We start from the raw sequence: 58,908 nt of genomic DNA, 5'->3' as shown, positions 1-58,908 counted from the left end.
GGAAAGTCTGAAACGCCCATACAACCGGAGAAATTTTGCAGATACTTTTTCTCGAGGTACTAGTTCTGTTTGGCAACAGTCTCCTACCCAAGAGAGGTCATCTAGCAAGCCACAGGCAAGTGCTACATCTATGGCTTCTTCGCGACCTAGTCGGCCGTATTCTCCACCTCGACATGTTTCTGAAATGTCATCTTCACGGCCTACTCGCCCATATTCACCCCCTCGGCGTGGTTCAGATAAACCTTCTGATTCTTCAAAATTCACAGTTCGGTGCTACTCATGCAATGGATTTGGACATATCAGTGCCCAATGTCCCAGCCGTTTGGTTGCTTTTATTGATAAGGATTCTCCTATACCATATATTCCCAAAGAGCAACTTGGTTCTGACACAGTCGATTTAAGAGAAGAGCGTGCAACAGGTGAAGTCAATGACACTCTCAGTGACGATGACCAACATCCTTTTTATGTCATTCGTCATGTGTTGACCACTCAAAAGGCCACTGAAAATGAAGATTGGCGTCGCAGTAGTATTTTTCAGACTCGTGTGAAGTGCAATGATCAGTTGCTAACCTTAGTCATTGATGGAGGCAGTTGCACTAATGTTGTCTCTGAAGACGCTGTTCGTAAGCTGGGATTGAATACAGAACCACATCCTAATCCTTACAAGGTTGCTTGGGTGAACAACACTAATCTCAAAATCACAGATAAGTGCTTGGTCACATATTCTATTGGCGGATTTAAGGATACAGTCCAATGTGATGTCCTCCCTCTGAAGGTGTGCCATATCCTTCTTGGTCGACCTTGGTTGTTTGATAAGAAAGTGCAGCATTGTGGCTATGCCAATACCTATGCCTTCAAGCATGCCAACAAGACTATGAAGTTTCATCCTGCCAAAGATCTCCCTGAAATTAAGCTCAAGAAGATGGTGGGATCATTCCTCATTCAGCGTATTCCTTCAGACGGTCTCCTCGGTCCTTTCCCTAACTCGACGGAGTCTAGTTCTTTTCAGAGGAGGAGAGTTGATGCAGATATGGCTGCCCTTTCTTGGTTGGACCAGCATGACCGGCTTTGGAAGCCAAGAGCCAAGAAGAACCGGTCCAACCCAGGGTTTTGGTCCAACAAGGGTTGGAAATAAAATTAGTAGTTTACCCAGTATTTTATTTCATGCTTTTAGTTTTCAAACTTGAACGTAGGAGTAGGATTTATTTCCTTGCTTTGGTTTCCTTTTATAGTTGTTTCCTAGTTTAGGCTAGTTTCCATCCCAGTTAAGTTTCTAATTTCATGTTCCTATTTTTCTATATATTGGTTGTAATCGACTGAAGATTTGGAGAGCAATTTGATTATTGAATGAACGTGTTAGTGTGATCCTCCTTTTCCCCCTCTCTACTCTGATTTCCCTTCCCTTCCCTAAGGTTCTCTATCGACAGGTCAAACTGAGATGTTTCTTGATGTGATTTGACTCTCAGCATGAATGTTATGTAATCGGAAAATAAAAGAGATGATACACGTATCCAAACAATGATTAAATAGATAGCAGCAAGCTTGAACTGAATCAGATGCAGCAGCACTTACTTGAAGGGGAGAAAACAGATCAAGATAAGAAAGAGAAAATAACTATGGCATCCCACCAAAGAAGGTACATAATCTCACTGCCCTCCAAGGATATCTCACATTCTCACCCATTACTGAATCACTCGACAACCATTGAAGAAGACTTCACAGCTTTATTAATCTCTTAATTGTATCTGTGAGCCAATGGCTCTTACAAGCTATTTAAAGAGAAAACTAATAACAGTCCTAATCTGAATAGAAAGTAAAATCCTATTGCTAATAGCCATAGTTGTCATGGCGTCAAATCGATCCAAGGCGGTGGAGGGGTGGCTAATCGATTTGGCGATGAATCACCTGTTATGGCGTTGCCATGGCGGTCAAATCGCCCACGCGTCATTTTTTATTTTCTCTATTTTCTAAAGTTATTTAGGGCCTGTTTGATAACGTAATCAGAAACGTGTTTCTGTGTTTTCTTGTTCTCAGAAACAAAGAAACGGCATAAATACCGTTTGGTAAAAGTGTTCTGTTCCACTTGTTTCTTGAAACATAAATTGAAATTTATAACAATTGATGCTCCAAGAAACATGAATGACGAAACAAGTTTTACTTGTTTCGCTCGTTTCTCGAAACAAAATTGGGGTACAAACAATCGATCGACCACGGGGTACAAACAATCGATCGACTACAGACCCTTCTTCATCTCGTTGGTGGAACACCTTTCATCGTCACCCTCTTCATCACTGTCGCTGCTCGGTGCGGCTACGAGGAGCTCTCGAAGACTGCTACCGCTCAGACAAGAAACGTTCGTCTCTCTCTCTTTGGCCTTACTTCAACCTCATGGAACGGATGGAATTTGGGTCATTCCCGATCGGGGCCCTTCCCATTGCCGCCATCGATCTGCATCGTAATAGATTGGGGTGGACTGGGGAATTGCAGGGAGGGCGGAGGTGGGAGCAAGGGGGAGGAGTTGGGGAGCCCTTTGCTTATGAAACTAAACCTAGTTCAGAGGATGGATTCTTCGTCTCCGGCACCGATGGGGATCTCAAACTCAGTTCACAAAATGGGTTCTCGATCTTTAGATCTGATGGCCTTACGGCTGACTCCGCCATGGCATCCGAGCCTTCTGCAGCCCCTCTAGCCAAGCTTTAGCACAGCCCGTTGTAGGCCCTCATAGCCAGCAACCCCCTTACCCGTTTCACTTTCTCTCTCTACTCTCTCTCTCTAGGGTTTATTTCATATACAAAGTTCACACGCGTCTCTGCAAATCGAAACTTGAAAGGCAAAGGAACTGCAAGTGGAGAATCTGTACCAGTACAATCCAGAGTTATTCGGCAAAGGAAGCGACGGAATCCGGCAATTTCAGGAGTATAAGAGGGTAAGATTTGCATCAGGAAATAGCCACAGAGAGAGAGAGAGAGAGAGAGAGAGAGAGAGAGAGAGAGAGAGAGAGAGAGAGAGAGAGAGAGAGAGAGAGGATATGGTGATGTGGGGGTCGCCGCAGATTTACGACGGATGGGAGAGTTGAGGTGAACGCTGGGTCGGGGGTGAAAGCGAGAGAGGGAGGAGATGCAGACTGCTTGTGAGCCTTATGGGTCCAGAACCTCATGGTTCCAGAAACAAGAATTATCAAACACCTCTCTTACCTGTTTCTGTTTCCAGAAACAACAATTTCTGTTTCTGCCGTTTCTTGGAACAGAAACGGTAGAAATGTTATCAAACGGGCCCTTAGTATGCTACTTTTTTATTTCCCCTATTTTCTAAAGTTATTTAGCATGCTATAAACCTACAATATATACCCTATAACATATAAAACGAACATTAAGCAACATCAAATCATCAAAAATCAACATAGCCCTATCAAAATCACCCTGCATTTTACAAAAAAATCGACCGTCTAGTGAATCAGGCGTGACCTGGCGTCCATGGCGACGCCTATCAGCCAATGGCGACCGCCATTTGTGAGTCATGTAAATCGTTGCACTGCCATGAACTTCTTTTTCAGCCAGGACTCCAAATCGCCGCCTTGGCGACGCCTAGGCGACACCATGACAACTATGCTAATAGCAAACGCAGCTGTAAAAAGAAACATAAATCTAGAAGAGAAGATCCCACACGCAGGTGAGAGTGTTCCAAACTAGCTAAACAACTTAAAATAAAAGCCTAAATAAACTAATGAAGCAAATCCCGTTTTCCTACATTCTACCCATATCTTAGGCCCTTTACAATGAAAACATATGGGATCAAAGGTTCAACCCATACATAACCCAACCCAAAGCTTATTTCCAAGAAAATAAGTCTGTTAGGTGATTTTTCTGCATCACTGATTTTTCCACTGGTCTACTTAAGATGTTAATCATTTTGTAGGTTCTGCCCTCTTGCTTGAGCACCACTCGTGCTGTTGCCTAATCAGTAGATCATCCTTTTTTTTTTTTTTTACTTGGATTTCCTCTTGGAAGTACTTACACTTTTTGCTCTCTGCTTCTAAAGTCTATGACTGCGTTTAACTCTTTCTCTTGCAATGAATTAACACTAAAATAGAAACTCCTTTTGTTGAGAAAGTAGTTTGTGGGGGCAATCATTAAGAAAGTTGTTCTAGAGCCCTGGCGGGCATTTTGTTTTTCTTCTGAAAGTTCTGAAGAAAATATCACAAGTTTTATCTAACTAAGCTTCATTTCTCATTTCTAGGAGGCTTTTTCTCTCTGTGATCCAAAGGTGATTGAGGTGAGTTGAATGGTCCTCCTCTTTACAAAAGTTGTGCATGATAGCGTCTCTCATGTCTCATTGGTTGCTTTATTTTCTGCTTTCAGATGATTGATAATGTCCCAATACTCCAAATAGACACAGTGTGGTGTTATTTTATGCTCAGAGACATCTCATGGCTCTCAATGGCGGGAGTACGCCTTGCAAAAGCTAGAGAAGGACTTGAACGTGCACATGGGAAAGACTCCAGCCGTGTTAGGCTTCTTCAACAAGGTTATCATCCAGAGATTCCTCTGTAAGTATTTCCCTGGTTGCTCACTGATATTTTTCTCATCCTTGCTTTACAAGCTATTTTGTCTGTTTGCTAGTTGAATTAATTTTTTTTTTCTTTTATTATCATTTTTCTAGGTATCTACGACTACAGCTCTTAGAAGGTGTGGTTGCTTATCACAGTAACCAGTTTGATAAATCTCGAAAGGCGTTGACCTCTGCACAAGCTAAATACCTCCAGGTTTCTTGGTCTTTATTAACTATATTAGGCTTTATTCTCTAGAGATGTATCGCATATGTCTTTAATGCTATCAGAAATGCCCAAATCTGGTCAAGAAGACGTTTTGTATAGAAAAGTGTAATGTGGGACTAGATTGGACACCCAACTAGACCCAAATCTGCAGGAACTTTTAGACTAAAGAACAACCAAAACCAGCAGCAACTTATAGCAGAAGATCAGACCTCAACAACAAACCAGATTTGACAATCGATCTCAATAAACAGTAACCAGATTTGAAATAATTCAGCCGCAGTTTTAGGACTAAAAGCCAGAGATTTTAATAACAATCCAAGGCCTCCAATAGGTTCAGATTAACATATGCTAGCAGTCCAGAATTTCACAGCAACACAGAACAGAAAACAGAACCTAAATCTGGACAGAAAACCTATCGGCCAGAATTGTAAACCCAGAAAACAAACCAAAAAACTTGGTCTGATCAGCTCCCAACTGGGATCGAGTCCTCCTCTTGATAAACCGAACAATCAACCAAAATTACCAAGCCATCGGGTGGCCATAACTCCCAACAGAATGGGTTGACAGAATAGGGGAAAACAGAGAAGTTAACCCAGAAAATATGCAGAGAATTTAGATCACTTACCTGAACTGTTGGAGAAGAGATTCAATAAGAAAACCAGATAATAAAAGACCCACCCAGGCTTCTCGCCTCAGAGTGTCGATCGGATCACACACCAATCCCTAACCCTTGATCAAACACAAAGGCACAGCCATGGAGAAACCAGCGCCAGCAGCATAAGCCTTTTTTTTTTTAATTGTCAAAATCGTGGCTCATAAAGGAGCCCTCTTCTTTATTTATAATGATGGGGAGAGTTTACAAATAATAGCAACTCAGAGTTACTAAATCTGAGTTACTAAAAACTGACTACAAGAAGTTTCTAAAAACTGAAAATTGGAATCTAATGAAAATAGAAACTAGTCTTAAACAGAAATTAGAAACTAAATTAGGACTTCAAAATAGAAACTAAATAAGAAATTATTAAGCAACTAATAATTCCCATCAGCAGCCCAAATCGTGGGCTCACTTGGACCAAATCTGGGTCGACCCATTCAGCCACTTGGGTCGACCTTGGTCTTGGTTCTCCTTGTGTAAATCCTTGTCGGTATTGCATCAGTTCTCCCCGGCTTGAAAACATTCGACTCCGACGAATGGATAAGGGACATGTAGCGTTCATACAAGTCGGGATCAAGCCTATCAACAACATGAATCCAAGTACAATCACTATGGGGACGGCCTTTTCACTTGACAAGAAAAGTGTGATAACCGGTGCCACGACGGGAAGTGATGAGTAGCGATAAGGGTTTACACAAGGAGAACCAAGACCAAGGTCGACCCAAGTGGCTGACTGGGTTGACCCAGATCTGGTCCAAGTCAGCCCACGATTTGGGCTGCTGATGGGGTTACTAATTAGTTATTTAGTTTCTATTTTGAAGTCCTAAATTAGTTTTTAATTTCTGTCAAAACTAGTTTCTATTTTCATTAGATTCCAATTTTCAGTTTTTAGTAACTTCTTGTAATCAGTTTTTAGTAACTCCGAGTTACTATTATTTGTAAACCCTCTCCATCATTATAAATAAATAAGAGGGCTCTTTTATGAGCCACGATTTGACAATTAAACAAAAGAATTTCATGTTGCTGCCGCTGGGTGATCTCCATGGTTGTTCCTTGTGTTTGATCGAGGAAGAAGGGTTTGGTGTCTGATCCAAACGATTCCTTGCGGTGTGAAGTCCAGGAGGGCTTCACAATTAACTCCATACTGCTCTTTAATTACTCTCAAGTTTTGTTTTCATAGATCTGTTACTGCTCAGAACAGGTATGTTAATTTTTTCTGCCCAAAAATTCTGAAAAAGTACCTCTCGGCCTCTTTTGCTGGAGCTAGTTCCAGCCCTTGTTTAGGCCTCAGATTGAGGTCGATTGTTCCTCTGACCTTCCTTGTGGATCGACCCTAAGGAGGATTGGTTCTGAGTTGTCGTTTGGAAGATATTCAAAATCTTCGGATTTTTGTCCTGCAGTGCATCTGTCAGAAATTTTAACAGAATCAATATTCTGAACTGTTCATTATGTTCTGCTGTTTTCTGCTATTGTTTTTGGACTGTTGCCTTTATTAATACTCCTAGATAATAGTCCCTTGGATCTACTGAAATCTGGGTTAGAAAGTGTTGAACACTATGATCGATAGTTGCTGATATTCTTTAACCTGTGGTCTGAGTTTGCACTGCTGGAATATAAATCTGCCGTGGATTATTGTGGATATTGTTTGGTTGTTCTTAGATTCAAAAGTTCATGTAGATTGAGACTTGGTTAGACCCCTACCCTAGTCTACATTAAGTGGTATCAAAGCATGGCTGAGAACAACAACCCCACCCTAGCTTCTCTTATGGAGATGCTACAGACTATGAGGACTGAGATGAAGGCTGAACAGTAAGCCTTACGGACTGAATTGAAGGCTGAATTGGATGCCAGGTTGTTGAATGAAGAGACCTCACCACAACAGCCTACTGGCGATTCACGTACAACACCCGAAGTGGAAACCCCATTGAATGTAGTTGCTCAGTTGACTAACAGGAGAGCAAACCCTAATTTGAGAGCACCATAGAGGGTTCCAGTAGCATAACCTACTTTTGAAGAGCATGTAAGAGGATATTTTGAGATTGAGCGTCCTGTGCAACAGAGGTATTCTGGAGATTCACAGAAGGTCAAGCTCGATCTGAAGGAGTTTGATGGGAGATATGACCCCCAATTGTTCTATGATTGGGTAGTGGCACTGGACGACTATTTTGACTATTATGAGTTACCTGAGGAACGGAAGATGAAACTAGCTCGTGCAAAGCTAGTTGGGGCTGCTCGTGAGTGGTGGAGGACCTATGAGCTAGAGTTAGAAGACCGTGGTAGAGAACCTACTAGTTGGGAGGAGATGAAGCTTGAGCTATCAGATAAATACTTGCCACGCAACTTCAGAGCTCGCATACAAGACCAGTTGAACTCTCTTCGTCAAGGGTCTATGACTGTTGCCAAGTACATGAACAAGTTTGACGCACTTTATTCTCGTACAGGCATAAGGGAGAATGAAAGGCAACTGTTATCTCGGTTTCAACTGGGATTGCGAGCTAAAATCAACAGGGGTATCGGAGTTGTTGATGTGCACTCAGTGAGGGATTGTTTTGACAAGGCCCTACGAGCAGAGGAGCTTCTAACATAGCCAGTTAGAAGGTTTGGTTTTTAAGTTGGGAAGGTAAAGAATTTTTTAGCCACTAAACCTAGTAGCTCAGCACCTCCAAAGTCCACTTTTCCTCCACGAGTGGATCATAAAGGAAAGGCACTCATGACAGGTGGTAATAAGGTACAATGTTTCCATTGCCAAGAGGTAGGACATTTTGCTAAGTCTTATCCGCATAAGCAGAGGGGTTAATGCAGTAGCTAAGGTCGAGGACTCCAATGAGGAGGATGAGTCAGCTCTTCACCCCTATCTTTTAGATGATGATGATGATGATGATGATTGTGGATATGACTATGATATGAAAAACATTAATGAGGATGATACTTAGGGAATAAATATTGTTACTCGTATATTGGTGGCTGAAACTAAAGGAGATGATTGGCGACGTAATTGCATATTTTACAGCCGCATGAAGTCAGGTGAGCACACTTGTCAGATTATCATTGATAGTGGCAGCTGTGTCCACGTTGTTTCTGAAGCCTTTGCGAAGAAAGCAACCTTGAAAGCTGACCCACATCCTAAGTTTTATAAGGTATCCTTGCTGAATGGTAATACTTTAGAGGTGAATAAGAGGTGCTCAGTTTCTTTGAAACTTTACCGATATGAAAAGAAAGTTTGGTGTGATGTGATCCCAATGAAACTCACAGATGTATTGCTTGGTTGCCCCTGGATGTATGACAATGATGTCATGGTTGGAGGGAAGAATCTGTGTACTTTTATGTGGAAGGGTGTTCCTACAAATTTCTATCCGGTAAATGTGTCGGCTGAAATACGGCGAAAGAGATCCCTAATGTCAAATTAGAAGGACATTGATAATGAGAAGAAGGTAGTAGCTATGCCCACAAAGGAGTTGCTAGCTATTCCCCACAAACAGTTCTTACGCACAAGTCATGAGACTGGAATGGTTATGGCACTTGTTACTAGGCAAGTCATTCCCCAACCTGAGGTAACACATAGTGCACCTATCAGAGAACTATCTGATTTTTCTGACTTAAGTCCTTGATGATCTCCCAGATGAGTTGCCTCCCATGAGAGACATACAACATGCTATTGACTTGGTACCTGGTTTGGTTTTACCCAACCTTCCTGCTTACAGACTTAGTCCTACTGATCATGCTGAGCTGAAACGGCAAGTGGATGAGTTACTGCAGAAGGGCTTTATTGAGGAGAGCTTAAGTCCTTGTGCAGTACCAACTTTATTCACGCTAAAGAAGGATGGTTCTTGGCGTATGTGTGTGGACAGCTGTGCTATCAACAAGATAACAGTCAAGTATAGGTTTCCTATACCACGACTAGATAATATGTTGGATATGCTGTCTGGGGCAAAGGTCTTTTCCGAGTTAGATTTGAGGAGTGGCTATCATTAGATTCGCATCCGTTCTGGGGATGAGTGGAAGACCGCCTTTAAGACCAATGGTGGCTTATATGAGTGGAAAGTCATGCCTTTTGGTCTGACGAATGCACCTAGTACCTTTATGAGGGTGATGACACAGGTCCTTCGTCCTTTCATTGGTCGCTTTTTGGTTGTTTATTTTGATGACATTCTAATATACAGTAAGAACCATGAAGAGCATATGGATCACTTGAGGCAAGTCTTGAGAGTACTCCGTGCTGAGAAGTTATACATTAATCTCAATAAGTATTCCTTCGTGCTACCCAAGGTTGTATTCCTTGGATTTATAGTGTCATCAAAGGGGGTTGAAGTTGATCTGGAGAAGATCAAGAGCATCACTGATTGGCCCACTCCTAAGACACTAACAAAAGTCCGTAGCTTCCATGGGTTGGCTTCCTTCTACAGGAGATTTATTCGGAACTTCATTGCAGTTATGACACCCATCACTGAATGTATGAAGTCGAGTAAAGGGAAGTTTGAATGGACAGCTGCAGCAACCAAAACCTTCGCTCTTGTGAAGAGGAAGATGACAGAGGCACGCATCTTACGCCTACCAGATTTTGACAGAGTATTTGAGGTAGCTACAGATGCTTCACATGTTGGGCTGGGAGGAGTGATAATGCAAGGATGCCCCATCGCTTTTTATAGTGAGAAATTGAATGAGGCCAATAAGCACTATTCGACTTATGATCTGGAGTTGTATGCAGTCGTCCAAATGCTATGCCATTGGAGGCACTACCTCATTGGTAAGGAGTTCATTTTGTACATTGATCATGAGGCCTTGAAGCACCTTCACTCACAGAAGTTGATTAGCCACAGACATGCCAAATGGGTAGCCTACTTGCAGGAATTTGTATTTGCTGTGAAGTACAAGGCGGGAAAAGAGAATACAGTGGCTGATGCACTTAGCCGGAAAGTGCTCACCCTTAACACATTTTCAGCACATGTTTTAACATAGAACAGATACGAGGTGAGTACACATCTGATTCTGATTTCAGCACTGTCTTTATGGAGTTAAAACAAGGTGGGCAGCACCTAAAGTACTCTATTCATGATGGGTACTTGTTCTTTGGTACACAGCTTTATATTGCAAACTCTTCCCTACGTCATCACATCATACGGGAGTTACATGGAGGAGGATTAGGAGGACATTTTGGGAAAGATAAGACTCTTGATTGATCGATATTATTGGCCATGCATTGCAAAGGATGTCGATCATGTGACCAAGAGATGCCTTGCATGTCAATTGGCAAAGGGGGGAAAACAGAACACAGGTTTATACTCTCCACTACCCATTCCTTATGCACCGTGGCTTGATGTTAGCATGGATTTTGTTCTTGGACTACCTCCTACTAGAGAACGATATGATTCTATTATGGTGGTTGTGGATCATTTCTCTAAGATGGCTCATTTTATACCTTGTCGTAAGACTTTTGATGCTTATCAGGTTGGAAAGTTCTTCTTCAAGGAAATAGTACGACTACATGGGCTGCCAACTAGTATTGTGTCTGACCGTGATGTTAAGTTCATGAGTTATTTTTGGAAGACATTGTGGTTGAAGACAAATACGAAGCTAAACTTTTCAACTGCATTTCATCCAAAGACAGACAGACAGACAGAGGTTGTGAACCGTAGCTTGGGAAACTTGTTGAGGTGTTTGGTTCGAGACTATGAGAAGACATGGCCTTCTATTCTTGACATTACAGAATTTGCCTACAACAGCTCAGTGAATAGGACAACTGGTCGTACTCCTTTTGAGATCTTGCTTGGAGTTCAACCTAAGCGGCTTATTGACCTTATGTCCCTCCCACCCCAGGCTCGAGGTAGTATTGAAGCTGATGAGTTCTTGTGTCATATCACTGAGGTGCATGCCAACGTCCGACGACGTATTGCCTTGAACAATGAGGTGTATAAGGCTTCTGCTGATCGTCATCGGCGTTATGTGGAGTTCAAACCCGGGGACATGGTGATGATTCGAGTAAATCCTGAACGGTTTCAGACGGGTGTCAATACCAAGTTACATCCACGAAAGATGGGTCCCTACAAGGTGCTGAAATGTATAGGACCTAATGCTTATGTGCTTGAGCTGCCTGATGACATAACCATAAGCAACTTGTTTAATGTGGCTGATCTTCATCTTTATGTTGGGCATCATTCGGATGATGGAGACACAGAACAAATGCTAAGGTTGCCCCAACTGAAGCCACCGACTTCTAAAGTTATTGAAGACGTCTTGGATGATAATTACAAGACCTCTTAATGTAGGCTAGGGTAGGGGTCTAACTAAGTCTCAATCTACAGGAACTTTTGAACCTAAGAACAACCAAACAATACCCACAATAATCCACGGCAGATTTATATTTCAGTAGTGCAAACTCAGACCACAGGTTTAAGAATATCAGCAACTATCGATCACAGTGTTCAATACTTTCTAACCCAGATTTCAGTAGATCCAAAGGACTAATATCTAGGAGTATTAATAAAGACAGCAGTCCAAAAACAATAGCAGAAGACAGCAGAACAGAATGAACAGTTCAGAATATCGATTCTGTTAAAATTTCTGACAGATGCACTATAGGACAAAAATCCGGAGATTTTGAATATCTTCCAAACGACAACTCAGAACCAGTCCTCCATAGGGTCGATCCACAAGGAAGGTCAGAGGAACAATCAACCTCAATTTGAGGCGTCAACAAGGGCTGGAACTAGCACTAGCAAAAGAAGCCGAGACGTACTTTTTTAGAATTTTTGGGCAGAAAAAATTAACATACCTGTTCTGAGCAGTAGTAAATCTATGAAAACAAAGCTTGAGAGTAATTAAATAGCAGTATGGAGTTACTTGTAGAGCCCTCCTGGACTTCACACCGCAAGGAGTTGTTTGGATCAGACACCAAACCCTTCTTCCTCGATCAAACACAAAGAACAGCCATGGAGATCACCCAGCAGCAGCAACATGAAATTCTTTTGTTTAATTGTCAAATCGTGGCTCATAAAAGAGCCCTCTTATTTATTTATAATGATGGGGAGGGTTTACAAATAATAGTAACTCGGAGTAACTAAATCTAAGTTATTAAAAACTGAAAATTTGAATCTAATGAAAATAGAAACTAGTTTTGAAAGAAATTAGAAACTAATTTAGGACTTCAAAATAGAAACTAAATAACTAATTAGTAACCCCATCAGCAGCCCAAATCGTGGGCTGACTTGGACCAGATCTAGGTCGACCCAGTCAGCCACTTGGGTCGACCTTGGTCTTGGTTCTCCTTGTGTAAACCCTTGTCGGTACTGCATCAGCTCTCCCCAGCTTGAAAACATTCGACTCAGACGATTGGATAAGGGACATGTAGCGCTCATACAAGTCGGGATCAAGCCTCTTGAAATCATCAGCATGAATCCAAGTACAGTCACTATGGGGACGGCCTTTCCACTTGACAAGAAAAGTGTGATAACTAGTGCCATGACGGGAGGTCTAGTAATTATCATCCAAGACGTCTTCAATAACTTTAGAAGTGGGTGGCTTCAGTTGGGGCATCCTCAGCATTTGCTCCGTGTCTCCATCATCTGAATGATGCCCAACATAAAGGTGAAGGTCAGCCACATTAAACACGCTGCTTATGGTCATGTCATTAGGCAGCTCAAGCACATAAGCATTAGGTCCTATACGTTTCAACACCTTGTAGGGACCCATCTTTCGTGGATGTAACTTGGTATTGACACCCGTCTGAAACGGTTCAGGATTTACTCGAATCATCACCATGTCCCCGGGTTTGAACTCCACATAATGCCGATGACGATCAACAGAAGCCTTATACACCTCATTGTTCAAGGCAATACGTCGTCGGACGTTGGCATGCACCTCAGTGATATGACGCAAGGACTCATCAGCTTCAATACTACCTCGAGCCTAGGGTGGGAGGGACATAAGGTCAATAAGCCGTTTAGGTTGAACTCTAAGCAAGATCTCGAAAGGAGTACGCCCAGTTGTCCTATTCACTGAGCTGTTGTAGGAAAATTCTGCAATGTCAAGGATAGAAGGCCATGTCTTCTCATAGTCTCGAACCAAACACCTCAACAAGTTACCCAAGCTACGGTTCACAACCTCTGTCTGTCCGTTTGTCTTTGGATGAAATGCAGTTGAAAAGTTCAGCTTCGTATTTGTCTTCAACCACAATATCTTCCAAAAATAACTCATGAACTTAACATCACGGTCATACACAATACTAGTTGGCAGCCCATGTAGTCGTACTATTTCCTTGAAGATGAGCTTTCCAACCTGATAAGCATCAAAAGTCTTACGACAAGGTATAAAATGAGCCATCTTAGAGAAACGATCCACAACCACCATAATAGAATCATATCATTCACTAGTAGGAGGTAGTCCAAGAACAAAATCCATGCTAACATCAAACCACGGTGCATAAGGAACAGGTAGTGGAGAGTATAAACCTGTGTTCTGTTTTCCCCCCTTTGCCAACTTACATGCACGGCATCTCTTGGTCACATGATCGACATCCTTTGCAATGCATGGCCAATAATATAGATCAATCACCTGTGCAAGAGTCTTATCTTTCCCAAAATGTCCTCCTAATCCTCCTCCATGTAACTCCCGTATCATGTGATGATGTAAGGAAGAGTTTGGGATCCAAAGCCGTGTGCCAAAGAACAAGTACCCATCATGAATAGAGTATTTTAGGTGTTGCCCAACCTATTGTAACTCCATAAAAATAGTGCTAAAATCAGAATCATATGCGTACTCACCTCGTATCTAATCTATGTTAATAACATGTGCTGAAAATGTGTTAAGTGTGAGCACTTTCCGGCTAAGTGCCTCAGCCATTGTATTCTCTTTTCCTGCCTTGTACTTCATAGCAAATACAAACTCTTACAAATAGGCTACCCATTTGGCATGTCTGTGCCTATTCTGTGGATGAAGGTGCTTCAAGGCCTCATGATCAGTGTACAAAATGAACTGCTTACCAATGAGATAGTGTCTCCAATGGCGTAGCACTTGGACGACCGCATACAACTCCAGATCATATGTCGAATAGCGCTTCTTGGCCTCATTCAATTTCTCGCTATAGAAAGCGATTGGGTGTCCTCCTTGCATTATCACTTCTTCTAGCCCAACATGTGAAGCATCTGTAGCTACCTTAAATACTCTGTCAAAATCTGGTAGGTGTAGGATGGGTGCCTCTATCATCTTCCTCTTCACTAGAGCGAAGGCTTTGGTCGCTGCAGCTGTCCATTCAAACTTCCCTTTACTCGACTTTATTTATTCAATGATGGGTGCCATAACTGTACTGAAGTTCCGAATAAATCTCCTGTAGAAGGAAGCCAACCTATGGAAGCTACAGACTTCTGTTAGTGTTTTAGGTGTGGGCCAATCAGTGATGCTCTTGATCTTCTTCGGATCAGCTTCAACCCCCTTTGATGACACTATAAATCCAAGGAATACAACCTTGGGTAGCATGAAGGAACACTTCTTGAGATTAATGTATAACTTCTTAGCACGGAGTACTCTCAAGACTTGCCTCAAGTGATCCATATGCTCTTCTTGGTTCTTACTGTATATTAGAATGTCATCAAATTAAACAACCAAAAAGTGACCAATGAAGGGACGAAGGACCTATGTGGCTATGTCATAACCCTCATAAAGGTACTAGGTGCATTCGTCAGACCAAAAGGCATGACTTTCCACTCATATAAGCCATCCTTGGTCTTAAAGGTAGTCTTCCCCTCGTCCCCAGAACGGATGCGAATCTGATGATAGCCACTCCTCATATCTAACTTGGACAAGACCTTTGCCCCAGACAGCATATCCAACATCTCATCTAGTCGTGGTATAGGAAACCTATACTTGACTGTTATCTTGTTGATAGCATGGCTGTCCACACACATACGCCAAGAACCATCCTTCTTTGGCGTAAGTAAAGCTGGTACTACACAAGGACTTAAGCTCTCCTCAATGAAGCCCCTTTTTTAGTAACCCATCCACTTGCCGTTTCAGATCAGCATGCTCAGTAGGACTAAGTCCGTATGCGCCAAGGTTGAGTTAAACCGAACTAGGTACCAAATCAATAGCATGCTGTATGTCTCGCATGGGAGGCAACTCATCTGGGAGATCATCAGGGACTAAGTTGGAAAAATCAGATAGGAGCTCTGTGATAGGTGCACTATGCGTCCTCAGGTTGGGGAGTGATTTCCCTGGTAACAAGAGCCATAATCATTCTAGTCTCATGACTTGTGCGTAAGAACTGCTTGCGGGGAATAGCTAGCAACTCCTTTGTGGGCATAGCTACTACCTTCTTCTCCATGTCGATGTCCTTTTGATTTGACCTTAGAGACTTCCGTCGTCGTATTTCAGCCGGCACGTTTACCGGATAGAAGTTGTAGGCACAGCCTTCCATTTGAAAGTACACAGATTTTTCTTCTTTCAAACCATGGCATCATTGTCATACATCCAGGGACGACCAAGTAAGACATCTGTGAGTTTCATTGGAATCACATCACACCAAACTTTCTCTTCATACGGGTAAAGTTTTAGAGGAATTGAGCACCTCTTGTTCACCTCTATACCATTCAACAAGGATACCTTATAAGGCTGAGGGTGAGGGTTAGATTTCAATTATAATTTGACAAGTATGCTCACCTGACTTCATACGACTGTAGAATATGCAGTTACGTCGCCAATCCTCTTCTTTGATTTCAACCACCAATATGCGAGTAACAATATGTATTCCCTGAGTGCCATCCTCATTAGTGTTCTCCATGTCATAGTCATATCCACCTTTTAGTGTTCTCCATGTCATAGTCATATCCACCTTCATCATCATCATCCAATGGATAGGGATAAAGAGCCGACTCATCCTCCTCATTGGAGTCTTCAATCTCAGCTACTACATTAACCCTCTTCTTGTGTGAACAAGATTTAGCAAAATGTCCAACTTCTTGGCAATGGAAACACTATCTTATTATTACCTGTGATGGGTGCCTTTCCTTTGTGATCAGCCCGTGGAAGAAAAGTGGACTTTGGAGGTGTTGAGCTACTAGGTTTAGTGGTTGAAAAATTCTTCTTTACCTCCCCAGCTTGGAAACCAAACCTTCTAACTGGTTGTGCTATAAGCTCCTTTGCTCGTAGGGCTTTGTCAAAACAATCCTTTACTGAATACATCAACCACTTCGATTCCCATGTTGATTTTAGCTCGCAATCCCAGTCGAAACCGAGATAACAGTTGCCTTTCATTCTCCTTTATGCCTGTACAAGAATAAAGTGTGTCAAACTTGTTCATGTACTTGGCAACAGTCATAGACCCTTGGCGAAGAGAGTTCAGCTGGTCTTGTATGCGAGCTCTGAAGTTGCGTGCCAAGTATTTATTTGATAGCTCAAGCTTCATCTCCTCCCAACTAGTAGGTTCTCTACCACGGTCTTCCAACTCTAGCTCATAGGTCCTCCACCAATCACGAGCAGTCCCAACTAGCTTTGCATGAGCTAGTTTCATCTTCCGTTCCTCAGGTAACTCATAATAGTCAAAATAGTCGTCCAATGCCACTACCCAATCATAGAACAATTCGGGGTCATGTCTCCCATCAAATTCCTTCAAATCGAGTTTGACTTTCTGTGAATCTTCAGAGTACCTCTGTTGCACGGGACGCTCAGTCTCAAAATATCCTCTTACGTGCTCTTCAAAAGTAGGTTGTGTTACCAGAACCCTCTGTGGTGCTCTTAGATTAGGGTTTGCTTTTCTGTTAGTCAACTGAGCAACTACATTCAATGGGGTTTCCACTTCGGGTGTTGTACGTGAATCGCTAGTAGGCTATTGTGGTGGGGTCTCTTCATTCAACAACCTGGCATCCAATTCAGGCTTCAATTCAGTCTGTAAGGCTTGCTATTCAGCCTTCATCTCAGTCCCCATAGTCTATAGCATCTCCATAAGAGAAGCTAGGGTGGGGTTGTTTTTCTTAGCCATGCTCTGATACCATTTAATGTAGGACTAGATTGGACACCCAACTAGACTCAAATCTACAAGAACTTTTGGACTAAAGAACAACCAAAACCAGCAGCAACTTATAGAAGATCAGACCTCAACAACAAACCAGATTTGACAATCGATCTCAATAAACAGTAACCAGATTCGAAATAATTCAGCAGCAGTTTAGGACTAAAAACCAGAGATTTTAAAAAATATCCAAGGCCTCCAATAGGTTCAGATTAACATATGCTAGCAATCCAGAATTTCACAGCAACACAGAACAGAAAACAGAACCTAAATCTGGACAGAAAACCCATCGGCCAGAATTGTAAACCCAGAAAACAAACCAAAAAACTTGGTCTGATCAGCTGCCAACTGGGATCGAGTCCTCCTCTTGATAAACCTAACAATCGACCAGAATTACCAAGCCATCGGGTGGCCAGAACTCCCAACAGAATGGGTCGACAGAATAGGGGAAAACAGAGAAGTTAAACCAGAAAATCTGCAGAGAATTTAGATCACTTACCTGAACAGTTGGAGAAGAGATTCAATAAAAAGACCAGATAATAAAAGACCCACCCGGACTTCTCGCCTCAGAATGTCGATCGGATCACACACCAATCCCTAACCCTTGATCAAATACAAAGGTACAGCCATGGAGAAACCAGTGGCAGCAGCATAAGCTTCTTCTTTTTTTTTTTTTTTTTTTTTAATTGTCAAAATTGTGGCTCATAAAAGAGCCCTCTTCTTTGTTTATAATGATGGGGGAAGGTTTACAAATAATAGCAACTCAGAGTTACTAAAAACTGATTACAAGAAGTTACTAAAAACTGAAAATTGGAATCTAATGAAAATATAAATTAGTCTTAAACAGAAATTAGAAACTAACAATGACTTGAAATTAGAAACTAACTTAGGACTTCAAAATAGAAACTAAATAAGAAACTATTAAACTACTAATAATCCCCATCAGCAGCCCAAATCATGAGCTGACTTGGACTAGATCTGGGTCGACCCATTCAGCCACTTGGGTCGACCTTGGTCTTGGTTCTCCTTGTGTAAACCCTTGTTGGTACTGTATCAAAGTGTCCATAATTGTTGTTTTCATGGCTGATTTGTTCTTCAATTTTGTTTTCTCGACGAGAAGAGTAATCAATTACTGACATGTTGTGGATTTAGAATCCATGATTTAGTGCCATCCTACCAGACAAATGTGGAATGCCAAGAGGCATCCTGATCAAATTCTAACCGTCCCCATCTCTAGAACACTAACATGAGCTCGCCATATCTTTATACTAAGTCCTGTTATCTCAAGGAAATACTAGATTAGATGGTTAGGACTAAGATCAGCTCTAAAGCTTGGCCTATGAGTTGTCTTAGGGAACTTCCCCGTTGTGAAGCAATGACATTCAGTTATTATCTTCATGGAATAATTTGCTATCTAGCTGACCGTCTGCTTCCCTTTGTCTTTCTTGTTGTATCTGTATCCATCTTTTCATGCTTTTTTTTTTTTTGCTAAAAACCATCTTTCCATGCTGACCCCACAAACATGTTAAATCCTGTTATCAATTTAGGAGAAATAGTTTATTCAATTTGCTATCTAGCTGACCGTCTGCTTCCCTTTGTCTTTCTTGTTGTATCTGTATCCATCTTTCCATGCGTTTTTTTTTTTTAGCTAAAAACCATCTTTCCATGCTGACCCCACAAACATGTTAAATTCTCTTATCAATTTGGGAGAAATAGTTTATTCAATTTGTTTATTTTTCTTCAGTTTTTCTGATTACAATTTACTCCAATGCCTCCTGCTATATGCAGCTTCAGGTGCCCGATGAAGATTTGTCACTTCTAATGAGCATGGGGTATACAGAACGTGAAGCGAAAAGAGCATTGAGAATGACTAGTCAAGATGTTCAGCGTGCTGTTGATTTTATTGGTGAGGAGAGGAGAAAAAAGGCACAAAGACATGAGGAAGATATTCAGCGAAAGAAGGAAATCATGTAGGGCCACATTCACATACACTATTAACTAAATATTTAATAATTAATATATTTGGTCAATATAATTTGGAGGATTTACAGGGAACAGAAGCGGTATGGAAAGACTCCTCTAAAGAAAGCTGTGGATATGCAGAGATTGAAGGAATTGGTCTTCTTGGGGTAAACATGCTCATTCTCGTTTTATTTATTAAACCGCATCTATCAAGGAAAAGTATCTATGATCAATGTATAGGAAAAAGGAGGGTAGGAAAGGGGGGAAGAGAATTTGATGGGAGATACGGTATACATTTTATCCCTCAGATCACTAAAGCATGCATTTGGCAGATTTAAGAAGGACTTGGCTGCAGAAGCCCTTAGAAGAAATGAAAATGACTTCAACAAGGCCCTGGATGAATTGACAAATCCAGAAACAAAATCTATGATAGAGGTCGTTGCATTCTCTTATTGTCATTTGGCAGCAGATTCTTACTGGATTCTAAGGACCATAATTCCTTCCCCACCCCACTTTCTTTTTCTTCTTTGGATCCATGTAGCCGACCCCATTAAGTTGGGATTAAGGCTGAGATTGTTGTTGTTGCTACTGTTTTTTTTTTTCTTTTTTTTAAAATTTGTTTTCCCCTTCATTGCAGCGCTACATTGAGTCGAAGAAGAATAAAAGACTCAGACAGGGAGTAGATGCTACGATTGAAGAACTTGTATCTATGGGCTTTGAAAGATCAAGAGGTATCCAATACATATTTTAACTGTGTCAGTTTATTTGTTTGTTTAAAAATCAATGTATCTTCTTTCTTGTTCAAAGCCAAGTTTCTTTTTCACTTAATCTGTTAAAAGAAAATTTTATAACTATGTTTTCTTATTGTAGTGGTTGAAGCTGTGCGGGCTTTTGGCACAAAAGAGTTAGCTTTGAATCAGCTGATGGGAGAACCTGTGTCAGATCCCACCGTCTCAAATAATGATGGTATAGCTTCTGCCGCTCCATTAAATGATAACATGGGCTCATCATCTAGCTTGAACAGTGAGGATGCTACACCAGGCATCGATGAACAAGAAAGGGATGTGGAAATGGAAGATACACTAGTGCAAGAATTGACTGGAGATGCATTAGCAGATTATGATATTGAAGTTACAAAAGAAGGAGAAGCTATAAGTGAATACTTGGCTCTGTTGACTTCTATAGGCAAGCAGTGAGAGTTCCCATCTATTATTACTACCTGGATTCTTCAAAACATGCTAATCATATTTTGTGAATAGAATGCTTCAATGTCACTTCATATCCTGGATGGATGGATGCAACTTTTAGTGTCAAATAACATAGTTGTTCGGAATGTAGAGGATGTTGTTCAAGTAATGTAAATAGGATTTTAATGGAATGCTATTTTCTTTTCCAATTATTTGTATAAAATCGTCACCTCTTTTGAAATCTTACATTTGCGAAAATGTGATGATTAATGAACCCTTATTTTAACAACTATTAATCATGATGAATTGACCAATTTTGCATTGCTTACAACCTTTCTCTGTTGTTAAAAATCTATAAATTCTTACTGAGGAAAGCAATTCCTCCTAAATTTCGGGTCTTCAATAAACTTCTGTTTGTTTCAATGTGAAATATTTTCTGAAATTTGGTTTTTGTTTGTTGCCTGTAAAGGGCAGTGAAATCACTTATGAGGAGGAAAAGGAAAATTTTTATAATAAATCAAAAGAAATTTGATTGTAAAGTAGAGTGAAATTTAATATGTTCTCGAGATACTTGAACAATGAGAAAATTATTACAAAAACTTCCACTTTAGTATTGATTTATTCCATTTTCATTTCTTTTATTTCCCTTTCAACAAAACAAAATCAAATAATACTAGTTGTGCAAGTTTGGCTCTGTCCATCAGAACCTGCATTGAGCCCGAATTGGGCCTGAGCTAATATTTCTGACCTTGAGTTAGAGTTGGGCTGGACCAGAGATAAGGTAGCTGAGCCTAATCCGGTCCAGCCTGAACCTGACTTTGACCTTGATTTTAGACACTAGAGAAAACACCATTACATATAGCAGAACAAATGAAAGTCTCAATTATCAAAAGCTTCACTCTTCTGTTTTTTGGTTAGAATCAAAATTACTTCCAAGAGAAGCAAATTAACCTCTTTATTAGGGGTATCAAACGGTGCGGTTTTGGTTATTTGGCTCGATTTTGATTCGGTTTACATTTTGATAAGGGGAAACCAAAACCGCACCGGATAGGAATAAGTTGAAATCAGAATCGTTTTCATCCGATTTCGGTTTTAGCGGTTTTTAATTGGTTTTTGTTGTTCGGTTCACAACCGGTTTACATAGAGTTAATAGTTTCGTTTTAGAAAATGGTTTGCATCCTAACTAGTGTGAATCCTACATATATTAAATTTCCTAAAGAATTAATACAATATACATTAATTTTGCCAAGGACAATATACTTTCTATGTAAAAGACTACACATATTATAATTAATTAACTATGATCCTAGAAATTAGGAAATCAAGAAGTGTGATTGTGTGAAAGTGAAGCTCCTTTTCGGTTAGTATTTTGCTTTTTTTTTTTTCCTCCCCTTTTTTTGTAGAGTCCCATCGAAATTCAAAACACTTTAAGTGTTTAATACTAGGTGCCGGTTAACCATCGATATTTTGGCTCGGTTCGGTTCTGAATAGGAATTATGGCCTATAAAACCAAAACCGGATCAATGTACTATGGTACGGTTCGATTTGGTAATCCAGTCGATTTTGATTCCGATAAACGGTTTCGATTATATATTGACACACTTACTCTTTATAAAATAGGGCCTTCTTATAAGAGTAGCACTCCAAGCCATGATAAGAACTGATAAGTTGACCGGCCCATTTGAATTTTCTTATTTTTTAATAGATAATTTTAAGGGAAAATGAACACTCATTGCATGATTTGAGGAATCGGATCGGTCAGAATCAGTCGGATTAGAATCAGTCTTGATCGATTTCAATTCTTGTCCAATATCATATCGGTGAATTAGTACAGAAGAAGGAAAAAATAGTTCGGAAACGGTTTTCTAATTGAAAGCAAGAGTATTTCTGTTTGATCCTGGCTGATCTGAATTGGTATTGGATTGGTATTAGCCTAGACCGATCTCATTCCCGACACCAAGTTCTGCCCATGAGCCCATACACAAAGGACAACAAAATAATGCCACCACCCCTATCAAATCCGAAAAAATCATCTCATGTTAATACCTATATGTGCCCTCATTATCTTTCGCACTGAGACAGGGAGCATGCGACCAAAGAACGTTGATTTATGATCTTAATTCAATCATATGCTCCACTATTTATTACATATTTTTTCGTATTTAACACTCTAGATTTATTTTAAAAATGTGTATGTGTTTTTATTTTATGATTTTCTTTGCATTATTTTGACATTTGGTAGTTAGATTAGAATCAAATTGATCACACAGCCTATTTGTGGGTGCATTTTGTTATATGTTCAACTATTTATGTTGGGGTTGTGCTTATGCATAACCACACTGATAGATTGTAATCATGGTCTGATTCCACCATGAGGCAGTCTAGATGAGTTTAAAATCTAGACTACAATAGGATTGCACATGACTATATTGGGATGCATGAATAATTGAATTCACACGACAAGTATTACATAAGCTGAGAGGGTATATGATTGAATTTGAGGTTGAATTTGACTCGTGATCAAGCTAGACAATTCATTAGATATTGATTTGTCGCATCATGCTCCCTTGTGACAGAATCAAACCATGGTTAATTATATTAGAGTTTCCCTTTTTGTAATGACATTAACTATCATATCCAACCTCACTCCATGCTTCTAAACTTCCGTTTCATTCAATCAGAATGATTTCATCAAAAGGCAGTTTTACCTACAAGAGTGATTTAGGGGAGATGGTTCTGGTTTGAAGACACATGCATGCACAATAGAAACTCATATTGCATGTGCATTAAGGAGACATTGACAAACCAAATAATGTCTCCCTCTTAAAGTGGTGATTCTGAGTTGCCTGAGAATGGTAGAAATTACCGAAGAACAAGAAGATATCAGGGATGCAATGAAAGATCGTTGCAAACACTTATACATGGAGTTGAACAGAAATGGTGGCATCATCATCCATGTATCGAGAGTTAGATGGTTATTTAATCAACGATGGTTGAGTTAGCTGTAAAAAATTAATCATGGTCGAGTTAATCATTATGAGATCGGCCAACTCAGTAAGAGACATGAACAAATCCACCAATGAATGAAGAGTCCACGTCGACCATGAAGGAGATAGTTCAGCGAATAAGAAGAGCCACCAATGTTTATATAAGGGATACTTAGCAAATGTGGAAAGTAAGATCCTCAACGTACGGAACACTCTATGTAAGATTTTCCACTTTGAGTTAAGGCATGACTTTGCCATCAGAGCCTCTTTCCCAAAGCTCCCTCCCAACCAATTTCTAATTTATGTTGTGCAAGACGAATTATACATCAACATGGCCAAAGTGGAGGTAGAGAGCACATCTCCATTCTATTTTTGTGTTGCCAAGGATGAATGTACGTAACAATTGAATCAAACACAATTAGCTTAAGAAAAAGATTGGGACCTATTAAATCCAGGTAATTCTTTGTGGGGGTATATTGAGGAAATCAAAACATTTCTTTCTCTTTTGATTTCATGCATGCCTTTTGCGTTCTATCAACTTCTTGGGATTGGAAATCTAATTTCAATTATAGAGATATTTTCATTGAAGTCTCATTCATCAGAGTGGGCATATTATGAGTATCAAAATCCATGGATGGATCTTTGAATCCCAGGTTTTTCTCCATTGGAAGTTCCATTTCCTTTATCCTATAAAAACCCTAATACTGTGGCAGATTTGATTGATATCTCTTCTCAATCATAGAAGGCTGATTTTATCGAAGGACGGCGTTTTCTGTCCGGGAGTGCCCCCATGTGCCCACACACGGGAGGATGCAAAATGATCATTGTGCATCTGTGCCTCTCTTAATTGATGCCCAACTGTGTGTTCTCATTGATTGAGGTGCTAGTAGAGGCCACACTCCTGAATAGAAAACTTTTTCCAAATTATCAAATATTGATGCCAAAAATAGATATCTCTTGGTACAGTTTCTATTCCTTATCTATTTAAAAAAAAAAAAAAAAAAAAAAAAAAAAAAGGGCACACCTAGTGCATGAGGTTTCCACTATTGTGAGGTCTAGGGAGAATCATAATGTACGTTATCTTGCCCTAACTTTGCAAAAACTAGAGAAGTTGTTTCGCTTCTCGAACCCACGATGAAAATGATCAATATGTAGTTTGGACGTTGGCCTTAGTTGCACTCAGTAAACTAGACTCATTTTGACAAATTCTTCACAATCACTCTAACTGGTAATTGATGTAATTCCTAGCTCTTATGCCTACTGTATCCCTTTAAGCATATATATCTGATTTCAGATTCTTGTGTCCTTTCTATATACAGATTAGAACATAAAAAAATACAAATATATTCACTATTAATGAAAATCAAGACAACCCGATCATTCTGGAAAGTATTGACCTCAAAACTGACATTACAAACACTAACACAGGAATTATAGCTTTTGAAAACCAATTCAACTCTAAATCAAACCACCACTTGAAATAAGAATATTCCTCCTTTGGAAGCAGATTCCTCATTCAAGCCTTCTTAATGATTAGGGTTTTTAGCTTAACAATCAGTGCCCTTTCTGTAATCATAACCAAATTGATTCTAACCATCTTTTCCTTATTGGCACCTCTATGGCTCTACCATATCAATATTGGGTTGCTGCTTGGTTTCTCATTAATTTGCCATACACCTCTTCCTTTTAATTTTAGAGACTGGGTCGCCGACAATTTAGCCTAAAATGGTTAGGTACTCTAATAAAACATAGCTTGTTTAGTTAACTAATCATTTTATTAGGTGATTAATTATAGGGGAACTTGAGAGTTGAGAGTTGAGAGTTGAGAGTTGAGACAGCTTCTTTCTGCTCCCACTTTCCGAAGAGAACTTATCCTAAGCATAACTTTCTCCACTGCTTGTGGCGGCGATCAAGCATGGTTGCCGGCAAGGGGAGGGGCGGAGCCGCCAATTCTTCTACCAAGAAAAATGAGAATACTATTCGAAGCAACCACCAAGAACACCTTCCCCTAATCCTGGGTGCCGCGCCTTCCTCTTCCGTCAGGAAACGTGGGAGACCCCGCAAGTATTTTCCTAAGGAGAGTGAGAGAAAAGACGTCGATCAACGGGAACCCATCTCCCCAGTCATCTTGAACAGCGCCGCCGCCACCGCTACTGCCACCGCCGCTACCACCACCACTGCCAAGAAAAGTAAGAAAAATCCCCAAATTGACCGCCACGAGCACCTCTCCCAACTCACCCCTCTTCTCGCTTCCGCTATCACCGCCGCCCACAGCTTCCTCGCCCAGAATGATCTTCATCTTCACCCTTCCCAAACCCTAACCCTAGAATCACTAATCGCAGCCTCTGCCGTCTCTCTCACCAAATTCAACTCTCTCATCGAAACCCTCGTTCCTACCGAAACCGTGAAAAGCCTAATAACCCCTCTGAGCTCTTCCTTATCCTCATCTTCCTGCTGGTTCCAGCGCTTTCTTTACGTTGCCTCCGACGACTCTGATCCCCGCTGGATGGAAGCCTTCCGAATGTCCAAGCTCTCTTTCTATCTCCTCCTTGAAACCCTTACTCGTTCACTGGAGGATTCCGTCTCTACCTGCCCTTCCGATTACACACTCGGAGCTGCTCTTTTCCGCTTGGCTCACGCCGCTTCCTACAAGTCTGTTGGAAGGCGATTTGGGTTTGATTCAGCTTCTGCTTGCCGTGCTTTCTATACGGTCTGCAAGGCAGTTAACGATCAATTGTCGCATTTGTTTGATTTCCCTTCAGATTTGGGGAGGATCATCGAGGGTTTTGGTTGGTTTTCGCTTCCTAATTGCTGTGGCGTTCTAGGGTTCAGCAGGTTTCCTATCGATGGAGGAGCGTTAGGGAACAAAGACGGGGCCATAATTGCGCAGGGTTTGGTGGATGCGGAAGGGAGGTTCTTGGATGTCTCCGCTGGTTGGCCGAGTTACATGAGTCCAGACACAATTCTCCGCAAGACGAAGCTGTTTCAAAGAATCGAGGAATCAGAGGAGTTGCTGAATGGGTCTGCGCTTGAGCTTGGCGATGGAAAATCAGTACCTCAGTACATTCTGGGAGATTCTTGTTTTCCTCTTCTTCCATGGCTTCTTACCCCCTTTCATAAATCAAGCAAGGATGATGATGAGCTCAATTCCTCACAACAGGCATTTAACTCTGCTCATAGCACGGGAATGGAACTGGTTGATAAGGCGTTTGGTAGGGTTAAGGGTCGGTGGAAGCTTCTTTCTATAAGGTGGAAAGAAGAGGGTATGGAATTCTTGCCATTTGTGATTGTTACTGGTTGTCTGCTACATAATTTTCTGATGAAATGTAAGGAGTCTCTGCCGAATGTAAGTCAAGAATGCTCGATGGACAACCAAAGGTTTCCTGTGTATGATGGGTTAGGGAATGAGAGTGGGGAGAGGATCAGAGATGTCCTTGCTTCTCACTTGATTCTGATGACAGAGAAGAGATGATGTAGTTCAATTGGCAGAGGCAGTGGAGTTGCTACTGTGTTTTTTTTCTCTTGTTGATAGTCTGAATGAATTCTGTTGAATGTAGAGATGGGGTTGAAGGGATATAATTTTGATTTCTTCATTCTACAATTGCTCCACTTTTTTTTTTGGCTCCTAAGAATGTACATTGTAAAAAATCTCTCCCCACTATGCATGTTGGACTTCTAGTGCTTCAGGCATTAAAGATTCCAATTTCTTAAATTTGTAAATTTGGCTTTTGCAAACCTAGAAGTTAAAGCCAATATGCTTAGAAAAATGTCCCTAGGGGGCCATCAAAAGTACGTAGAATCTTTTTATGATATTATAATTGAAATGATTGAGAATTATTTGGGATAGGATGTCTTGTATTTTGTCGCATGAGTTTAAGGGATTTAAAAGCTTGTAGAGCCCAAAGGGTTCAAGGGCTTGATGGTCATATGGGTAAGTCAGTAAATTGCATCTATGAATTTTTAATGATTTTGTTATCTAATAAGAGGAGGCGTGAAGGTGAGTGACTCTTAACTTTATTCTTCATTGATAGTGAAGCAATTCTCATTGCATCATGGTTGTGGGTAATCTTGTCGAACCACGTAAATTTTTGTGTTGCATTGCTTGATTGTTAATTTGTTATTTTTATTCGTTTTTTATGTTGTTATAGTTTTCAGCTTTTACATGCACAAATAGAAACAAAACATCGACTTTCATGGATCATCTCAATGATAAGGCGACTTTATTGTACTTTAACTAATACCAAAAATCTTTTCCATCCCTCCCCTTGAATTTCAGCTGCTCTCCAAAACATTGACTTCTCAATAATTTTGAGGGTAATTTACAACGTCATCCCCTAGAGAATGCCAGTATTATAAGAACACCCATCTGTTTCACCAAATTAGACTCAGACCCTCTACCGTCAGTCACTGTTAAATAAAGAGTTAAAATGATCGTTATACCATATTCATTAAAACTCATGTTTTAACCCAAGATTTATTAATGGTGTTTCTACTGTCGCCGGAATCACAGAAGAAGAGCTCGATGTTGGGGATTCTTTACCATAGAATTATACGAATAACCCATTGATGTTAGAATACAAGAATCATAAAAGATATTTAACCATGAGTATAGTCCCTAAACCAAGATTAATAAAGTACTCCCTTCATAGATCTTAAAATACATAACCATATAGATTTATTATATTTATAATAATCAATGGGACATCCATGACATGAACCATAAATGGGAATAAAGAAGTACCTGTGTAAGTTTAGAAGCCCTATGAGCATAGATCATGAACCTCTGTCACATATGGTTAAACATTACCCCCATGAAGATGACAATGACGAACTACGCAAGTAGAGTCCTTCTACTGAGATCTTCTACAGTCTCTTACTCTAGGGTTTCCTCTTTCTGTATACTTACTCTTGTGAGAAAGTCGTGCTCCCAAAACCAATAAGGCATTAAGTAATGGCTATAAGGACCGTCAGTAATCTATTTATAATAGAATCTCTAAAACCCTATTCCACTCTCACAATGGAAAAAGCTAGGAGTTTCTTAATCAAAGTGAGTCTATAATTGCTTGGGCCCAATGGAACAATCGGTATCAGTTAAGCCCACATAAAAATCCTAACAATCTTCCATTTGAGCTACACTGATACTGATGTCTTTCCATTGACACCTGGCCAAATAATTTCAAGACTGAACACCACTCAAACAAACTTTGATTCAATCAATAATCTCTACTATTGAACAATAGTAAAAAATACACCTCAATATACGGCATATAACTATCTAATGTTACAAACAATAGAAAGCTATCAATCCAAATCGCTTGAAAACATATATATAAGAAATTGCTATCATACCTATGATCACATAAAATATACATTTCCTTATAGGTCCTTTCTTGATCTAAAGATCAGCCTACCTTGAAAACCTCATAGGTAATAAACTTTGATATTAAACAAAACTTAGGTTAATCATCATTTTCTTGAATTAATATCTTACTTTGGCATACTGCCTATGGCTAACTATCACTTCTATGGATTTAGGTTAAATACCACCATAAATCACAAACTTTGGCAAACTGCCTGTGATTAATCACCACTACCATAGATTTATGTTAAATACCACCATAAATCATACACTTTGGTAAATTGCCTGTGGTAAACCACCACTTCATTGGACTTAGGCTAAATACTGCCATACATCACGAATCCTTATGAAATATCATCAATTGCCTTGACTTATCGTCAATTACTTTGGCTAAGTATTGCCAAAAAACCTTAGCAGGCATAACCTTTAAACTTTGGCTTTTGCCACCATGATATCTTTAGTTAAATGAGATCATAAAACTCCCACTAACCAAGCATATCAAAAACCTCAATAACACCAATGTCAAAAAACATGACTCTTGACTACTTTGTCGATAAACTTGGGCATCATCACCTTTGGGCAAATATCACATTTACCTTGGAAAACACACAATTGAACTGAATGTACCACTTTGGTGGGTTTCACTCATTTTTATCATGTTTTTCACATTAGAGATGAATATATGTACAGAAGTGTATGCTTTAATATGTTTCTTACACAACCAGGGGCAACACAAACAAATGAAGCATAAATGTACATAAATAATTCAGAGAACATAATTTAAGATAAAATCAATTCAAAATTACTCCAAAGTCATTATAAACTTTGTTGGGTCCCAATTGACACTGAGAGGGGGGGTGAATCAGTGTGCCAAATATTTTTTCACTTTCCAACTGTACCCCTGATGTGGCAATCACTATTTGTACTTCAATAGCACAGTCTATTGATGCTGCCCAGAGCTGCTATGTATACTACTGACCATTCTTATTGTTGCATGAAACTTACTCACATAACCTGTATTGCTGCCCAGAGCTGTCTCATAAACCTCACACGGTAATCACTGTCACATACATACACAGTCGTATGCACATCCACACTGCACCACCAAGTGGTCAGGTCTACCAGATATACACACCCATTCTGCAGCCAAGCACTCCAATTCACAATACAAATACGAGCATACACATCCACAACACAAGAAATACGTGCTTCGGCCAGTTGTCTACATGCACGGAGTAATGCCCACTGTCGGGCTCAGCATTTACTCAATACTAATTATGACTGCACCCACAGCCAAGGGAACACATTCCCAGTTTTCACCAATGACATACAATGGCTAGGTCTTCACCCTAGTTTTCTCAGAATGATCTGAGAGGCCGCACCCACGGCAAATAGGTTTAGGTAGTTGTACCTACCAAGGAACACATAGCCCCTGTGTCCAGCACCCACTGAACACCAATAAAATAAAGTTGGGCTTATAACAATGCCCTATAGTGAAGCACTCATACATGCAAATTTCCCCCAAATAGATTACAACTATCACTTAGGCATTTTATCAAACATCTTGCCTACAATGATTTATAATAATGAAAATTTAGCAAAATTGAGGTTACCTTGGCAAGGAGTAACCATCGGAGATGCAATAATGTCGATCTCCACTTGATGCAGACCACAATCACGTTGTCTCGGTGCCGCCAATACTTCAACCCCGGTTGGCACTTGGATTTCTTGAAGCAACTCACAAGAACCAAATTCTAGGTTTTTCTTCTTCTTCTTCTTCTTTCTTTTCTTCTTGTCTTTACTTTCATGGAGTAACAATGCCATTCACATTCACATTCACATTCACACACACACAAAGAGAGGAAAAACTTCTTCTCTTCTCTTCTATTTTCTTTTCTTTTCTCTTGGCAACAACCAATAGAACTTGCTACCTTGGTTTTCAGTAGCTTCCTAAGCCTCTAATGGGGGCTATGGATGAAGTGCAAGAGGATGGAAGTCTTTCATTCAAACCCTTAGCCTTCCATGAGCTTCAACTCGTTTTTCAGACCACCTTAGCAACCCCTCTGCCTGATTTCTTCCCTCTGATGTGTAGAGCTCGGAGAGATGAAGAATCTCCAACTTGAATCACTCAAATCGGAGTTAAGATGAGGGAGATATGGCCATTTGAAGTTGGACCAACCAGAACACTCAAAATGGAATCTTCTGATGTTGGCGTAGGCTACGCCGGCGACGCACGCAACAGGGGCGAAATCTGGGCCATCGGATTAATCCAAATCCACTTTGAATCTCAGCCGTTAAATTATTCAAATGGCTAATAAATCTTGACCGTAAGATTAGAATAATCGAGTCAACTGATGATGTCAGCGTGATGCAAGCGCTGACATCGTCAGATACGTTGTCGACGCGCCATTGGGTACGTCAGCACAAAATACGGTGGTTGTTGGCTATCTCTCATGATGGCTGAAATAGATTACAACCGTTGGATCAAGATCTTTAGATCTAGTTTAATCTAGATCTCATGAGAACAAATTAAATGGCATCTATCTGTAGCCCTTTTTGCACATGTGTAACACTATAGTAAATATGATCAAGTGAAGCACCAAACCATTATATATAATACACTCCACCAATGAGAAGCCTCGGATAAGCATCTATCTTGTCCGTGTCAGCACAAAATCTCAGTAGCCTTTGGATGGGCATCAATCCTACGTGGTCGAATCTTGGCCATCCATTTCACTTCCCTTTACTCCTCTTTATTACAATCAAGCCCCTGCCTCCATATATTTCAGTGCTTAAAGACCCCTTGCAACTCAGACCTTCAAAATCTTGAAATTACACAAAAGCCCTTAAAATTTCAAAAATAAATTCCGAAAAATCCACCCAACACTGAGAGCAACTGATGGATTTTCGAACTGACTTTACGGAAATGCTTATAACTTTTTCATACGATATCCGATCGAGATAAAACGAAGTGTGTTAGAATCGTAACTAGATGCTCTACGACTTTTCAGAAGACTCAATCATCTGAATCATCCATGTAAAAAGACCAAAATGCCCCTACACTTTCTAATGACGTATCTTTCTCATACAGAATTGGAATGCGATGAAACAGAACCATTGGAAAGATTGTATTTTTTTCGTATTGTTACATGGAGAACACTTCCTTTAAAAAATTCATCTTCAATGCCGAAACTACCCTCGACTGCGACAAATGCTGTAACTTCTTCATACGGTATCGGAATGTGACGAAATCAAATGCACTGGACTAGGTAAATTACAATCTATCTTTTTCATGAAGAACCGATATTTAAAAAATGTCATTTTCACTATCGAAAATGCCTCCGATCGTAAATAGATCAATTTTACCAGTTTTGACTCAGAAACCCGCACCACCTATTAATGATGTATTAAACCACTCCATGCATACCAAGCTGCTCTGTTATCTCATCGGTGATACTGGACATTGCCATGTCATCATTTTCATCCATATCACCTAAACTGGCCACGTCATCACCGCCACATGGCCGAGTTGCCAACAAAGACAACCATAAAACAACAAACTTAATAGGGCAACAAAATTGTTTTTATATCCCTTCAGTTGTGCTTTGATCAGCAACAACACCTGTTTGGATTCCCTGAGAGTTAAAACCAGATCAAGTAACCCTAAAAATCTCAGGTATGAATCATACACACCAATAACAGGGCTAGAAAATTTAATATATACATCTAGCAGATAGACTACACAATAAATGTACATCTAGTAGATAAAACACACAAGTATCACAACCGTAACTACATTCTTATCATTTGGGCTAAGAATGCACTAGTCCTCTTGTAAATTCAAATTTACTGTGAAAATATAATTTCTTTTATCACATATGGGCTTAGAAACCTCTAAGTTATGATCCTTTCCATACATGTATTTTCTTTAACTTGGGTAACATCACCTTTGGGCAAATGTCACTAATTTTATTGCGCTTAAAAAAACTATGAAAGAATAGGATATGTCACTTTGGTGGATTCCACCCAATCATTTCATAGCTTCCTAGAAATATACTATGCAGCATAAAATATGCGGAAGCTCACACCCAGTTTAATTCTAATATATTTATCCATCATAGGGTGTTTTAAACGAAACATATAAGTATAAAATGACATGAATATGAATTTACTATATATTTCAGCCATAAATAATTCTTCAATGTCATGATAATAATAAATCAATGCAAAACACAAAATAGTTCTTTTGCATGAAAAACAATATAGTACACTGAATTTATTTTCCTACTAGTAACCTAGTATACTGACATTCTACTAGTAACATCCTCCTACTAGCTACCTAGTATACCGAATTTATCCTCCCATTGGTCGAGCCATATACAATAGTTTAAGATCCATACTTCTATCCTCCCACTTGGTTCGATCAATCATAAATTAATCCATTTATTGGAGAACACAATTCGTTAAATGTGACATACATATAAACTTGTTCACATAAACCCAAAAACAAAAGAAAACTAAACATTTATCAATTAATGTTCATAAATAGGTTTTCAAAGAACAATGGCAGTGTTTGAGAACTTGGTGTTGGATTGATCAAAATTGATACTAATCCAACCCAACCAATCCGAATTGATCCAATCGGAATACAAAAATAACACATTAAATAAATATATAACCTATGATTATAGTCATGAAACCTTCATCCACCCTATTGCTATTGATCAACTGTCTAATACCTTTTAGGAAAAAAATCTTTGCTTTAAAAACATAATACCAAACTATTGATTTAGTTTTCTTAGTATAGAAAACTAGGTCTTTGAGGCATATATAGACCTCCATATTCTCAAGTCACTTTTAAAGACATTCAGTTTAATGGTTCAACTCAAGGAAGAATAATCCATCAATATTTAATTGATGCATGTAACATCAATTAAAACCAATATTACATCACTAACCATTAAACATAACTAGAGTGTCAACTGAACTACATTCTCAACCTTTGGGTCTGAAATGCATTGGTCCACTAAAAAACTACAATGACCGTGGGAGCTCTTCAACTTTAAAAATTACTGTCACTTTTGGATGAATAGCAACTTCTAGGTTAAGGTCTGCCTAGAGTACATTTGCATTTATGCTTATCTTTGATAATCTTACCTTTGGGCAAGCATTACCTAATTCTTGCCAATAATTTTCTCTGTCTTTGAAAATAAGACAAAACCTTTGAGTTGTAAACTTATTGCAGTAATCTTAGATTTGACCACTTTGGTGGATTCCATCAATTCTACTGTAATAGTTTACAATTACATTTGGTAATTTAAATTTTAGGGTTATTTAAACATGAACTAAATATCAATTTACATGTAAAAGAACATGCATGTAACTATTAATAAAATAAACATTATAATGTTCAATTATCAATTAATTCAAGAGTGTCAACCGAAACTATATTCTTGACCTTTGGGTTTGAAACATACTGGTCCACTCAAGTTTCCGTTATTATTGTGAGACTTCTTCTAACTTTCGAAAAAATACTACCATTTTTGAATGGACATCATCTTCTAGGTTGAGAAAATCTTATTCTGTTTTTCACTTGCTTTAACTTTAACTTCTCTTTGATAAGGTCACATTTGGGTGAATATTAACAACATTGCTACTAACCATTATTCTTTGTCTTTTCAAACAAAGAAGATCTTTGATTTATATTATATTATAATAAGGTTGAACTTTACCACTTTGGTGGATTCTATCCAATCTTACTGCAATAGTCTACAAATTCATTCCGGTAGCTAAAAGTGGGATTGTTTAAGCATGAATAAAAAAAAATTCATAAATAAAAGCATGAACTATCATTACCAAGAATAAACAAGTTCATATTCTGATATGCAAGTAATGTATGAGTTGATTTTCTTTTATTTCTTCCAATTAATAGGAAAACTATGAAGAATCATTAAACACCCATACTTGTAACTTATATAAAACAGACCATAAAAATTGACCAAAACTAGGCTCATAATATATCAAAATGAAGAGCACGAAAAACTGGACTCAACGCAAAAAACCAGGGTGAAAAATTCTTCACTATTTGCCTGTACGAGCCATTTGAAGTTGCAGGAAAAAAAAAGGATCAAAATCAATCTAGTTTGCCCAAACCAACAGGTTTAGCCAAGCGGTCTAATCCGATTCAGGCATATTAGTTCCAGGTCAAAATCTGGGTCAAACTTGATTGTCTTCGGGTTGGGTATTTGGGTCAAATGGTCAACGACCCAGTCAAATAGGGTTGGCCATGGGTTGACCCACTACACCTTCGGGTCAACTCGGTAGGGTTTTTCGAGTTGACCCGGTGATGACTCGTCGATTTTTTTTAATAAAAGAATTAAAAATATATATATATTCTCTCCTTCGGCATCTGATTTTTGATGGCACGTGTCAACGTGTCCAGAGGTTTTCGATGACTTGTGGCATATCGTCGCGACTGTCTTCTCATGCTCTACAACTTTCGTGAAGAAATTTTTTTTGATTCGGGATCTTTAAGTGATGGTAAAATTATGATTTCTATGATTTGGGACCCAAACCCTATACAAAATCAATTTTCCTTTGATTTTTCTTGATTCTAACAATATAAGGCTTGGCTCTGATATCAATTGTTAGGGATTCTTTACCATAGAATCATATGAATAGCCCATTGATATTAGAATACAAGAATTATAAAAGATATTTAACTATGGGTATAGTCCCTAAACTAAGATTAATAAATTACTCCCTTTATAGATCTTAAAATACATAACCATATAGATTTGTCATATCTATAATAATCAATGGGACATCTATGACATGAACCATAAATGGGAATAGAGAAGTGCCTGTGTAAGTTTAGAAGCCCCATGAGCATAGATCATGAACCTCTGTCCCATGTGGTTAAACATTACCCCCATGAAGATGACAATGATGACTATGCAAGTGGAGTCCTTCTACTGAGATCTTCTGCAGCCTCTTACTCTAGGGTTTCCTCTTTTTCTGTGCACTTACTCTTATGAGAAATCCGTGCTCCCAAAATCAATAAGGCATTAAGTAATAGCTGCAGGGACCATCAATATTCTATTTATAATAGAATCCTTAAAACCCTATTCCACTCTCACAATGGAAAAAGCTAGGACTTTCTTAATCAAAGTGGGTCTATAATTGTTTGGGCCCAATGGATCAATCGGTATCAGTTAAGCCCACATAAAAATCCTAACACTCGAGATCGCCATTGAAGTCCTTCGATCCAAGGGATATAATCTCTTCGGTAATGCCATCGAAACCTCTGATATTTAGTATGAGCTCCTCGACGGTGACAGTGGCGGCGGTGGCGGCAGTGGCAGTGGAGATTCCTTCCCCTTCTTCACTCCCACTGACTCGTCTCTCTACCATTTGGATCTGGCATCACCCACATCAAGGCCTCAATGAAGTCCTCACCATTTGATATGCTGATGATAAGTTTCTTAAGGCTAGCCTCTGAGATCTGGAGACGATAAAGAATGTATAGAGCTTCTTCCTCACTAGATCTAGTACCTATTTAGCTCTCATTAGCAACAATTAAGGCCAAGAACTCAACTGCTCTTGTAGATTCCAAACATCTTCGGTTCCTTTTGCTTTCATTGGGGATGAATCTGAGACTTTGGAGGCATCTCATTAGATGTTGAAGGGCCTTACCCACATTGAGTAGTTTATGGGTAAATGTTCCATCCTATTTTCTTTCTCTGGAAATCATGAGAGATCCGGTGACTGTATCCTCGGGTATAACCTAAGATTGGGATGGGACTTATAACATTTAGTAAGGGCATTTTGGTATTTAAAATTAAATATAATAGTAGCATATAAGGTATATTCCTTAACATTGCCTCATGGTAGGGGGTCTGAGTCTAATTTGGTGGAACAGAGGAGGTATTCTTATAATACTGGTATTCTCTAAGGGGTGACGCTGTAAATTACCCTATATAATGCATTGCAACTTAAGAACCCTTTTTTTTTTTTTTTTTTTTTTTTTTTTCCAGAACACATATCTAAGCATGAGAGAATGATATTGGGGGGAAAAAAAAAGCCTAATCCTAAGTATATTGCCAAAAAATAAAATAACAGAGAGAAGCTAGGACTAAAGTCCTATCTGCTAAAATATTGCCTTCATATTGGTAAAAATGTATTAGGTCAAAGAGACCAAAGAAAGCAAAAGCCTTTTTAACGGATTGCAAAATTGAGAAGGATATGAGAGAAAGCTACCTATAAATCAAGCTTATTATCTTAACAAAAAAGGTGAGGCGAACTTTAGATTAGATGGAAGGGTTGAACAATGTAAAATCCATGATGAAGAATCTAAAAATTGAGCACAAAATTTTTGGATATTTATGGAAGAAATTTGGCTGCTACCCGAGTTGCAACCCCTTGCTAGCAGCCAATGAAATAGAATAATTCATTTCCCTATAGGGTTCACAAATACCCTCCTAGGTTATGGCATTTTCCAAAATACCCTTTTAGATTTCATTTCTTTGTTTGCCACAGGAGTTGTAGCTACTTGGCTACAACTCGGGCAACAGTTAAATTTCGTCCGATATTTTGGGCGAACTAAGATTAACGAAGTTTGAAAAAAAAAATAAAGCTTTCAAAATTAATTAAAAAAAAAATTCAAACCCTTCACAAATGAACAGTTAAGGTAGAAAATGTCATTACATTGAAGATATAGTTAAATTTAATTTTAAAATTTAACAAGTGAAACAACATATTGAGAAAGAAGAACCAGTTGCATTATTTATGCCATCAAAACTGAATTTAGCCTTTTAGACCTTGATTTCTTTGACTTAGGTAAAACAAGAACCTCTTTACCAACCATCTCTTGACAGTTGGATGATATTTTTAGACAATAGAAAAGACATTTTGAACATTTGTATATATCGAGAGAATAATTTAGAAGGAAATTAACAACAATTGCCTAGAATAGTTGGTGAGGTTGTGGTCCGTTAGGCCCAACCTCCCTATTCCCACTTCTATAGTGCACCCACCCAAAAAAAATTGGAAAGAAATTTAGAACATTTGGGGAGTTATTATGATTAAATGATCACAATGGTATATCAAGGGATTCTTGATTCACCATGGGTGAAGGAAATTTTATCCTTCCTTTTCTATCAAAATTGTGTAAAATATTCAAAGCCTCAAATTATCTAAATGGGCAAGTAGTGGACCATAACCAGAATGGAGAAGGTTACATAGAAAAACCAATAAAAAAATGTGACATTTAAAAATGTTAGATAAATGATTCTAGTACTCATGCATCCTAAGAGTATTTTGTCCCACAGGTCATTTTCAACAATGATTTTTTGGAAAAACAAATTATTAAAAGTATGTCACATTATGAAGAATTTGTTACCATGGAGAATGTTGTAGACATATTTCCAAAAAAAAAAAAAAAAGGATCTGCAATTTTAGATGATTACATTGTAAATCTTCAGGAATCATAGTTTACACAAATAAACAGATTCACAAGTTATGATAGATTATGATTTTAATAAATTGATCAATTCTAAGAAAGATAAAATGGAATTCATGAGTGATAGTGATGTATGAGATCTCATTGATTTTTCCGTATGTTTTTCAGGAGATTTGTTGTATATGGTATTCAAAAATAAATAAGACTCGAATGGTAAAATTGAATAACATAAAAGCAAAATGATCCACTCAGAATGAAGACATTGACTATCACGAGATTTTCTCCACTATGTTTAAGAAAAACTCACTTAGAATCATTATGGGTTTGGTAGCCTATTATGCCCTAAAACTTTATTAAATGGATATAAAAATGACATTTTTAAATGGGGAATTAGATGAAAAAGTCTAAATGAATCAATATGAGGGTTTTAACAAACAAGGGAATGATCAAATCTATATATGAACTTGCACAATCTTCCAGACTGTGATACATTAAATCCAATCACATAATAATTTATTTAAATTTAATGAAAATGCCTTTGACAGGTGTAGAGTTCTAAAAGTTAGTGGGAGCAAGTTTATCTTTCGGTTTTATATGTGAATGACATTTTGTTTGTTAATAATGAACTTGGCATGTTGAGTTATACAAAGTTGTTTCTCTCAAAGAATTTTGAAATGAAAGACATGAGTATAACTTCATTTGTTATTGACATGGAATTTATCGTGATAGATCTCACTGATTACTTGGACTCTCACAGAAAATCTATACTAATAGAGTTCCACGATAAAATATGAAGAATTTCTCGAATTGTTGCTCCTATAATCAAAGGTGACAAATTCAGTTTTGAGTCAATCCTCGCAAAATGATTTGTAACAAGTGCAGATGAGTGTTATTTCCTTACTTTTCTATAGTAGGTACTCTCATGTGCGGGATAACTTGCACTCCTCCATACATTAGTATTGGCAGTAGGTGTTTTTGAAAGACATGTTAGTAATCTTGGCAGGATCACTGTAAGGAAATTTCTTGAAAATTTAAGAAATGGACTTGTGTTGGAAGTAGAGTTTGTGATGTTTTGAGGCAATATGTATGGAAATATGATTAAAATTTTTTAATCTCATGACTTTAAATCGACACTATTAAGAAGCCATTGAAAATATGTTGTGATAACATTATAATAATATATTACTCGAAAAATGATAAACATTCTAGTCGAGTGAAATATATTATTGGAGTTAAATAAAATTTCGTGAATGATCCTATTCAGAAACAAGAAGTCTCTATTGTACATTTTAAAACAAATATAGTGATTATATGTCTACTAACTAAGGCCTAGGTGCCAAACCTCTTCCCAAATATATTACATATATGGATATAATTAAGCCTTGATATGTTGGTCATTATATTCCGGTACTGAACATTCTCTAAAAAGTGAACACATTTCTCTTTGATATTTCTGAATGTCTTATTTTTATTATTATATGTTCATATTTATTTTTAGTATAAGTAAGACATTATGTTTGGACAAATTTAAATGTATGAATTCATATCTGTTTGTTCTCTCATCATGTATTGGCTTGTACGAAAATGCTAGTATTGTCACTATTGTGACCATAAATAAGAATATATTGATAAATTATATACAATCATCATGATTTGCATTAGTAATTATATTCAATCAAGATATTATGATCATCTAAACATGGACTAAAGTGATTGGGACACTTTTACAAATGGGTATAACAATACGTCTTTTCAAAGAGTCAAACAAAGTTAGTTTATAAATAAACATTTTCTAAATTGTTTAGGACTAGCATAATGTAGTCATATAGTCCAAGTGGGAGATAATCAAATTCAAACCATATGACCTATCCATTATTCCATTGTTTTGCTTTGGTAATTGACTTGGATCCTAATTAATTGAGGGAAGTAGAATCATAAGATTCTCTCTTAGTGGAAGGATGACATTATTTGTTAATAAATATAAGATTCTCTCTTCTCACTATCTATAATGAAAGCTTTGCCATGGTTTTTTATTTATTTTTTGCCGTCTAAAATTGGGATGAGTCATCCACATGATTTGAACTCTCAAAAGATAAAAGAAACTTATGTTTTTTAGGGGAGGGGGGGAGGTATGAACATCAATCAGATTATGATATGAAACTCTAATGATTAATTTCTAACCATGAAACCACCTAGGTTAGCCATAGGTCTCCCAAGATTCTTCATAACAAGGGAACCAATTGTTCTCTTATTAGTTAGTGGAAGAGATAATTTATTTTTTGGGGGTAGAAGAGAGAAAATATTATTGAAGTATACTAAACATGCCAAAAGGATCCTATTCTCTCTACACACACAACATTTGTATATTTTCAAAACCTAATGATTGTAAAAGTTTTTTGAAATTTAAATTCATTATAACTCTAAATTTTTATAACTATTGGATTTTAAAAATATATCACTATCATATGTTCAGAGAGAATTGTACAAGAATTGAACGATTAAGAATTGAAAAAGATATAAATACAAAAATTACAGTAAAGGGTAAGTAGGGGGTAACCAAATAGTAAAGACACCATCTTCACATCTTTTGGGGGGAAGAGAAATACAAAAAATATTACTATTTTAGTGAATGAAACGATGATTCAACATAGACTGCAAACTCCCAAGCAGAGTGAGTCATCCACAGCATCTTGTGGTGGTGAGTGACTGTGATCACTGCTTGGGAAACGAAAACCCACATCCACTTCCATATCTTTATTTGTTTTTCCTTTTCTTCACTACCAACCAAAATTAGCAGAAGCCCAGTTGCCTCTTTATCTTCCTACAAAGAGTGTTAGCTCCTCCTCTATCCTCCTCCGCAGTCTTGGAAATCCTACAACAAAAACCAATCAAGGAGGCGGAAAAGAAGAGATGGAGGACGGGTCGAAGCAATGGCGTTTCAAGGCGAGGAAGGATCTGACCTCTGCTTCGGATATCACCATCAAAGGGATGCTTAAGAAGCTCAATGAGGCCATTGATTCGACCGACCCAAGGCCAACGATCCGCCTCGGCTGTGGCGATCCTTCTGTTTATCCTTCCTTTCGGACGACCCCAGTAGCTGAAGACGCCATTGTTGATGCTGTTCGTTCCGCTAAGTTCAACTGTTATGCTCCCACTGACGGTATTCTTCCTGCGAGAAGGTAAAGAGTAGAGACCCAATTCATATTCAGCTGAGGAGGGAGTTCTTCCCTTAGTCCCTTTTCCCTTTTCCCTTTTCCCTTTTCCTAAGAGCTAGAATTTGTGCCCTAAATGATTAAGGACATGGAACAGGGCGATAGCTGAATACCTTTCAAGTAATCTTCCATACAAGTTATCTCCAGATGATGTAAATCTCACCAGCGGTTGCAAACAAGCCATCGAGGTGATTCTATCGGTGCTAGCTCAGCCAAATGCTAACATCTTGCTTCCACGACCTGGGTTCCCCTCCTATGAAGCTCTTGCTGCTTCCAGACATCTCGAATTCCGACATTTTGATCTTCTTCCCGACGAGGGTTGGGAGATTGATCTTGACGCTGTTGAAGCTCTTGCAGATGATAATACCGTTGCCATGGTTATCATCAATCCTGGAAATCCCTGTGGGAATGTCTTCTCTTACCAACACTTGCAGAAGGTCATCAAATCAAAAGATTACAGTAGTGGAAGCATCTTTCTTAATTATCCCTCTGTTTCTCTGGTGTACATGTTATTTAATTCTGAATTGTAATTTAGGTTGCTGAGACTGCAAGAAGGCTTGGGATACTGGTAATCTCTGATGAAGTTTATGAACGTATCACTTTTGGGGTTAAACCATTTGTGCCCATGGGTACGTTTGGATCTATAGCTCCGGTCATTACACTTGGAGCCATTTCCAAGAGATGGGTGGTTCCTGGATGGAGATTGGGCTGGCTCGTCATCACTGATCCTATTGGCGTTCTTAAAGAAACTAAGGTTCTTCTCTCTCTCTCTCTCTCTCTCTCTCTCTCTCTCTCTCTCTGTCTCAGCCATGTGTTTCTTAAGTGGTATGGCTAAATTCCAAACACGGCGGAGTTGCCAATTTTCAACCCTCACATCATCACATGGTGTTGAGACTTTGAGACCATGGATTTAGGTATAGGTATCGGTATTGGTATTGATTCGGAATGGATCAGTATGTATCGATCATTTTTGCCTTTATATTTAGAAAAAACATTTTTTTACTGTTTTACCCTTGAAATGATTTGGGTAATCGATTCAGATCGCTCAGGTATCAGCATCGTTCTCAGCTGATAACAATACAATACGATACAACTGATACCATACCGATACTTACAACCATAGTTGTGACTAGGGTGAAACAGCACCGGGTTGAGCAGGTGTTTTACAACAGCCCCAGCCCAACCCTTAGTCCTCTTAGCTCAGCCCAAGTCTAACTCGACTTTCGGTTGAGTTAATGGATATCAAAAGTTCATATTCTTTCTATTCTGATTTGCTAAAATAAAATGAAAGAATAACAACTTAAACTTGACTTTTACCTTATGTCGGCCTTTCTATCCAACCAAAAATGAATTGTATTTTTTTTTTAACTATCTACTTTATATAATTGATAATTCAATTGAAAAAGAAAGATGGGTCTCTCTCTTATGATGATCAAATTCATGTCTCTTACTTAGTCGATAATCAATAGGAAATCTGTTAAAAATTTTAGCTACCCGTTATGATTGCGAGGACTTGTGTTTGATTTGATGTCTCAAATAATGATATTTTCAAATCAAATAATAATTTAGTGGTTTTACTTGGAAAATAGAAAATTCTTAAAATTAAATATTTTTAATGATTTCTTATGAATCCTACTCAAAGAAGTGTGAGATTGAAGAATTTTTTAGGTCTGGTTGAGATTTCTCAGCATCCAACCTTATCGGGCTCAGCCCAGTTAGTCTGGCCCTAATTGAGCTGAGTTGGGTGGGTTTATCTTAATTGACCTCAATGTTTGATAGGGCTCTCTGATTGACGCTGGCTTCTTTTTTTTTTTTTTTTTTTTTTCCCTTAAATGCACTTAAGAGAGAAAAAAAAGGAAAAATGACTTTGTAATAATTAATATAAAATCAAGGTTGGATTGAGTTGGGTTAGATAGGGCCAAGTTTAGGTCAGACCTGGACCAGCCCGGCCTTGGGTATACAGGGCCAAACTTACACCTTTAGTTGAGACAGTTGATGTCTTCTGAAGAGAGTTTTTCCCTCTCAATGGATGATTGTAATTTCTCCCGTTCTCACGTTAAGTATCAAAACTGCCCTTGAATGTTCAAAGAATCCCATCCAAAAGCAATAAAAGTGGAGGATAAAGAGAATGACAGTCTCTTTGTATCCACTTGGTTCTGGTATTGTCAATAAATGGAACAGATTGTTTCTGTCCAAACTCCCAAGGCATCAAATACAAAATACTGAACTTCTTTTGATCTTTTTTGGTAGAATATAGTGAAGTTCTACATACCTACAATTGTGGTGTCATATTTAATCATAATTCTCTGTATTTTATGCATTGTTGCAGAGTATGCATGGTCTTTGTTTTCTGAAGGCTAACATGACTTCCCATTTCTTCTTGTTAGATGGTTGATAGCATTAATAGCTGTCTCAATATCTGCTCCGACCCTGTAACTTTCATTCAGGTCTTTCTTTTTCATTTGCTTTGCTTGTTTTGAAATCACATCAGTATATTGAACTTGAGAAAGATGGCATCTACTTTTCTTAATTGCTTCTATGTTCTCTAACAACTTTTTCAACATAATAGGGATCAATTCCTAAAATCATTGAGGATACAAAAGAGGATTTCTTTAGGAATATCATTGATATATTAAGGCGATCTTCGGGCATGTGTTATGAGATATTAAATGACATTGATTGCCTTACTTGTCCACATAAACCAGAGGGATCTATGTTTGCAATGGTAAGAACACAGGCCAAATCAGGTTTTTCTTTGCTTGAAATAAATGGTTGGTAAAAATACTTCTTGATTAATATCTTGTGCTGCAGGTAAAGTTAAATCTATCATCTCTTGAAGATGTTGTTGATGATATTGACTTTTGCCTCAAGTTGGTTAAAGAAGAATCTGTGGTTATTCTACCAGGTGAGAAAAGCTTATTTGCCTTTTCCAGAATTGGTTTCAAATACATAACCCACAACTAATTTTGAGGAACCTCTTTCATAAAAGGTCCCCCCACTCCTATCATGGTTTCTATATTTCTGAAAGAAACAGTGTTTGCTTGTATATACACTGCATTTGACTAGTCTGCATTCTGTACTAGCTGTATAGAATCCTTCAAAAAGGGATTGTGAGTCCTTTCAAGTGCCTTCTTTTAGGTGATTAGTGGGAGAGTTTAAAAAGATTGGCTGTGTTTTATGTTGCCATTGATGACTTTGAATTCTATTTTGCTGCAGGCATCACAGTGGGATTGAAAAATTGGCTACGCATAACTTTTGCCATTGAGCCATCTTCTCTTGAAGATGCCCTTGGGAGGATACAATCCTTTTGTCAAAGGCATGCCAAGAAACAGTAACGAATCACAATCGTTTGTTCCTCAATAAATCTAATGGTGATCATCAACATGAAGTTGAATCCCATGCTTCATTGTATTTCTGGTGCTGTTTGTGTATTTATTGTTCAATGATAACAATATAAGTTTTCATTTAATCACAACTGTTCTCTACTTGTTCCGACAATGACTGTTGTATTAAGTTAGATTGACAAGCCATTAGGTATGTATACTTGATTCGATCAATCTCCGAGTTGAGTACAAGATCTACTGATAAACTTCAACATGAATGAAACAGCATATATTGTTGAGACCTTAAACCTCTCTCAGCATTTTTACAAGCCATTAGATAGGTCAAGATCTGCTGATCTACTTGGATATGTATGAAACAGGATATTATTGGGACCCATGCATTGCTCAGACCCTACAAAGCTTGAATTTTCCCCTCATTCTAGAGATAAAATTCCCCTACAAAGAACCTCTTCCGCAATGATGAAAAGCAGGGGGGCACCAAAGTAACCAACCGGACTTCTATTAAGAATAGAAATCTTAGTTGAAGCAAAAAATTTGTTGGATCCACTTAATCCACATTTCACAAAAAACTGAACGCCTGAAGAACATTAAACAGGAAATCCCACGATAGTGTGTTATATGCCTTTTGAGTGTCAAGTTTTAAAGCAATCTCCCCACCACAAGCTGTTTAATGCATAGAATTAGCTAATTTTGATGTATGACAAAAATTGGAAAAAAATCACCTAAACTTTCTGAAGAGCTCCATGTTCAGCAGAAATTAATTTGGGAAGAAGAAAATATAATGTGTGAGGCCATGACCTTAGCAATGATTTTGCCAAAAACCCCCATACAAATAGAACTAAATTTATCTAGAGAAATTGCTCCTTCTACTTTGGGAACTAATGTTATGAAGTTGTTAACTCCTTTGGTTAACACCTCAGAGAAAAAATTTGGACAGCACTGCATACATCCTCTCCAATAATGTCCCAACATCTACGGAAGAAGGTACCTAAAAATCCACCTGGACCTGAAGAGCTTTCTGGATCAAGATAGGTCCCCTATATATGTGTGGATATATATACAAGTTGATTGACAAGCCATGAGGTAGGTATACTTGATTCGAAGAACCTCCAAGTCGACTATCAGATCTATTGATCGACTTGAACATGTACCTTATTGAGACCTATATATATATAACTCTCTCCACCTTTTGACAAGACATTAGGGAGGTAAGGATCTACTTTATCCTCCAGAGACTAAGACATAATAGTTTTGGAACCATGTCAAAGTCTCCATGACTTGGACTACCAGAACAACACAATGATAACCCCAAAAACCACTCTTCTACCATTGCCTCTAACAATGCGAAGATCACTGTGGAGGACATCTTGTTACTTCGTAGTAGTTTCTCTGTAATTTCATTTTTTCCATGTTTCTCAAGACTGTAAAAGGGACTCATCTGCTTGCCAAAGGAGACTCTGGGTTTGTGTTGCCTTGTTTTTTATAGTCACAACCACCGCCTGTCCTTGTAAATCTTCCTTTGGGACAGAATTTCTCTGCCTCCAATTTTGTTTAATAAATTTCCTGTTTCTGACCCAAAAAAAAAAATTTCCTGCTCAATGCCTCAATCCATTTAAATGGATATCTCGGTTTAGTAAGCCAATCTAACTACAGGTAAATTTCACAGAGCTGTTTTTCAGGCTAAAGAAAAAGGATAAATCCATAATATCTGCACTGCAACATGACAATGTGCCCAATATTAATCAAGCAATGACTGACTTGCAGACTTTCTATTTCACGTAAAGATGCATTTTAATGAAAAAAAAGTTGATCCCTTAACAAATAACAATATTCCAATTTAAAAGTTGAAAAAATAAAAAATCTTCAAGCCAAGAAATATCAATCACTGTTGTACAACAAAATCTCTCCACATAAACTTCTAAATGTCTCCTCCACCAATTAGTCCCTCCTATCCCTATCCCTAGGGTCTTGAGTTCAATGATTCTATAGTCTTCTGATTAGGTGACTTCAACCAAGAGCATGCTGCAGTGCAACCATTCTCAACCAACCATAACATTACATGCTTCATTATTCCGAATCATGCATTCCTGTCGTTATCTTCTCAGTTTTCCCTCAGTTCCATGATAGTTTGTCTCAAAGCTTCTAAGCCTACCTTTGAGACTAATGCACATTAACTCAAGTACCCATCATGCATTACAACAGTGATGGAGAAGTTTACCTCCAAAGATGCAAATCAAACTCTCCACGTCTTGTAAACTGCATAAGCCAATAAGAGCGGAATTGGCAGACAATATCCTGGGAAATGAAGAAATGGGTTCATTTCATATGCTCCCACCAGAGCTCTACAGAGCTGTAGAAAAGAAGAAAAACCAATGAAAGTGAAAATTTTATCCATAAATAAGCAATCATATCGGATATTATGAGAGAATAAAAATCAACCATGTTTATAAGGAGAGAAGCACAAGGAAAGAAACGGTCCATTTATGATTTATGATCAACAAACATTCTGAGGGAACTTTCATGAGGAAGGTTAGTTGAGTATAATAGTTGATATGGGAAAAATAGCAAGATGATGTGCTGCAGAGGACATTATGCAGGACTGCATAGAAGAGTGGTCAATAGTTTAATGTATCCACACCCCCCCCCCACCCCCAAAAAAAATAAAAATAAAAATAAAAATAAAAAACTCTATCCCAATTCCTTTCCTGCCTTTGTATAGACCACAAAAACATGACAAAAATAAAAACAGATGTATATCTAGGAAAGTATAGACCTGGGTGTTCATCTGGGAGATGGGTTCGAATGATTGACTAGGTCACCTAAAACAGAATTCATGTGTTTTACAAAATCACAGGATATCATTCAATAGATGAAGAAAAGGAAAATATTTTAAAAGTGATATACATCACAGCAGATTGCACAGTGAAAATTTATAATTCATTGTATGTGTGACATAATGTAATAGGCATTTCTTCAACAAGATGCACCAATTACCATATAAACTTTTAATATGTCACAATAGACTCAGATTATGACCCAAGTATTTTATATTTGCGGGTGTCATAATTGAGGATCTCTTACAAGTGTTGGAAGGAATATGCAACCATTTCACACCCCGCCCCCCTTAAGAATAGGTTACAGCCAGGAGATCTTCTATTTGAGACCCACTGCACCACGTCGTACAGTCTTTTGATATGCATGACTACTAAGGGTAAGAATATAATAAAGGACACAAAAAATTAACCAAAAGCTAAAAGTAAAAAGAAAAAGGTAAATACACATTAGTGGTAATTGAAGATTTACCTTCCAATGTTTCCAATAAATAATCAAGCAAAACAATATGAGAAGTTTCCTCGCCAAACGCCAACCACATAAAAACTTTGATCTTCCCCTGCCTAGATAGCCAGTCAAAGATCTCAGACTCTGGTTAACATAATCATCTTCTTTCTTCCCTGACAATGAGAAGAAGTAAAGTCGATATACAGCTCTTTCGGCAACCAAAGCACACATTACCAAAACAGCAGGCAAGACTACAAAACAGAGGTGGGGAAAGACAACCACCATCACATCCGGATATCCAATGTAAGATTGTTCAGCCCTCTCATATGGGCCATCCACAACCCAACCCTTGATTGTCATGCATCCCCTACCCCCACCTTCAGTGAAAACTTGTCCACAACCCCAAGGGAAGAATACCAGGTACAACAAGTAAATCAACAAGCCAAACCACAACACAGAGACCCTGCAGAAATCTGTCAGAACCCACAATATACCACTAATGAAGCTTTTCTCAACAATGAAATTGTGAGATGTGTACTGCTTCTTCGAACATATGACCACTGCTTTTGGAACAAGAAGAATGGAAAAGAGGAACAAAAAAATAGACCAAAGAATTGGGTAATATAAGGCATCCCACTGACAGCCCATAACCAGAAACTCCATCCACCTCCAATTATGCTTTGCAGCGATGCCATTAATTGAAAACGGCCTTAATTCACTTAATGTTGATCTCCCCAGGATGTCAGTTGCCTCTATTTGCAACCAGAATCGATCAGGAGATGGATCATCAAAGGCTCGCCAATTCCATGGCACAGTGTAGAGATCACCTCTTGTGGAGTTTCCATGCTTTCTCATAGGGGACTCCATGACCATGTCAAGATGTCCAGGCCTTGAGTCATAGATTCTTGCCACAACCGATACAATTGGCAGAGATGAGAATACCAAAGCTCTGACATTCTCATAAGATGACAGATTACCAAAACAACTATAATCATGGGGAGATGACGCCATTAGCATGAAGCGTGAATCCAATGGAAATGTAGGCAATATGATAGTGTTCTTAGCTCCCATCTTAAAATCAATATCAATAAATGAAACACGACCTAAATCAATGGCCAACACACGCATAACCCTACTCTTCCTCCAGTCACCCATCTCCCATTCCCAGAATTCATTGAGTGATGGAGCTTCCTCGGAACAACTTTGCTGACCTACAGCACTTCCTCCAGGTGCTTGGTGGATATTTAGTTGGAAATATTTCTCCAATGATAAGAAATGTTGACCTGACCAATGGTGCCGCTTCAAATTCTTACCAAACTTTGTATGAAGATGCCCACATAGGTAGGCTGACAAGGAATGCTTAAGGAAAACATCTTTCAAACTCTTCCCAGTATCTGTGGATGCTGAGAATGAAAGTGGAAAATGTCCGAAGGTGATCTTAGTTACCTGTTCTGCTGATTGAGAATTCCACTGTGAGAGCTCAATATCTATATCAGCTAGTAGTTCTTCTGTTGGATGCCCAAAAAGATTAGTTGGGCCACGTAAACCGACACCCATCGTACTGTCAAACCCAACAAATAGATGCTTCTGTCCGCCACTCTGGATGTTGCAGCACACCCATGTCAAAGTGAGTCAAATAAGCTCTACGATTTTACACATGTTAAAGAATTAAAATTTTGAATGCAAAATCTTAAATAGGCTAATCGAACTCCAACTTATTCATGGTTGATTGAACTCACTAGGTGGAGAAGTTACTTTGCAAAGTTTTTGAAGAGGGATTTTCCAACTACAATGTTAAAGCCTTAGCCCCCAAAAAATAACCAAAGCCCAAATATCTGACACCTGACAGCTCAGATGCAGCACAAACTTCATGCACAGGAAGTCCCCAAAGTCCCCTGCTTACATGTCAAATTTGAGCCCATCAGAGTTGGCCGTGTGGCAAAACAAAGCTTGAAAATCCAGAACTACCAAGAGGGTGGACTGATACAAGGACTATAAAAAGTAAGCACGCCAATACACAGGAAGGTAAAATGATTGAATAGGACTGAAATTTGACAACTAGCCCATCCAGATTCCAAACCATGTCCAGTCTATCCAATGACCGCGACATCAGCCTTCCACCTTGGCACAACTAGGTTGGTCACCTAGACACCCCTTTCAGCTTAGGTTGTGCAAAGAACTTTTTTCCTATGTGTACCAAATGTGAAGACCAGAAACCAATTTCAATGGTTTAAGAACTCAATCAAGAATGACAAGTTGGACATTGAACTCAGTTTTGAGTAGTCCCAAAGCACTGAAGCAAATGACAACTTGCAGAGCACTCAACTATGTTCCCAAGATGGTATGCATGGAAATGGATAATAATGTATCTCAATGCAAATTCTTTGACAAAAAAAAAATCAATTTTCTTACATTTACCTATTTGGGTATGAATTAATCTTCAAATGTGAAATAGAGTATAGAAATTTCAATGTGCAAGGTCCTCAAAATAAAGAACTACATAGAAATTCTGATACAAGGTAATATCTCATTAGAAATGGATAATAATGTATCTCAATGCAAATTCTTTGACCAAAAAAAATCATTTTTTTTACATTTTCCTATTTGGATATAAATTAATCTTCAAATGGTGAAATAGAGTATAGAAATTTCAATGTGCAAGGTCCTCAAAATAAAGAACTACATAGAAATTCTGATACAAGGTAATATCTCATAAGAAATGTCTTGAGAGATCCACTTACCTGTATTGTGACACTGTTAACATTCCTACTTCTTCTTAATCCTCCACTAATACTATACTTCGAAAAGAAATCAAATGAACCACCAACTACTGGAACACCAAAATTATCATGGTTTCCTCTCAAATCATAGAAGATATTTTTCTCAAGTCCACTCCTTTTAACAACTTTTTCCATAACCTCAACGTATTCAATCCACTCCTCTTCATTTTGTTTCATGGTTAACAGATCTTCACTTTTGCCATCTGGTCAGAGAAATAGAAAGGGAAGAATGAAGATTAATCAAGGTTAGGATTGAAAAATCAAAGATGAAATGGATGTCCAGAACTTCATAGCATGCATTGATTCAAGGATATAAATGAAAAGCAATTTATGAAACCATCCACACATCTACATGCCAAAGTATTTATTTCTAATTCTACGGCCGGAAAAATGACTATGCACCTTAAATGTGCAAAATTATCCCACCTTAGTTCAGTAACCCAAGTTGCCAAAAGATTAGACCAAGATTAAATAAAGTCCGAAAAAAGAAGTAGGGTGCAGGGGGACAGGTGAAGCTCAGGTTTTTCAACCCTTAGGTTTTGCAATGTAGTATCTTAGATACTCTAAACCATTGGCTATCAGAAACAAATTGTCAGAAATATAACTATGCCAGATATTAGCAAATAGGCCACCTATCCAAGAACTTCTTGGTGATAAGTACAGTGCTTCAATAATGAGCAATGGTTAAGTATCAGGAAAGTTTCTTATCCTACATAGCATAGGTTATTTACAATCTATTAGGGTATCGGAGTTGGCATTCTATGTGCTAATACAGGTAGAAACCATACATAAACCATATATCGTTTATCCAGAGGCACAAGCAGATTTGAAGCCAGTTCTTTTTATATAAAATTGAATTCAGTGGACCCTCCAAAATTAGAGCAAACAAACAAACCATACACCAGCTGGAAAAACTGGATTCTCCGCCGCAGCCTCGGAGAAGTTAAAGATGAACCACTTGTATGGACACTTTGAGAAACAGAACTGATAATCAATATAAACAGTTAAGCATCAAAGAGGATTAAATCTCTGTATTTTCTACTGTTGCACAAATATAGGTAACAGAAAAATTATTTTACTTTGATGTGTTTCATTTGTAAGGATGAATTATGTTGAGAAAATCCGGAAAAAAAAAATCTCCACTGAAAGAAAATTCAAAACAAAATACTGGCAATTTAACTATAAAAAAACATCAATTTCCCCAGAAGTAAGCAGAATTTTCTTACAGCGAAAATTTTCCACCAAAAAGGTTTGCATAAAGTCTTATAAATTGTGGCCTACTGAGTATCTCTCCTACTAAAAGCATCTATTTATGTCTTAAATAAGTTTCCAAATGTTCCCATACAGGAAGAGAAGAAAAACAGAACCCACAATTTTCCAATCGTGACAATAAAAATAAGTCAATTGCAAAATACAAGAATCTGACCCAAAACATTGTAGCTTAATATTAACAGATAAAATTATCAAACTAAGAGAGATAAATACCTGTGAGATCACCAGTTATGAGAACCAGGGATGGGTTTATCACAGCAAGAGCAGGACCGACCAGCCTCTCAAAATCAACAGCTCTGTCGGGATGGAAAACACTGAAATGGAGATCAGAGAGCTGAACAGCCCAGATTACGGAATCTGGGCCACCTTCCACATCTATGATAGTCCTTGAATTGGGATTTTCTCCTTCAATTCTTTCATGGTTTTGGACGGAATCACAGTTAATTGCAGACGGAACTGAGAAGCAGAGGAGGAGAACGAGGAGAAACCCCATTTACCACTTCCACTGTAGCTAATGGATTGTCGTCTGTTAAACAAACTTAAAACGTTTTCCAAAGTTAAAATTACACCGAAATTTCGGAATATTCAGGTATAAGAAATTTCCGAAATTTATGGACTAAAACTTTTCTACAAATTATTAATGAAACACCCGATTGGTGACACACGGACACTCTACAATCCCACTAGAAATTAAATATTTTTCATGCGAGGATGATTTCTATCTGGGAGTGTAGGGGCTACACCAGCAGGAGGGCCAACCGGAGTATACCTAAAAGTATTAATAAGGTGGATATTTCCACCTTTCATGGGGTAGAGGCGTAGAGCGATCATTCCGCCTACCTCTCTGTGGCTTATCCACCTATTTTGTGAGTTTTTTTTTTCTCATCAATTGTGTAAATTTGCGAAGACTTTATTTTCTGGAATCTTTTAACTGCTTGAATGTTTTGGCTTTTGTACATTTTATTTTGACAATATCTAAGATCTATTAGATTAAAACAATAAGGGGGAAAAGCATGCTCCTTGATCATGGGTGGCTTTTGCTGAGGCATGAGGGCATAGTGTCATCAAAAGGGATGGATATTATGGGTTCTATAGGGATGGGGATGTCATTTCCCACCCCTCAATGTGTGGACGCAAGGTTGCAAGTAAGGAATGTTCATTTCCCCAAACAATACTTACAAAACAAATAGATATACAAGAAAAGTAGGTGTAAAACAAAGTCAACCCTATTTTCCATGGTGATGGTCCTCTTCCAAGTGACCTTAGTTGCATCATTCGAGAGGACAAAGCTTGTTTACCGACCTATATATAAAACGTAATATTTCTATTATTGATTTTTCTTAGGGGTTTTGACGTGATAGAGTGAACTGTCTCTCTTGGGTTGGGGACCTTGGGGTTAGGTAGGTTATGTCCCCTCTCCCCTTGTTTTTTTTATTATCAGATGCATCTTTAATATATTTCTAGGGGCTTCCCTGGTCCCAAATAATATGCGGGCTAAAAAAACAGTCAACACTATTTATTGTATAATTTATTTTCTTATCAAATAGACATAGACAGTTTTCTTTTCTTTCCTCTTTTATTTATTTTTTCTTTTTGCTAGCAAAAGACCTCCTAAATGAATTTAAGAAAGAAAAAAAAAAACCATTTATTGAGTGGGATACTTGTACCCAAAGTCCAGGCACAATACGAAATGTCTTCTCTTTGTTGGATGAAAATATCAAGATGGTCTCTCTTGCAGGAGTTTGGATCCTCTAAAAGTGTTGGATACTCACATGTACATGCAAGTGAACTTATGTACAAAGAATTCATTTTCCTCCTACGGCTGCTTGAAGCTCCCACATTATTTTTCTCATTCGAAGCTCCCCTGTGTTGGAATTGTGTGGTCCAATATATTTTTACAAATTATTGTTGGATATTTTCATTTTATTTGGTGACATATGACATGTATATTTTGTGGCTTATAAAGTTGATTAAATGGTACCATTGTTGGTCAGTCTACTGGATTAATGGACTGATTTGTGGATGATCATCCAATGAGCCACGTTGTAGTCCCGTGCCTTAACCACACCTATCATGATGCATTATGTGCGTATATATACGTTGTTGAATTGTGATTTATTAGAGTATGCAAGTGAAAATTACTCAAACTATGGGAGAAATGAGGAATAGTCTCTTGATGGTCAGTACACATAAGGCCTGTGGAGTCCATCCATAAAAAAACCTCGTGTACATTGAGTGTTGATCTTAATGACTAATATTCTATTTTCAATGACTTGACAATTATAGAGGTGTACACTTACATACAACTATCAGTTTGAAAAGATTTCTTGTCAAAATCAAAATAATTTTGCAAGAAATATGTTTTTATTTATTTACTTAAATAAAAATATTATATATTTTCTCTTTTTGCAAAAAAAAATAGTTTTTATTTATAAAATGGACAGTTTGTATTGTTGTTCCTTTTTTCTTTTGGGGACATTTTAGTAATTGTCAAGATTAACCTAAGGGGCATTCTGAATATGGTCATTAAATGGCTAGCATTTCACTTAGGGTTGGACTTTATGACTGGTCATCTCTACCTTAGAAATACAAATATCTCAAGTCACATAGAAAATGACACATAGAAAGTGAGATTTTTTTAAAGCTCAACCAGGTTGTTGTATACATATCCAACTGGGATGAACACCCTAATTGATTGTGAGATCTTTAGAATTCATGGCTTTATCATGTTGTGATCATCTACAATAATCTCCTGCAAATCTTTTACAAAGATTGGATTTATATCTTCAAAAGAGGTTGGATCTATATCTTTAAAAGGTATGTCAATTTTGTTATATTTTGTTAGTCATTCATCCTTTATGACAAATCAATTTTATGGTTTCCTCTTTCATGAGTTAGAATCGAATGATTCGTTAAGGTTTCATTTTTCTAATACCATATTGTCCTCCCTCCCTTGGTGCCATAACAATGATTGATCTACTCTTAGATCTAGAGTCTTTGAAAACAACCTGCACAAGTATAGTTCGCGACACAACCATGGTTTTACATATGATTTTCAATCCATTCAAAGCAATGGAAGCATTGAGCATCAATAAGGCTAAGATTTCCACAAAAGTAGGAGAAACTATCAAGTTTCTCATTCTTAAAATTCTTAAAATTCACCAAGGTTGAAAACCCACCACCCATTTTCATAGCTGCACACCTACACAATGGATTGCCAACATCAAACCTTAGATGAATGCGGACATATCATTTTCCTTTAATCACCTACCATTTTTAGTTAATAGATTAAAGGGTAATTTACAGTGCCACCTCCTAGAGAATGCCATTATTTGAGAGACACCCTTTGCTTAATCCACAATTACGCTCAGATCTCTTACCGTCAGTCTCTATTAAGTGAGTATTTAAATTGACATTTTTACCGTTTTGACTAAAATCTAGGAACTCCTATTCTTCTTCGTTGGATATGAAATTCCACGAGCATCTCGGTTTCGGCTTCTTTTTTTTTTTTCTTTTTTTGTAAAATCGAATATGCTCTTAGTAAACCTAAAAATTCCAAAAAAACACAACAAGAACTCAAATCTAAATAAGTTATCTATAATACCTCCCCTAATCAGTGGACTTCTTGCCACCACCAAAATGGGTCCTAAACTTGAAAACGTAAAAGTATAAGATTTAAGGAAAGTGTTTCCCGTGGAGCATAGTCCCGGTGATGATGCATTCCAGAAGGTCTTGACTCGACCCAATCCAACCATGAGTCATTGATTGAAGGCTTATAATCATTTGAAGCTCAAACTGAGGTCCTTCCATTCTTGCGCTTCAGTGCTTTCATCTCTTCTATAGGAGCAGCAGCAATAGATTTGGAAAGCAAAGATGGTGGATTCCAAGGCACTTACCATTTGAAATTTGTAGTTTCAGGGGTTAAAGAACTGAGGCAGACTTGAGTAATCAAGTTGCCAGGGTAATTAGTTCTTCATCTGTGGTGTCAGGGGTTCTCTCCATTTCGCAACTACTGTGGCTTGTATATGTTATCATTAAAACCCCATAACCGTTTGGCATCAGTCAATGTTGAGGACTATGGTAATGAGTCAATGGAAAAACCGCATTCATTTTTACTTGAAGAGCAGAAGTAAGAAAGGAAGAACAAGGGTATGTCAGGTAGTTTAGATTTTATTTGAGAGACACCCCTTGCTTAATCCACAATTACGCTCAGATCCCTTACCGTCAGTCTCTATTAAGTAAGTATTTAAATTGACATTTTTACCGTTTTGACTAAAATCTAGGAACTCCTATTCTTCTTCGTTGGATATGAAATTCCACAAGCATCTCGGTTTCGGCTTCTTTTTTTTTTTTTTTTTTTTTGTAAAGTCGAATCTGCTCTTAGTAAACCTCAAAATTCCAAAAAACACAACAAGAACTCAAATCTAAATAAGTTATCTATAATACCTCCCCTAATTAGTGGACTTCTTGCCACCATCAAAATCGGTCCTAAACTTGAAACGTAAAAATAAAAGATTTAAGGAAAGTGTTTCCCGTGGGGCATAGTCCCGGCGATGATGCATTCGAGAAGGTCTTGACTCGACCCAATCCAACCATGAGTCGTTGATTAAAGGCTTGATAATCATTTGAAGCTGAAACTGAGGTCCTTCCATGCTCACGCTTCAGTGCTTTCATCTCTTCTATAGGAGCAGCAGCAATAGGTTTAGAAAGCAAAGATGGTGGATTCCAAGGCACTTACCATTTGAAATTTGTGGTTTCAGGGGTTAAAGAACTGAGGCTGACTTGAGTAATCAAGTTGTCAGGGTAATTAGTTCTTCACCTGTGGTTTCAGGGGTTCTCTCCATTTCGCAACTACTGTGGCTTGTATATGTTATCATTAAAACCCCATAACCGTTTGATATAAGTCAATGTTGAGGACTATGGTAATGAGTCAATGGAAAAACCACATTCATTTTTACTTGAAGAGCAGAAGTAAGAAAGGAAGAACAAGGGTATGTCAGGTAGTTTAGATTTTACGATGGTATTTTGATATTTAAAAAAAATTAAATTGACTGATGTCGGCACTTAAGATATATTCTTTAATAGAGACTGACCGTAGGGGTCTAAGAATAATTGTGGATTATGCAAGGGTGGCAATGTAAATTTCCCCATTTTATTTAGTTTTAATCTAGTCACGATTAGGATCTGGCTGCTCCCTTGTTTATCATCTTCTTCCAAACTTCATGGCCGCCACCATCTCCTTCCTCTTCTCCGGTGACTGCCATTAACCGATCTTCTTCCATCTCTTCAACCAAATTTGTTCTCTCTATCTTCTTCTTGCAACACCTCTCCTTCACCATCACATCTCTCTTCCTCTACTTAAAACCCAATCTACAACTTTCATCTCTTCTACCCCGAACAATCATACCGGATCTTAAGAATCGATCATTGCTGCAACTTATGGTGAAGCTTCCCCGCTCATTCCCTTCTTTTCATTTTACCTTTTTTTTTTTTTTAATAAACCATTTTGTTTAATTTTATTCCATAGAACATCATTGCTGCAACAATGTAAGATCACCTATCTTCAAAGGGTGATTTCGGCATTTATGAATTTAGGCCCAAGTGACGTCATCACTTAATAGTCGTATGCTAAGTAACTGGGCTGATCAGTACATTTCAAAAATCAACGGTTGTCGGATAGAAAAGCATTTGAGGGGTTAAAGTAATTTTTAATAATCTTCAATTAAGTTCCACGACTGTTGGATTTTGAAATATACAGATGTCACGTCCATAGATAGAATTGCATAAAAATTGAATATATAATTAAGAATTAGAAGGAGTTGGGTGGAGGGGGTAGGCAGAGCTGGGGGAGGGGGAGATATGGAGGCCACGAGAGGGGATGTTGCAAGAAGAGGGAGGTGTTGGTCCGTTGGTGCAAGAGAGAGAAAGGGTGTTAAGTGTGAAGTTTTCGTCTTCATATTATCTTAAGTTATTTAAAGATATAAAATTTAATTAAAATAACTTGCCCTACTTTGACAGGTCTAACATAACTACTCCTACTTAAATTATTCTGGCTCATCCATAGAATCATAGAAATTCTCACTAGGGCACTACTCCTTCACTCTCATACAAATATGACTAGTTAAACAACTAAATAACTCCCTACCTAAGCACATAACCAATGGCAAGGAGAGGGATCCGATCAGTCTCCAATTCTTAATCATTCAAATCTTGTCTAAATCTCTTTGTACGCACAACACCTGTACATTTTCAAAATCTTACAATTGTGGAAGTTTTGGACATTTGAGGAGTTGAATGGTTTTAATTTAAAAAACTTCTTCAAGTGTTGGATATTAAAAATATACATGTGTCAGCAGCATGGAGGAGAGGATTGGACAAGAGTTGAAGGATCAATAAATGGAGACAAGCCAAATTGGGGTGGGGGTGCGGGTGCGGGTGCGGGTGCGGGTGGGGGTGGGGGTGGGTGAGCGGGTGTAATGGCATGAAAACTGGAGAGAATTTAAGGGCTAGATACGTAAAGGAAATTTAATGATTAATAAGATGTTAAGAGAATAAAAGAAAAAATAAATTTGAGGAGAACGATAGAAACATAAAAAACTTTGTGTAATCATTTTTTTTGGTCATATTATGTTTTTTTTTTTT

The 58,908-nt window shown here is 38.2% G+C and overlaps 4 protein-coding genes across 8 annotated transcripts; 3 read left to right on the top strand and 1 right to left on the bottom strand.

Annotated features, from left to right (window-relative positions):
- Nucleotides 1-4,236: 4,236 nt before the first annotated feature.
- Nucleotides 4,237-20,814, top strand: LOC122083275 (NEDD8 ultimate buster 1-like). Its single transcript, XM_042651023.1, has 8 exons — nt 4,237-4,272; nt 4,359-4,546; nt 4,660-4,762; nt 19,213-19,394; nt 19,476-19,553; nt 19,719-19,821; nt 20,024-20,117; nt 20,257-20,814. Exons 2-8 carry the CDS (start codon nt 4,359-4,361, stop codon nt 20,580-20,582), a joined length of 1,074 nt encoding a protein of 357 aa, XP_042506957.1. The 5' UTR covers nt 4,237-4,272; the 3' UTR covers nt 20,583-20,814.
- A 4,556-nt stretch (nt 20,815-25,370) lies between these two features.
- On the top strand, nt 25,371-27,161 carry LOC122083370 (protein ALP1-like). Its single transcript, XM_042651138.1, has one exon. It carries the CDS (start codon nt 25,476-25,478, stop codon nt 27,030-27,032), a length of 1,557 nt encoding a protein of 518 aa, XP_042507072.1. The 5' UTR covers nt 25,371-25,475; the 3' UTR covers nt 27,033-27,161.
- Nucleotides 27,162-40,985: 13,824 nt separating this feature from the next.
- Nucleotides 40,986-45,243, top strand: LOC122083545 (nicotianamine aminotransferase 1-like). Of its 3 annotated transcripts, none has more exons than XM_042651387.1 (7): nt 40,991-41,558; nt 41,677-42,028; nt 42,127-42,345; nt 43,979-44,038; nt 44,161-44,316; nt 44,403-44,496; nt 44,808-45,243. In XM_042651387.1, exons 1-7 carry the CDS (start codon nt 41,290-41,292, stop codon nt 44,924-44,926), a joined length of 1,269 nt encoding a protein of 422 aa, XP_042507321.1. In that variant the 5' UTR covers nt 40,991-41,289; the 3' UTR covers nt 44,927-45,243. The 3 variants fall into 3 exon arrangements, with proteins under 3 accessions (XP_042507323.1, XP_042507321.1, XP_042507322.1); XM_042651388.1 differs by having other exon boundaries at nt 40,997-41,558; nt 41,689-42,028; XM_042651389.1 differs by lacking the exon at nt 43,979-44,038 and having other exon boundaries at nt 40,986-41,558.
- Nucleotides 45,244-46,673: 1,430 nt separating this feature from the next.
- LOC122085031 (putative metallophosphoesterase At3g03305) lies at nt 46,674-52,839 on the bottom strand. Of its 3 annotated transcripts, none has more exons than XM_042653467.1 (5): nt 52,480-52,839; nt 50,956-51,197; nt 48,239-49,813; nt 47,154-47,285; nt 46,674-47,083 (listed from the first exon to the last, which is right to left on the bottom strand). In XM_042653467.1, exons 1-4 carry the CDS (start codon nt 52,757-52,759, stop codon nt 47,169-47,171), a joined length of 2,214 nt encoding a protein of 737 aa, XP_042509401.1. In that variant the 5' UTR covers nt 52,760-52,839; the 3' UTR covers nt 46,674-47,083; nt 47,154-47,168. The 3 variants fall into 3 exon arrangements, with proteins under 3 accessions (XP_042509401.1, XP_042509400.1, XP_042509399.1); XM_042653466.1 differs by having other exon boundaries at nt 46,674-47,087; nt 52,480-52,838; XM_042653465.1 differs by having other exon boundaries at nt 46,674-47,285; nt 52,480-52,836.
- Nucleotides 52,840-58,908: the final 6,069 nt, after the last annotated feature.

This window comes from Macadamia integrifolia, chromosome 7 (assembly GCF_013358625.1).
Source record: "Macadamia integrifolia cultivar HAES 741 chromosome 7, SCU_Mint_v3, whole genome shotgun sequence".
In the NCBI taxonomy this organism is placed as follows: Eukaryota; Viridiplantae; Streptophyta; class Magnoliopsida; order Proteales; family Proteaceae; genus Macadamia; species Macadamia integrifolia.
This window is presented reverse-complemented; position numbering and strand designations above follow the sequence as displayed.

What these genes read in the sequence shown, in the direction of transcription:
- LOC122083275 (XM_042651023.1), top strand. Translation starts at nt 4,359, where the DNA reads ATGATTGATAATGTCCCAATACTCCAAATAGACACAGTGTGGTGTTAT. An exon ending in AAGGAATTGGTCTTCTTGGG is followed by an intron (nt 19,554 to 19,718) that starts GTAAACATGCTC and finishes TGCATTTGGCAG; the next exon opens with ATTTAAGAAGGACTTGGCTG. An exon ending in AAACAAAATCTATGATAGAG is followed by an intron (nt 19,822 to 20,023) that starts GTCGTTGCATTC and finishes CCTTCATTGCAG; the next exon opens with CGCTACATTGAGTCGAAGAA.
- LOC122083370 (XM_042651138.1), top strand. Translation starts at nt 25,476, where the DNA reads ATGGTTGCCGGCAAGGGGAGGGGCGGAGCCGCCAATTCTTCTACCAAG.
- LOC122083545 (XM_042651387.1), top strand. Translation starts at nt 41,290, where the DNA reads ATGGAGGACGGGTCGAAGCAATGGCGTTTCAAGGCGAGGAAGGATCTG. An exon ending in GGTATTCTTCCTGCGAGAAG is followed by an intron (nt 41,559 to 41,676) that starts GTAAAGAGTAGA and finishes TAAATGATTAAG; the next exon opens with GACATGGAACAGGGCGATAG. An exon ending in ATCTGTGGTTATTCTACCAG is followed by an intron (nt 44,497 to 44,807) that starts GTGAGAAAAGCT and finishes ATTTTGCTGCAG; the next exon opens with GCATCACAGTGGGATTGAAA.
- LOC122085031 (XM_042653467.1), bottom strand. Translation starts at nt 52,759, where the DNA reads ATGGGGTTTCTCCTCGTTCTCCTCCTCTGCTTCTCAGTTCCGTCTGCA. An exon ending in CATAACTGGTGATCTCACAG is followed by an intron (nt 51,198 to 52,479) that starts GTATTTATCTCT and finishes TTCTCTGACCAG; the next exon opens with ATGGCAAAAGTGAAGATCTG. An exon ending in TTTATTGGAAACATTGGAAG is followed by an intron (nt 47,286 to 48,238) that starts GTAAATCTTCAA and finishes TCTTTTCTACAG; the next exon opens with CTCTGTAGAGCTCTGGTGGG.